Below are 72089 nucleotides of genomic sequence, written 5' to 3' on the forward strand. Positions count from 1 at the left end.
TGACACCCTTGATTGTCAAAATATAAGAAATCAACCAGGTAAGTCTGTAGAGTCTTAACACAGTACTCGGGGTGGAGGGAGCAGACACTTCCCCTACAAACTTATCTGCTTGTTTTTTTGTTTTTTGTTTTTTCTGGCGAAAAGACAGAAAAGGGCAACAACGCAGAGACAACAGTGAGACATGCAGTGAGTGACGGGCTGTGCCCCAGGCTCACCCCTTCTGTTGTGTGTGCCCCACAGAGCGGCGGGAGCACCGGGGACCTGTCATACAGACAGCCATCTCACAAACAGGGGCCCGGGCCCTCTGTGGAGACCGAAGCATCAACAACCAAAGAGCACAGACGAGGAGACGACACCAACTGTCATTTCTGCTCCAGGAGGCCAGCACAGGGTTCAGTGCTGTGACAACATATTTATAAATAAGCCTGACGTATGGCATATTTCCTGCTAAATATGTCTTCATGAGTGAACTACACCCAAAACCACTGTGGCCACAAAACAGCTGTTCATCATTATAACTATTGTTAACGAGGGTGGGGAGTCTGTCACAGTGAGAAAACAACAGAAAATTAAAATTCCTCCTCTGTGTTGAAATCAATGATGTACGGTGCAGTGGAGCAGCCCGTCTGCTGCGGTAACCCACACAGGCTGTCTGAGGTCTCCTCTTTATGTACTCTGCATGAGGATGGATGCCAGGACAAGAGACATGTATCCTTCACCTTGCACATGGACACTGGCCAGAATGATATTCATAAGATCCGGTACTGCACTCCTCTCTGCCCCCTCACGCTCACTGACAGCTCCCCCTCCACATAAATAATCAGTTAATTTGTGAGGAGACAGAGGTGCACAGCAACATACTGATGTCACCGCTCCTTATTTCCTGCAGGCTGCGATAAGCACAAACACACACATACACACCATCAGCAGTGGCGTCACCCTCCCAGGTCCCTCTCTCCTAATTGCAATGAGAAACGATCTCTGATTGGCGACGTGTCTCCTCCACAGGGTGGCAGAGAGTTGAAGGGCAGGTCATCTGTCAGCGCTGACAGGAAACACACATGGCGCAGATTAATGGTGAGGCTCAGGCTTTTCTCTAGACCTGGAGTTGATAATCCCAAACTGGAATAAATCAAACCATCTCTGGTAAACAAGAACACAAAGTAATTCATCTAACAGGCCACCGAGGAAACATGCAAGCGTCTCATCTTGCTCATATAACTGACTTTGAGGAAAGATATACAGTTTGCAGACGATATCTGTCAGTAATTTATAGCTTCAAGATGCGATGATGCATTTGTGTTCGTGGAAGGCAAATAATTCTTGTAATTGTCAGAGACAGGATGAGACTAAATACATTCCATTAAGTACTTATACTTAACTTAAATATTTACATTTATTTAATATTTATCTATATTTACATTATAGGCCTACTTCCACTCAACTACATTTGGGATGCAAATATTGTACTTTTACTACATTTATTTGATAGCTTTAGTTACTTGTTATTTGGCAGATTACATTCTGCATCAGAGGCAAAGTAACACTTTTTTAAGACAATTTTTTTCATCAGCAATTGGATAAAAACTGATTGCAACATTTAGAAAAATGCATACATATACTCATGTACGTATACAGTATGTATTACTGTACTTTTACTTGTACTTTTGATACTTAAGGACATTTACTGACATAAATGTACTTTTGATACTTAGGCTTACTTTACCTTACTTTACTTTACCCTAAACCTACTTTACTCATGTAGGCCTAGGCTACTATTTGTATGGGTGACTTTTACCCGATGTAAAATGTATCATATGTTTACTTATCTTTATAACTAAAGAGTCCAAAATCACATTTGCACTACTACTTGTTGTTTTTACAACACTGCTAACTGTATCTAATTAACTGAAATATTAAAATCAACCACTATAATAAATTCTGAATATGAATTTAGCCTATGCTAAGTGGAGATGGTAGGCTAGTAACATGGAAAACCTGAACAAGCTTCACAGTCTGATAAAATATAGTAATATATAGTAAAATGAATCATATTTAACATTGCTGCTTCCGCTGTTTAGTATCACATTTAAGATCTACAACGGGGGTGCATGCAAAACAGATTTAAACAAGCCTACAGTCAGGCTATAGATCCAGTGTTAGGTTCAGAAGTAAAATCATTTATAGGTTTGAGTAAATTTGCTAGGAATGTATTTGCAGTGTGTGTAAAGCTAAGTATTTACATGTTTGTGTTGTTTACATATTATTTACAATATTTGCATATTTACATGTTAAAATATCTGCATTGGGATACTTGCAGGCAGTTACAGTGACCTGTTGAACCTGCCTCTCTGATTCCCTTGCTTTTGCCTGGGTCTGTCCTGCTGGCTCCTGATTGGTTGGCTCCAACTCCATCCTGCTGTCTCTTTCACAAAAGAGTAGTCATGTCACCACCAACGGACCCTCATGTTACACTAGCATAGCTGTAGCTAGCTGCTCTTTGAGGCTGCACAGTGATGCTTTCAGTTGAGCCAAATGCTAGCCTCAGCATGCTAACTGTTAGCATGTCATTTTTAGTCCTCTATATCTTCAAGATGAGCTTTATGCTCAGGGCGGGCAAACAGTTCCTGTAACTGTAATTAACTGAAACCGACAACTTTAATACATTCATAACATTCACTTACCTTAAGCTGCAACAGTAATTTCAAAACCTGAAAAAACATGACAGTCTGTCAAAAAAAAAAAATAGCATTGTATGTTGTAAAATGAATCAGATTTAATGTTCCAAAGGGATGATCTAGCCATTTAGTAAAGCAACCTCTAAAGCAGGGGGACTCACAAAACAGATTTGAACAACTCCACAGCCATGCTAACACCTAGCATAGCTGTAACTAGTAGCTAGCTGCAGGTGAGGCTGCAGGTCAGGCGACATTTGGCGCAGCTAAATTCCATCATCAGCATGCTTTGGCATGTTATTTTTATCTTCAATAACCTACCAATGGTAAAATAAGTTCTGTTTTCCATCAAACGCTCTATGGAGGCAATAAAGGCCAAAATCTGCAGCTTCAATATATTATAAAATATGAATATTTGACAAATGTACAGGGTTTAATGCAGTTGGGTGATTAAACTCATCCAGCTTGTCAGACAACATTAAATCACTCAGGTGTATTATATTAAATTATGGGCCAGTAGAAAGACTTATACCAACATGACAGAGCTTGACTTTTTTTTTTTTTTTGTCTATGACGACAAATCATGTTTCATCTTCCAGTCCCTCATTGATTTAATAGTTCAGTGAAACCTCGCCAACATTTACCTTATTCAGCGGTGGAGGAAATAGTCAGACCTGTACAAGTCTTGCATTGAAAATGTTACTTGAGCACAAGTATGTTAGTAAAATCAGGATAATGTATTTGAAGTAGAGAAGCAGTAAAAGCTGTAAAATGTCCCTTGTTTCTGTAAGACAATTATATATATCATTAGATTATTGATACATGAATGTAAAAGCAGGATTTTGTTAGTTGAGGTGGAGCCAATCTTTAACTATTTTTATAGGACTGTATCTAATAATTAGTTTCAATCTGGATCAATCTGCTGAAACTATTCTGAAAATAGTGACACGTGGTAACCAAAGTGATGCCTACAGTGTTTGTTTAGTCCAACTGTGCAACCTTAAAATTATTACGACATTCAAATTATTCAAATAAGGGAAAATCAGGTCATTATCTGAAGCTGGACACATCAAATGTTTTACATGACAAATAATCATTATTTGAATACCAAAAGATTTGGCCATTGATTTTCTGTCAATATACTAATTGATTAATAGACAAATCATTTCAACTGATGGGCAGTTTAATTGATAACATTATATAATCTATTCATATGCTTTGTGAGTAAAAATCTTAATTTTTAAAGTAATTAGTAACTAAAGCTGTCAGATAAATGTAGTGGAGTAAAAACTACAATATTTCCTCAATAAGTACCTCATATTTGTACAATAGTACAGACTCAGTTACTTTCCACAAATTTGCATCAGAAATATATCATCATCAGCAGCACCTATAACAATCGCAAAAACAACAATATGAAATACAGTTTTAAATTCACATTATCATGAGATATTGATATAATCTAGAGGACTCCATGTTTCTGATTGATCCTCTCCCATGCTGTTTATAATAATCCTTTTTGTTTCCATTCAGATTGAATGAATATAGGTTGTAGAAAAAATACATGCATATCTTAAAAAACATGTTTAATTTTATTATTTTGCTGTAAGATATGTTTTGAAATCCCCGTTCTTTGACTTGTTGCATTCCCAGAGAAGATGCAATAATGATTACCACATTTTGGACAACTGCATTTGTTACATGAATATAAATGATTGAGTATTTTCGACGCTGTTATAATGGGACACATTATACTTGGGTGACCAGAAATGAGCATGGGCGTGACTGGAGCTCAACATACCAGTTAGTGGTTGACGCTCAGATGTCTGAAATTCCATTATTCCCAAATCAATTAACATTCTCCTTACAAGTCATCAGATAGTAATTTCTCTGAGGAGACAAAAACAGGACGTGGCAGTGTCTTCTTTCTTCTGTGATGAGAAAACATTTAATTACTGTCAGATAATAATGAACACCTTCCCCTGTGTGTCTCCATCAGAGCAAAATAAAGACACTGATAGCTTAACTGTTGCTATACTGCACGATAGTGAATGAGCTACTCTACCAAACTCCTCTTGTGCCATCTGTCAGAAGTGATAATAGCCTCCACCTAATGGCAGTTCTGCTGCTTGTTCTGCACCATTAGCAGGTTATAAAGTGAGGCCTCTCCTGTCCTCTCTATCCTTAAACACAGCTCTTCATCATCACCTCAACATCAGCACAGATGATACTTTTTATTACTCCCGTTTCCAGGATCTGGCGATATTTTCTCCCAAAAACAATGTTCGAGTCCTGAAGTGCTCTCTTGTATCCTTGTAGGCCATGACATGTCGGTGTTCATTTTCATTTACTTTAATTCATGTAATTGTTGGAATAAAAGTATCAAGCTCTAAATCAACTGTTCTCCTCTCTGCTGTAAAACAGTATGCACAGAAGGCTTACTGCACTCTAAGAGCCAGCTTTTAAAAAGGTTGAGTCTTCCTGTGCGGCTGATTTTAGCCTGTTGCGTGGTGACTGCAATCCAGGTGATGCATCAGCCAATGGACAGGAAGCCAGAGCCAGACACGGGCATCATGGTTGGTGTGGCTGACGGATGAAAGTGTAGCACCAGCACTTGCCAAGCCATTCCCACGGCCATAAATCACATGCGCTTGCCAACATTCTGCCAACTTCTGATGTCAGCAGCACATTATCATATCTTATCAGCCCCCAGCAACCAGTGTTAAATGGGTGGGAGATTGAAGTAGCCCTCGTTCCATCTCTGTAAACATGATTTACATCACAAACATGAAAATCTTGATATTTATAGACCTCCTTTATGGAGTCGAGTTCAGATGCTGAAAGCTTCAGCAGTTTGTTTTCAATAGCATTTTATTTAATGTAATCCTTTAACGATGACATACATGTTCTGCAACCCTTAAATCAGAAGTTATGTGGCAGCAAATGTAACTCCTGTTAAAGCATTTACAGTAGAAGATAAGTTCATCACATGGAAGGCATGCACAGTGGAAGTGCATGATGTTGACTGAAGCAGATCATTTTCATAAGCATGGCATACAACCAGGAATATTTAGAGTTGTGACCATCCTTGAAGGAAATTTATCTTAAATGAGACAAGAGAAAAATTACACACACACACACACACACACACACACACACACACACACACACACACACACACACACACACACACACACACACACACACACACACACACACACACACACACACACACACCTAATATTGAGTCTATTTTTTCCCCAAACACTGTTACTGTATTGCAGGTTGTGTGATGAGAAACATTTACGGATAAAAAATAGAAAACCCAATATATATATTTTCCATTGGTGATTATGCAGTAAATTTAGGGGAATCAAAGCTGTGATACAGCAAAACAACTGGCCATGTAATTCTCAGCAATTTTAAGATATTCTCATGTAACAACTGCCGCTACAGACTATATTAAAAAACAGATCAAACACAACTTGTACAAAAGAAAATAAACCAATTATGGTAATAAAAATAAGAGTACAATGTAAATATATATTCATATTTATAATTTTCTAACTGTATTTACAAGAAGAGAGTGAATGATGCTGAATGTCCCGTGGTGGTTTATATTCTCTGGATTTGGTCTGAAAGGTAGAAAGTCATCCTTCTCTACCGACAGGAAGGAAAAACAACATAACAAACAAAAACCTGACAGTCAGTCCGTTTGGTTCTCCTGACCCGTGGAATGCCCAAAGTGGAGAGAAGAGTGGGAGTCTGCTGTATTTTCAACTGCTACTCCCGTTAAGACAAAGTGCCCCATAAACATCGTCACCACCAGAATTGGAACACGGCTGCACCCTTCAGTCCACGTGATCCGACAAGTTCTCTGAGGTGTCCTCCGAGCTCCTTTCTCACAGAGCACCAGTGTTTATTAGCTTCATCTCTGGGAATGAGGGGAAGAGTCCAACCCCATGAGGCAAGGAGAGGGGGGAAAATTAATGTTTGTCTGAATGGAGACTGAGGTATCAGCGTTTCTTAATGGCTGCTCCGTTGGAGTGGGGGGGGAACTTTGGCAGGCAGGGCTCCTCAGCTCCAGCATCGTGGGAGAAGACCGAGTCCTCGCCGGAGGAGCAGGTTGAGCTGCGGGTGTCCGGGTAGCTCGGGGAGTACTGGTCCAGAGGCACTGACAGCTCCAAATACTCCTGTGGGCACAAAGAGAGGACAAAACATCAACATTTCACTTCCACATAATACATTTCTGCTTCTTCCTCGTATGGTGAGGTCAGGAGGACTCACCTGGTTGGATGTCATGACGAGGCAGCGATCCAAATCCTCCACCAGCTGTTTGAATGTGGGTCTATGAGAGGGCACAGCATGCCAGCAGTCCCTCATCATCATATACCTGCAGAGATTGAGAGAATTAAAAGTGACTTTTTTTACAAACATATGTAATAGGATGATAAAGGGACAGTACACCTAAAAGTTTAAACTGCATCTTGTCCTCCCGTGTGTGGTGCCATTTTGTCTAGATTGTTACCTTTGTCAAGGTTATTTTTCAGCTGTGTCTGTCTTTTTGATGGTTAGTTTGTCAGCAGGATTACATGGAGGATGGGTCTCAGCACAGAATAGACCTCATTAACTTTTAGTGTGGATCCAAATAAAGGGACAGGTCGAGGATTTTTTCATAAAGAGTGCAAACTGCAGCTACCACCGATATGCAGCTGAGATGATGGGGATTCAGAGACGTACCAATGGTGATCAGGCTTGACTGATTTAAGGGGACTGTTTGGCATTAGTGGAGGTATGTGCTCTACTGAGTGCCATTCTGGTTTTGGTGTGAGTTGCCTGCTCCTTGAAAAACTCAACAGCAATGTCTTTTTCCAGAAATCATGACCTGGTTATCCCTTCTGTATCACAGCGCAGAGGGATACATGCATCTACTCATGGTCAAAAGGCTCGTGCTCCTGACTGCGCTGCATGTAAACATTAATGGCTTTTGGATTTTGAGGTGATCTGTCCCTTTGATACTTGTGAGAGCGGTCAGAGTCAGCCTGTAGCAGGAAGGTCTAAAAATGAAGCTGAACAAAATATTCCATTTGGAGCTCACTCAACCTTTAAGTGTTTAATTTTATTGGTCGTCACACAAACAACAGTAGGGACCCTTTATTACGTTGCTAAGCACCTGGATTTTTCTGATATACAACATTGCGGGTTATGTAAATATTAATGCAAACTGTTTGGGCCGAACATGAGACCCAGCAGTGACTCACCTTTCTGATTTTAAAAAGTTGCACAGACTGTACCAGGTGCCAAATACTTTCAGGTTAGTGGGTGCAGGCAACACTCACCTTTACTTTGATAACTATTAATATTTTTTCTTGGCAACGACAGGTCAAATTGGAAAAAGAGGGTTTCAATCACAACACACTCTCCCTCAATAGTTGTCATTGACGTCAACAACATCTGCTTCAGAGTAAGTGTGGTTGTGACCATGTGAGCACAAAAACAGAAAAACCACAAGACTTTTATGCCATTTTTCCATTACATCTGCCGGCCTGCCTCTACTCAGTTTGACTCGGTGCAGCAAGGATTTGAATTTCCACCACAGCTGGGCTACCTGCTTGAAGGTGTGTCTTCAACCAATGATGCAGTTGTCCTGATCCTCACAGTACTATGGAAGAATCACTGCTAACAAAGTGGCTCCACTAATTCAGCTACAAACACTTTTCATTTCCTATAACTTCTTCACAATAAAAGCCCCCTGTTATTAAGTCATTTAAAAGCTTGTATTATGAAGCAGCATTACAGGAAAAAATGCGTTTCACCAGGAGTAACTAAACGGTAAACATGACCCCCGAAACAGCTGAAAGTGAACACGATGAAACAGTAAAACACAGCGGATGTTACAGGTTTGCCGCAGTTGCGAGACGCCAGTGCAGACTGGAGCCACTTAGAGGCAGATAATCGATCATTTCAGTCATTCTCTAAGGAAAAATGTCCAACATTGGCTTCTTAAATGTGAAATCTGCTGCTTTTGAATAAAGAGTCTTTAGGTTTTGGACTGTGGGATGGACACAACAGGATTTGAACATGTCACTTTGGGCTCTGGGAAATTGTGATAAGCATTTTTCACATTTTTTTTCTTCTCATTTTATACACTACAAGAATAGATAAAATAATGGGCAGATAAATAGATCAGGCTTTTATTTTGGAAAGAAAATGCAGCGGAGGAAAAGCTTATCAATATTTGGGAGGTTACTACAGGTTGGAGGACTTTGTTTTTAAAGAACACCAGCTCACCAATTTGGCAATATTTTGGGTTTAACAGGAAAGAAAATGGCGAGCCAAGGGATTTGAATGAGACTGCATGTCGTCTTTGCCGTAAGCAGGTGTTAACTAAACAGGACAACACAACAAATTTGCAATCTCACCCCCAGTGTCCATCACCCAGCACAGTTCAAAGAACAATGATATCTTCTATCATGGATCATTTGGATGGGAAAATATCATGGTATCAAATTTTTGACATTGCCCAAGCCTAAAACAGTCTCTACTGCACATATAACCTACATATAATAACAATAACACTTATTGTTCAAGTAACTTGGTCATACTGTTGCCTCGTCTGATTTTGCATTGAACAAAGATGAAGTCAGTGGTTAAAACTGAAAAAAATGCCAAATTGCTTAAAATTTGCATCTGTATTTGATACTATTAGTATCTCAGAATCTCTGGCTTCAGTAGGTGGGCTGACAGTGTTCTTGCGATTATTAGTGTTCTGTAACTCCTCAACCAAAATTTTAATTAGACTCCAGATCAAGTTAATATTACCCTGTTACTTTTACCAAATAAGGAAATTCTGGCCAACAGTTCAGGCACCAACAGAAGAGGAGGTTTGATTTGTTGTGTGCAGCGTGTCCTTACAGCTCATGAGTGCATGTTGAGGGCTTGTCCATGCGGTGACCTTCCTTCAGCAGCTTGAACAGCTCTTCAACAGGGACCCCTGGATATGGAGAGCCACCCAGTGTGAAGATCTCCCACAGCAACACCCCAAATGACCAGCTGCAGACAGAATCACACGGGAATGTCTAGATTTTCTGCATGACTAAATGTTTTCCTCACATTCCATGAGGAGGCTGAATTAGAAAAGTAACAAGACGTGATACTCACACATCACTTTGGTGTGTGTATATCCGGTCAAACAGAGCCTCAGGAGCCATCCACTTGACTGGTAAACGACCCTGGGGAGAAGGAATGCAGGTTACGGCTATTTACAGTGCTAGGCTTTTTCCACTTCAGAGGATGCTGAGCAGCGTCATTCTGCACTGTTTAATCAGATCAGTTTGAAATGATGCAGGGAGGATAGTTCAAACAGAAACAGCCACAATGAGCTGAAAATGGCTGCAGGTGACAGGCTCCTCCATCAGGTCGTCAACATGTCATCGTGCCAGTGCTTGCATTATCGCCTTTGCTATTCAAAAACCGAACATGTTCTCAGATAGGTAAACAACATTAAAAAGGGGATTTCTGATATTTCTAAGCCCGGACCCTATATTAACATGTTTTGGTATGCAAATAAGTCATACTTACCACAAGTTTTGGTTTCGGTCCAGTAGATTGCCTCAGCTGGCTACTGCGAAACAGCTGCAATGTAATCCTTTGGGGCAACTGTGGACGTCAAAGTTCCATCCACTAAATGTGCTTATTTTTGCACCTGACTGGCTGAAATTGTTATTGTAAGTGTCTGACAACAGAGGTCTCTCAAAAGGTGAGTTGTTACAGCCTAGATTGGCAAAATCATAAAATATTTAGTCGTGACTTCATGAATAAATTGTTGCAGCAGTTCCTCGAGGTTAACTCCAAACTGCTCTCTCCAACTCTGACTCACCTTACCACCATTGTCTTCCTACAACAACTGAGCTCTCGCACGATTTAATAGTGAGACTTCTTGTCAGACACACAAAAAAAGCACTTTTAGTGGACGTAACTTCGTCAGTCTGAGTTGCCCCAAGGATTACATTGCAGTCATTGCAGCTGTGTCTACTGGACCAATTCCAAAAACTTTTGGTAAGTATGAATCCTTTACACACTAAAATGTGTAAATATAAGACTCAGGAAAATATCAGAATTCTCATTTTAACAAAGAATAAAAATACTCACATTTGTGGTCTTCTTATAGTAATCGATGTGGTGGATATCTCTTGCCAGGCCAAAGTCAGCTATTTTCATCACGCTGTCCTCTGTTACCAAAACATTGCGGGCAGCAAGATCTCTGTGGATGCACTGCATGAATAGAAGCAGACATTACTAGAGCTGAAAGTTGAAAGTCAGACACAGTTTTCATAGAGAGGTGTTGTTCTACCTGATCCTGTAAATGTAATATGGAAGGCTGTGAATGGCTGGTTGTGCTTTGTTGTTACCTTTTTGGAGGCCAAATACTCCATCCCTCGGGCCACTTGGTAAGCACAGGACACCAGGTCTTTGATGGACATGTTCTCCACAGGCACCTGGTCTGGGTTGTAGCAGTACTCCATGCCTGGTGGCCGTCGAGCTCGCAAGTACTCCCGCAAGTTGCCTTTGGATGCATACTCTACTATCACGTACAGAGGACCTGGATGGAGGATTGGATGAAAGAAATGAGTAAGTCATCATAAAATCAACACCATAAAAGCGTAACGTTATTATTTTCAGTTCTGCGAACCCAGGACACTCGGTTAAATTTGTGGCAGCAGCGGGCTGCTGTTTCTCTAAGTCATGCCGTTTTTATACAGTTTTTTTAGCTGCTATTTTCACAATGTAAAATGATGGGAAAAGTGTTTTTGGGCCCCAGTGCATCTTGTGACATTGTAATTACACAGTTTGGCCACTATGAAAGTTGGCTTCAAAGCCTGGTGCTCCTCCTGGGGGCTTGACTCAACCCCATGCTGAATAATAAAAAATCAAAACAAACATTGCTTTGTATTGCTGAGCCGGTGTAATCCAAGTCTCCAGAGTCCTACAGTGAAGACTTAAATAAGGGTGGGAATATCTTTTCAAATCAATTTGGGATCTCGGGACGTGCGGAGACTTGCATTATGCTGGAAGAGCATAATGGTTTATGGAGTATGGTTTTATTTTGTTTGTTTTTCACATTTCAAAACAATTCCTTGCTACTTTAGTTCTTTGGGAGAATGCGGGTCAAATATTTTGCTGCGAAGCTCCAGAAATGTTTTGTGAACGTCACCTGACTTTCCATCAGCGTGGGGGTGAGGAGATAACAACGTGAGATAATGGGTTATAGCAAGTTAACAAACATAACCTGCAAATATTGGCTGAGACTATGAATGCTTTGAGATTAACAGCTGAATGCAAATGAGTTGGTAACAGTTAGTAAATAAAATGGAGTTAACAAAAAGCTTTGTGTTGGAATATTGAAGCCCTGCACGGTCATTAGAGGTTGGTTTCCTTTAGTTTTCTGTCAGGGATGATTGAAGAGAAATGGCAGCAGCTGTGCTCGATTCAAATTGCAAGCTCGGAAGTTGCTGTCAGAATCATTTACTCTGCCGTTATACACATCCCTAAAAATAAGGTTCATGTCTGAGGGACAACAGTGTGTGTGTGTATGTATGTGTTGGTCAGGGCAGGTCAACAGCAGACCCCTGACTGTCTGATCCTACCATCTTGTGTGCAGGCTCCCAGCAGATTTATGATATTCTTGTGCTTCCCAATGATCTTCATCATCTCCATCTCAGAGATCAGGTCTGACAGGTCTTTCTCTGTGGCGTCAGCTGGAGGGGAAGAGAAATAAATCATATTAGGGTAATTAGACGATGCTCTGTTGTGGAAGGGCCCAAAAATGCCTCACAATAATCACCTTGCACACTAACATTACAGCTGTTGTGGGTATAGGCTGGCGTTTGTCTTGGAGAATGCTCCCAGAGGAAAGGCACTTAAAGTGCTAGAAAATAAATGCTACTTTCCCTCTATCCTCACTGCTTTGTACAGTTTAATGAACACTGCTTTATATGGGATGTCAAGGGTTCTCATACATTTTTACTCTGCTGTCCCATTTACACAGTGGCTGTGATCCAATGGCAGATGTTTCTTAGTATTTGCTCATCACAGTTTTGTGTCAGAAGTTTTCTTGTCCCTAAAGTCTGGACAGGAGGCTTCTGTACAATCTATTACTAAACACTATGGAGCTGCAAATCCATCACATTCTTATTGACTTACTTACTATACTGTATACTAACATGACAGCATACTTACATTTCAACATTTTGACTGCAACCTTGGTGACACGGTTTGGCTTCTCTTTGTCCAGACCCAGCGCCTCACCCATCACTACCTGGCCGAAGCAGCCTTCACCCAGCGGCTTCCCAAGAACAAGTCTGTAAGTGGGAGAAGACACGTGAGATTAACAATTTAAATACAATTTAAATACAAATTGTCTCTCTGTCTGAAAATGTTTGGCCTTTTATTCCTATTCTTGAAGAAGATTTGAAATTTAAGGGAGACACTGAAGGTGACATTTTGTCTAAAAATGTGTTGGAAAGAAAATGTGTGGAAAGAAAATGGCCAAAATACGATGAAAAAGGTTTTCATCATGGATAATCATGCAAATTTGGGTATATTTAATAAAACAGCTTTGTTTGCATAGTCAAACATAAAATATCAGAAAACTTCTGATACAAAAAAATAATAGTTTTAATGTAAGTAATCAACTTGGGATGTTTCAAGGTAATATCTATCAATTTTTTTTTCCCATTCATTTTCTTGTCGAAAATTTAAACATCTCTAAAAGCAGTTTTCACAAAAAAAAAAAATCCCTCTTAATCAGAGTCAGAATCACCACTTCAGGATCACTTACATACACAAAAATACCATATCATTCACAGCCTGATTTATAGAACATTTTATTCCTAATAACATTGAGAATTTTTTTTTTTTTAGATGAGAACTCATTTGCAAGTAATGTTACTAATCAGCTGTGAAAGTTTCACAGTATTATCTATCAGTTTAAATTTGTACCCTATTCACCTGCAGTGTCTCTCCATCAAGTTCAATTTTAGATACTATGCTTCTGAGGTCTACTTAAATTGCATACAGACTGTTAACTCGGTACAACCACCCTGTTCTGGGGCAGTTTAAGTGCCGTGCATAATGGAAAGAGAAACTTTCAAAAATAACAAACTTGACTTTCTCAAACCAGTAACTTTCCTTTCAGGAGGTCACTTTTCTGTCTTAAGGTTTATTCCAGAATGTTTAAGTACCTGTCCCGGGGAAGCTCCCAGCGGGGATCCTGGGGCAGTTCATACTCAGACACCCCTGAAAGCATTGGAGATCCACTGGAGGAGAGCCGAGCAGGACGAACCAGCATCACTCCAGAGTGGATGGAGGAGCTAGAGTCCACAGACACCTGAGGTAAAAGAAGACTGACATTACTCCCCCCATAGTGGAACAGACACCAGTAAACATTGACCCTAAAGAAAAAGAAAACCACAGAGTAGTTGCTAATCTAACAGTTATTTTCATTGTCAATTAATGTGTTGTTTATTTTCTTGATAAATCGATCGATCGGTTGTTTGGTCTATAAAATGTTGATCATGGCGTCCTCAAATGTCTTGTTCTGTCCACAACCCAAGGATAGTCAGTTTACTGTCAAAGAGGAGGAAAGAAACCAGAAATATTCACATTTAAGAAGCTAGAATCGGAGAAAATTACTCAAACTGATTATCAAAATAGTTTGCAAATGATTTAACAGTTTATAACTAATCATTTAATCGCTGCAGCTCTTCATAAGATCATATTAAAAACACCCAAACTGCTCTGCTTTGGATAGAAAGGATTCCTCGAACACTCATCATACTGACCTGATGAACAAGACTTCAAGGAGCTACAATGAACCTTCAATTTTTATGTTAGCATAAATATAAACTCAGTGGAGGCAGACAACTTCAACAGGCACTATGTGGTTTTGGAGAAAAAACTTAAAATCAGAATTTTAATATTGACAATATCAATTCAATAATAATACAAACTAAGAAATATGAAATGTTTCCATGACTGAATAAACATGCTGTTCTCAGAGAAAAATAAGGTCCCCAGAACACCGTTTGAAGCTAGAAAGGTCGCAGGGTCCAACAGATATAAAAAACGGTTTGAAATTCTGTTGTCCTTTAAAATCAGTTTTTTTAATTCAGTTTGTTCAGTCACGAAAAACAAAGACAGTTTGGTTATTTGGCTGTTTATGAATACATTTTTTTTTTTTTTTTTTTTTTTTTTTTTTTAAAATCAGTCAATTGAGCTCTTTCTGATTCAAACTCCCAAAAATGTGCACCTAGTGCACCTTTAAATAAACAAAAAAAATGGCATGTGGAGAGAGAAAGAAGAGATGAAAAGGTATAAATATTCCAAACCCCCTATCTACTTTCTGTTACCTGTCTGCGCAGGGGGATGCTTTTGGCCAGCTTGTGGACGGCCAGCTGACTGTTGAAGTCGCTCTTCTTCGAGGAGCTGCGAATCTTGACGATAATTGCGATAGCAATCATGACAGCGATGAAGAAGAAGCCCACGCAGTAGATGACAACCTCAAGGTAAGTGTGGTTGGCTGGAGGATAGTGTGGGACAGCTAGATGGGGGTACGCAGGGTGACAGGGGTCAGGGTCAGCGGTCATCAGCGATATCAAATTAGCACAGAACTTCTGATTTTATTTACCCAGTCACACCAAATATTCCCGTGCTTTCAATTACACAGCAACACAAACAAAAAAAACTGACTACACAAACACACAGCTGCTCTGTCTAAAAACCAGAACCTTTGGCACATATGGGACAAAAACTTATTTCATAGCAAAAACATCACTTCTCTGAAGGTTTCACTTTACATTTCTTGCTAATGTGAGAGTGATTACAGTCTCTTAAATCACCAAGAAACAGTTGGGGAAAACCCAAACGACTCAAATTCTGTGTTACACAAACTAACACTACGAATCAGATAATTAATTTTTTAAATCGAAACACAAATCTAAATGTTTTGTTAATGGATGCAAAACGTATTACAGTGTGCAAAGGGTCTGACTTTTATACATCATATGAACACTTCACACACACAATGTTTCAACACTGCACGTCGTTTCTACTTCATCAAATGTCTAACTTTGCACATCTACATGTAGGTCTAATAACGGCACAAAGCATGAACTCAAAAAAAGTCTTATGTGTTGAGAGTTGTGTGTTGGTGCTGGTAATAGCACAATAGCATATGTATGTGCTAACATTTCAAAATAAAATGTCCAATTCAGACCTTGTTTTTTTCCTCCCATTCAGTGAAAACACCAACATTTATTCATACCAAATCTTGGGGGTGTAATGGCTTCCATATTCTAATGAAAAAGAGTGAAGTGCATACCTTGGTTTGGGATGTGGCTTTGTGCTCAGGAGCTCACAGTAGTTATGCAATGCCTTTAAAATCCACACAACTACCGTCATTCCTGTCTGTTTAATTTATTTACCAAGACAGTTTTATTTGTTCAGGAGTAGGTGTAAATTCTAGGTACCTATTTACTTTTTCAGAACTTGCCAAAAACGCTAGGTTTAGTATCTAAATTAGAGGACCATTTGCAATCATTATTATGGAAGTCCATTTCTGCCAGTGTGATGGGAAAAAAAATCATGTATGCCATTATAACGAGTAACTCTCTCAAGATGATGACTTAGTAGCTCAAAAAATATGTTAGTATCTCAAAATAATGAGTCAGAATCTCAAAATAATGACTTAGTGCCTCATAATAAGGAGAAACCTTCTCAAAAAAGTCAGAATCTCAGAATGAGTTAGTATCTCCAAAAATTTGTATCTAAAAACAATCAGAAACTTTCTCAAAGAATTAAGTATCTCAAAATAATTAGTTACCATTTTAAAACATGAATTAGTTTAAAAAAAAAAGAATTAGTATCTCAAAAAAGCTTTCAAAGAAAATGAGTATGTTAAAATAATTAATCGGTACCTAATATAATAAATATATATATATATATATATTATATATATAATTTAAGTTAGTACCTCAAAATTATAATTTAGTATCTTAAAAAAGAGAAACTTTCTCGAAAAATGAGTTTGTATCTCAAAATAAGTCAGGATCTCATAATAATAAGTTCTCAAAAAAAGAGGAACTGAGGAGGGTGTAGAAGGAGCTCAAAAGTCATATAAGGAAAGGCAAAGACAGCTACAGGAGGAAGTTGGAACAGTGCCTTTGATGAAATAATACCAGAGAGATCTGGAGAGGACCGAAATCAATCTCAGGTCATGGTAATGGCAGTGGGAGGGGCCCAGAATCTGGAAACTGGGATTGGGAAAATGAGCTCAATTTGTTCTTCAACCATTTTGATTCTGGCCCCACCTCCATCCCCACTCACCAGAGTCAGGCATCAGTCCGTGCACCAATCAGTCCCTCCCTGGCTACTGCGCACCCCTTCCCCCATCGCACCCTCTTCACACCACTCCACTCCACCCCTCAGTCTCTCATCAACTGCACCCCCCTCACACCACTCCATTCAACCCCCCACTCCCACCCACTACAGCCTCTCCATGACTGTCAACCAGGTGAGCAAGGAGCTGAGGAAGAATAGGCTGAGAGAAGCCACAGGACCAGGTGGCATCAGCTCAAAGCTGCTAAAGCACTGTGCAGACCAGCTGTGTGAGGTGGTTCTGCACATCTTCAATTTGAGCCTCAAACTTAGTCCCAGTCTTAAGGAAAACTTCCTTCCTTCAAGCTACATATCTGAGGGATGCATTCTATTAGTTCATTTCATAAAAGTACATATATGCATACAGTTCCTCCCTCACATTTTTGCACTGTGAAACTACAAGCAATTCTTGTTTTTTCTCTGTGAATCTGTATAAGTTATTCTTACATACTTTTTCTTTAGTATATTACTACAAACTATGTGTGTATTACAATTCAAAGTGCAATTATCCTGTGCAAATTGTCCACGTTGGTCATATTTGTATGTGAAAAGTGAATAGTGTACATAGTCTTTATTTTGATCAACGTAGTATTTTATTCTATATTTCTGATTCTTTTGTGTACTCGATCTTTGCTTTGCTTTTATGTTGTTTCAATTTTCTTATCTTTCACTCAATCTGTAAGCTGAGTATCTCCAAAAAATTAGTTAGTATCTGAAAAAATTAGTATTTGAATATAATGAGATACTGTATCAATAAATAAATTGAGTTAGTATCTCAAAATAATGAGAATGTCAAAATATTGATTTAGCATCTTTTAAAAAATGAGAAAGTTTCTCCAACTAATCAAACAAATTAAAAAAATAAAATAAAATAAATAAACACTGAGTATCTGAAAATGAGTCAGGATCTCAAAAATGTGTTAGTATCTCAAAAAATAGAATCTGAATAATACAGATATGAGAAACATTCGACAAAATGATTAGGTATCTCAAAAAATTGTGTATAAAAAAATGAGAAACGAAGTTGGCATCTCAAATTAGCAACTTTCTCAGAAAATAAATTGAGTTGGTATCTCAAATAATGAGTTAGTATCTCAAAATGAGAAATATTCTTGAAATTTACATTGGCCAATGTGTTGGTTCCTTATATGCGCAATACAACAGAAGCAATTGGGTGCGGCAAACATTAGCAGACCCAGATGGCTTCCTTCACAACGTTTGGAGGCATAACATGATACAATTTCACCTTTTTCTTTCTTTTTGAATAAAATTGCTCAATATTTTGAGATACCATCTCTTTAAAGAGAAAGATTTTTTTCAAAAAGTATCTCAAACTAATGAGTTAGTATCTCAAGAAGTAGTATCTCAAATTAAAGAGCAACTTTCTCAAAAATGATGACTTAGTATCTAATGATAATTAGTCATTTAAAAAATGACTAAGTATCTCAAAATAATGAGTTAGTATCTCAGTAAAAAGCTTCTAAAAAAAATTGTAGTATCTTCAAATTAGCAAGAAACTTTCTTCTACTAAATCATTTTGAGAAAGCTTCTTTTCATAATGACTTAAAGGATTTTTCATCACACTGGCTGAAATAGGCTTCCATACATGATAATGTATTAAGTATTATTAGATATGGCATTTGGTTGCTTTATGTTAGTGAGATTATCTAACCAATTTGTGCTGGAGGCACCATGTAGTACAAACCATCCCAAATCAAGGCTGCCATACGGACTGAAGTGTACCGTTACACCCCTAACCAACACCAGCAACACAAGTGAGCTGCGCTTGTGTGAAGTGGCTGACTGACAAGCAGCTTGATAATTGGACAAATGCCCATTCCAACCCTCAGGAATGAGACACATCCACTACAGCGAGCCAATTATCAAAGCCAGCTGCTGTGCTCACGGCAGGAAATGACATCAGGAATATATGTCATTTGTAGTGCTTGTCAAAGAAAATCAGCTTTCCACCGAATCAAATGTGAACACCAGTTAAACAGCATAGTGGCAGAGACAGTTCAGTGAAGTTCAAGTAAAACCTGATCAGAGCTGCCAAACAAACCATCTGTAAATGTGAAGTTCTACCTGGCTGAGGCCATTAATTATACTTCTATGTGTTCTTGTTTTTTCAAAAGACTACTGGCCTGTTTTTACTTGTCATGTAGCCTAATGCTTTTGGATTGTTTGGCATTTACTGATTTAATTGAAGAGACAACAGAGCATGGCCCTTACTGTCCCATCTAGAGAGTTTAGATGGAACAGGAGCCATGCTGAGGACAGAGGGGTAGTTTTAGTACTTGTAACTTGCTCTGGCTTCCTGTCACATTTTTCAACAAAACAAGTCCAACAAGACTTTTTTTTTTGGCAAATGTGAAGATGGACAGCCAGGCTTCAGTTGGAAAAGCGAAAAAAGGAAATACAGGAGAGAGACAGAACCACTGATACCTTCAAAAACGGTCAACCATGCAGAGTGATGAGAGAACCCGATAGAATTGCCCGCCAAGCAGGTGTACTCCCCAGCGTCATCAAAAGACACATTTCTCAGTTGGAGGACTTCCATTTCCTTGTCCGTGGTGTTAAGGCCAGCAGTCTAGAAAATAACAAAGGAAGCAGACCCAACAAGAGGCCCAAGAGGGGAAAGGGAACGATGAGTAAAGGATTCTGAAAGAGAAAGGGGATGGAGGAGCGTTCTCCTCCGCCATCCAACACCATCTGCCAGAAAAGTACCACCGAGAGCCCCTCCAGAGGACTCTGTCAGGAAGAGCCCTCCAGTATCTGTTAGTGGAGGAGCTGGTTAGGTTGAGTCTCCCACACTGGGCCACCCCATCACCACATCAAGTACCTCAGTCTCATCTCTACATGCAAGAGATGGGCAACATGGAAAACTCCACAGCAGAACAGAACACTCTCACACTCTAACACTTACACACTTACACAAAAAACAGGAGGTCTGTGAAACATAGGTAAGCAGAGGACAGCTGTGAAAAAAAAACAAACAAAGGGGAGACAGAGCCCGTGAGCCATGCACGGAGGACTTTGAAGGGCAAGGGAGCGAAAGTAATAGAAGAAGATGGCAGGAGAGGCCCTTATTAGGAGGGCACAGCACAGGCATGGGGCAGGAATGAGAATGGGCCCAACATAAACCTGAGACTAAACACTTTCAACTGTTCTGCTGGGAATTTTCCATAGCGTCATTTACAGTCAGGGGCACTGAGGCAGGAGAGAGGGAGGGAGAAACGGAGGAAGGGAGGAGAGAAACAGCTGAGGTTGTCTCCAGTTATACGGCCCTAGTTTTCCCCGGTGGTCCTAGAAGCGCCTCCACTGTGTCGTCTCTGTGCTGTTGCGTGGTGGTTACCTGTGGACCCATATCTGTTGACAGTCAGCCAGGCCGACTGATTTGCCTCTCCTATATAATTGGACACTTTACATATATACTCTCCGCTCTCCTCCTCAGTCACATTGTAGAGGGTCAGCACCTGAGCATCCGAGCTATTGACCCCAGAATGCTGGAAATAAAAACATGTCATGTGCAGCACAGAAAAAAATGGCAAATACAGAATCAAACTAAAGAATTTATAAAAAGCAGTTTTTGATTATTTATAGTATAACAGTTATAACAGCAAAAAGAAGTCCATATTTTTGAATCAGGATGCACTTTTAAAGACAGTACTGGGTATCTGAGAAAAGAACTGACATAGCAACAGAGGACAATTTTTACAAAACAGATTTTAATTGGCTTGTTGCAGCAGGATTGGTCATAGAAGCTCCTACCTTGAGGACACGGACATACGGTAACCCATCAGGACCAACTCGGCTCCCGTTGACCTCAATGTGCTTCAACCACTGGATATGAGGCTGAGGGTCACTGAACACTTTGCACTCAAACTCCACATCACTGCCCACCACTGCAGTGCGATTAGCTGGAAGGCCAGCCTGCAGGATTGGCCTGTGGGGAGAGCGCTCTGCAACACAATCAAAACATATACAGAAGTTAGTTTAAGTTTCAATTTGTACACGTCACAATTTTGTTTTTACATTTTATTGTCCAAACAATTAATCATGAAAATAACTGGCAGATTAATCAATAATGAAAATGATTGTTAGTTGCAGCCCTACTGAACAGTCCCCTTTTATCTGCATGAAATTGCATTCACTCATAAATGGATACCAGCCACCTCAATATGCCTGTTTTTTTTGGTTTTTTTAAATCAAGATCCGTGCATTATTCCATGAGATATTAATGAAAGGTCAAAATATCTTACAATGTTAAAGAAAATGAGAAAAAAATCCTACTGACAAACAAACAACCCAACCAACAAACGGACGAGGGTGAACACATAACCTCCTTGGCAGAGGTTATAATTTAAAAGAATACACTTTGACAAATAAAAGCAACGAGTCAAAGTTTTGGTACTGGAAATGGTCGGGCAGATGGCAAACAAGGTCGCTTGTATAATTTGTTCTGATGCTGTGTAATTTCACAAGTTACAGACAATAATTTCTCCCAGCGAAATAAAGCGGGTGTTTCCCGGACATATTCTGCTTGTAAGAGTAGGCCACAGTAGATGGTTAAGCACATAAAGTATTTAATCTGGAGCTGTTACTGTGAAACTAAATGTTCTTGCTGCTCCATTTTGATGAATGATAACTCTCTCAAGTAAACTTACAGGCCAAGCATCTGGCCAAATGTTGACTGTCCAGGCTTTTCTGACAAAGACATCCATGGGGACATGAGGAAAGCATTTGTGACAAAATTCTCGCCTCATTGAAGAGATCTCACTGCTGAGAGTCTAGACCTCTGCTGAGGTCAGGAGAAGCTCAGGGGGCAACAGTGACGGAGGACTGTGATTTATAGAATGGATGGTATAGGACTGAGTCAGAGGGCAGGTCCTGAAGGAGTAATCACTTCTCTCCTCTACATGGATCTATCACTCAAGCAGTAAACAGGTTTCATCTATCAAATGGCTGAGAAAAGATCCAGTTCACCATCCAAGACTGTACTTTCGGGAAAAGTGTCAAATGCACAATTTTTATTTGTTTAGTGTAAATATCAATCTTTAATTTGTATCTTACTGTATGCTCATGACGTGAATGATTCTCCTTGCACTGTTTTTACCTTACTTTTACATCACCTTGTGTTGCTGGACTGTCAGTCATCGGCTACGTTAGCCTCATGCACAATCTGATTTAGTATTTTTTATACATTTATCTTCAATTTGCATTTCAATCAATCAGCCTTCATTCATACTCGAGATCCTAACCCCTTATTTACAATGACATCAAGTCAAACAAAACAAAGAAACACGGACAAAGTAACACACGAGGCTAGTAAAAAAGCCAAAGCCATAAAAAATGATAAAATTTAAATCATGTAAAATAACATTCAGTTACATAAAACCCCTAAAATTGTGCAGTTATGGCAGACTTAATAGATGAAATAAAGATTTCATCTATTAAATTATCTAGAAAAATGAAAATACAATCATGTAAAATGGTTATGATAAATATAATGTGAATGGTAAAATGGTTGTTATTCAAAACAATTACAACTGGTGGTTAGGAGGTTTAAGATCAAATTTCTGAAATGGCTAAAAGTACTGATAACTACTAACTAACTACTGATTTTAATTAGGTGATCGCTTACCAACAACATCTAGCTGGTAGGTGTGATTGATGCTGCCGTACTGGTTTTCCACCACACAGGTATAGTTTCCCTTGTCAGAGGGTACTACAGATTCCATGATGATGGTCCACACATGGTCTCGGACCTAAAGGGTTTGGGGAAAAGACAAAGTTAAAGTGGCTGGCGCACAGAACAGGATGTGACAGCAAAGAACAAAAATCATCCAGTCCAGATAGGACTCACAGTTGAATAAAATATGTTGTTTTTGTTAAGTTAATGAACTTAATCAGACATATAGTGGGTCATTTTACTTCCTGTCCACAAAAGAAACGGTAAGAGTAAACAATGTAGCACCTAATATCTTTTAATAATTGGACTGTCAAAGCTAAAATGTTTTCAATTAAATGTCATTAACATAAATAAGACCAGCAGGGAGCCAATCATGGCAGCAGAGTTGGAGCTCGGCTGCATTTCTGTGTATAAGAGCGAAAACCTAAAAGATTTTTTCTCCGTCTGCTTTCTCCAAAATTATTAGTCTTCTATCAAATTTTGTTCATTTTAAGGAAAAAACTAACAAGGTAAATGACGTGCCATGTGATGATAACAAGATAACCCTCTTCCTGTGACACCACCCAACGTTTTGATCAGAGGATCTTTGTGCTACCTAACATAGACCACAGGAAAAAGGGTGCATGTTTTATATTAATCTGCTCCAGCCTGTCTTATTAGCACCAACTGATGTCTGGCTCTTTTTTTCCAAGACATGTTTTCTTCCATAAATCTGCCAAGACCGGCAGTGTGTGATTAACCAACCAACCTCTAAGGCAATGGCAACATCAAACATGCATGTACACAGACTGAGCCATACGGTTTCCCACATTTAGCTAAAAACGTGATGAGGGAGTCCAGCTGCCTGCTGCCAGATGTGCTGTGCTTAGGTTCATATACATGTGGTGTGCATTATTCCCTCCCTCCTGCACGTCTACATGCAGACGATAGAAACAATAGAAGCCCTGCCATAAAAGCAATAGTGTAGGAGGGATGACAGACGTCCGTGGCCGCTGATGCAGACCTATGCACCTTGACTGAAAAAACAGCATCCAGATGGTGAAGTATGCTGCCTGGCTGGGTGGAGGTCTTGGTTGAGCGGTGGGGGGGTTGGAAGGGAGCAAGCAGCTGAGAGAAAACTCCTAAATGTGTCCCAGCTGGGGAGGGAGATGGGCTGGGGAAGTACGAGACAAGGCTTGACTAGAATACACCTTGATGAGAAAAGCAGATGCAGGAGGGAGGAGGGTGAATGTACACATACACCCTACACCTGTGAGGAAACCGAAGCTAGTGTAATGGTACATAAAGCACAATTATCAGGGTTTGAACAGCTTTTGAAGAGCAAAATTCAAGCACTTTAAAAAAGGAAGGCTCTCGATTTTTGTAGGCCTTTTCATCTAAATGGTTACTATAAATGCAATTGTGGGAAAAAAGAAGTTTACAGAATTCCTTTTAGGGCTGAGCAATTAATCCATTTTATATCTTTATCGTGATAGGAGTCTATACATTGTCCTAAGTGTGGTCTTTTCCTGGTTTTAAAGGCTGCATTACAGTGTAATGGATTTTTTTAACTTACCAAACTGTTCTACTTCTTTTAATGCTTGTTTTTAAACACTTAGCCATTATAACCATACTTAATAAAATAGTTCGTAAAATGGCCTTGAAATAACATTGTGATATTTGTAGGCTAGATTGTGATACAAGCACAAAGCACTTCATAAATGCACAAACTGAGCGACTAAATCTAATATCACAATATTTTTGATCCAATACCTCGATATTGTTATTGCACCAATATTGTTTAGGATGACTATTGGTACTTTGACAAATTACTAACACAATGAGATTTTTGAAAAATAATCATCAGTAATGTGGCTACAATGACTAAGTGGGTAAAAGCAGGTGTTAGAAAAAATAGAACTGTCTGGTAAGTTTTTGAAATTAAATTAAATGCAACTTAACTGCATCACTTTAGTAGAGCTGCAATAGTAAATCAATTAGCTGTCAACTATTAAATGAATCACCTGCTATTTTGATAATCAGTGAGTCATTTTTCAAGAAAAAAAAAATAGTCAAATATTCTCTGATTCCAGCTTCTTGAATGTGAATACTTCCCAGTTTCTTTACTCCTCTATGGCAGTAAACTGAATGTATTTGAATTGTGGACAAAATAAGACATTTAAGAACGTCATCTTGGGCTTTTGGCAACACTGAGCCTTAGTACCAAAAGTCATGAAGTGCGTTTGAGGAGATTTCAAAATATTGAGATAAATATTGGCTCTTGAACATAGCAATATTATTTTAAAGGTCATGTCGCCGAGCCCTAATTCCTTTAAACACACAGCAATCAACTCCAGAAGGCAAATGTGACAACAGAATCACTTAATTTCAAAAATTAAAATAATTTGGGTTTACATGGATGATAGTGTAGATCAGATCCGAAACTTTTTCCTTTGCAAGGCCAAAACTGAAACTTATTAGCAGACCAGGGACCAAAAGGAAACACCTTTTGTTTAGTTTTGTTTTGTTATTTTAATATGCTAAATGGTACTGTAAGAATGCCCTGACAGGTAAGTGAGAAAAAAATTAATCTGTTGATTCATTTTCCAAGTCTGATCTAAAGTGTTTTCTCATGTGCTTATGATTTAAGTACAAGTGGAAAAAAATGTCAGGATAATCTTTCCTTAATCCAATCCCTTTAAAATGTTCCTACTTGCCTCCCAGGGCTTCTGTAGAGGTGGAATCCCAAGTTCCTTTAATTGACTCACTTCCTGCTCAAAGTGTCACCCACTGTGTTCAGATTATGAAATATAACTGATAACCACAGATCCTACATATTTGAAGAGCATTTTTAACCACAAAAAAATGTAACCGCATCAAGACATTCATATGACAATTCCTTCGATTATTTTTTTTCTACAGTGGAAACATCTAGCGGGCTAACTTTGGCCCTCGGCCCCCACTTTGGGAGGCCCTGGTGTAGATGAAACATCAGATTATGTGGAAAATCAAGTATTTTTAAAGGAGCATATTTGAATTAATGCAAATTCCTTAAAAACAGCTAACATTAAGAATTTCCCAAAATTCAAAGGCTTTGTACAAATCCTGAATATTTACAGTCTACTAACACATAAGGATCATATTGTATGTTGGTTAATACAATGACTGGCTTTTAATAACTTCATTGTGCCCTATGGGAACTGACTGATGGCTCAGACAGAATCTTAAAAAACAGATTAATCATCTCTCAAGAGTCATGATGCCATTTACAGTAAATGAAGGTGATTTAAAACAGATCCGGTCCACACCTCTGCTAAGTAAATCCACAGGCTGCAGTAGACCGTCTTATCTGCTATTATAACCTCAGTTTATCAGCAGTTAGCGTCACATTTGAATACAGCTTGCCTGGAAATGGGAAGGTGTTGACAAAAGGAGTAATCACACCACACGTCATGTCTCACTGTTACAGTAGGTAACATGGTAAAGGTACTGCTGCATGGATGTAATTACAGAAAAGAGCATACCCAGAATGAGTACAGCCAATGTTATCCTTCATCCAGACTCATGGCTAGGATTGCCAACATGGAGGTATTATTACTACGACACTATCTGGTCAAATGTGAAACTTGCCTCTGCTTTTCACTTGCAGGAAATGTTACTGCAGGGGAGAGGGTGGTGATCTAATGCGGAGATGAGATCACTGACACATCTCCACTCGTAATGTGGAGTGATTCAATAAGAAATGCTAAAGAGGGTAAAGAAGATTTTAATTATTTACCTTGAAGCCTCCAATGCGATGGTCTCTCTTGAACTCCTTGCCATTCTTGTACCATTTCAGAGTGGGAGTTGGGTTTCCATTGGCCTGGCATCTAAACTTCACAGTTTTACTGGCTGGGACAGCGTGAAGTTTCTTCTCCATTTTTTCTGGATGGGCCCACTCTGGAGGCATTGCTAAAGCAAAAGACAGAAAAGGACGATTGCAGTTGAGTAGCCAATACAATTAAGTGTTTGATTAAGATGCAAAACATAAAATTAACATAAAAATGACAGGGTTTTATCATACACATGTATTTGACTCAGCATGTCATCACAGTGAAGCGGGGATTTGCATTTCCATTACAACAGGGCTAACGGCTTGAAGGTGTGTCTTTAACTAATGAAGTGCTTACTTTGTGTCGTAGTAGGAGGGGCTGTAAAAACATTCTCCCCGCAATACTACACAGCTCCACCAATGTGATAAACATGTATCATTTCCTATAAATTCTTAACAATAAAAGTCCTCTGTTATTTAGTTATTTTAAAGCTTGTATCATGAATCAGGAAATGTTGGGTTTTCAACAGCAGTAACTTTGCAGCAGACGACTTTTGAAAGAGCTGAAATCAAACATAATCAAACAGTAAAATACATCATATGTTAGAGTACGAGCAGGGACAGAAAAACTAAAACTAAACTTCAAACCACAAAGATTCAGTAAGAAGCTACAAAGCTACTTGGAGTTGGACAGAGGGATATTTAAAAATGCCTTTCTCTCTGGTCTGGTGGCGCTACGTCACCACAGCCTGCATGGAGGCGGGACAGGCATGCTTTGGCCCTATCCCGGAGAGGGTCTATCCAGGGTACTGCTTAGTTAGACCTGGCATGGCCAAAAGATCCAATGGAAAAGCCCCATAAAAGTCCCCTGACATGCACGCTTTGGCCCCTCTCTGGAGATGGTCCATCAAGGAGTGGGCACGGCTCAACTTGGCACGGTAAAACTGATAATGGAAATTACCCTAAAGCTCCTTTTATAGAAGACATTACAGATTTGCTCACTCCAAGAATTGCCACCTTATCCTGGTGGAGGTGTTTGTGGCCCTGGAAGTAGTGTTGTCAGGGGCAATAGCTCACAGTGGGTAAGTTGTCTGTCTTAAGGAGGAGCTGGAAAACGTTGCTGGACTACCTTGCTTAGTCTGCTGCCACCATGACTAGGCCTCGGATAATTAGCAGAAAATGGTAGGATTACATAACGCTTGTTCAACTCACCCAAAAAGATTTCTAAATTACAGTCACAAGGCTTGGCAATACTGCATGGGTAAGAACCTTAAGTTTCTTTAAATAAAAACTTGTTTTGGATGCGGTGCTTTAAAATTGCCTCAGTTACATAAAGTAATGTTGTGAAAGTTTCAAAGCGAGATAAAGCACAAAGAGTCGGAGCTGGCATGCTTGTCATGCTTGGTGGGACACTAGATTCTCTGAGGGCAGAGTGGGCAGTAGTAGCAAGATAATAAAATGAAGCCTGAGTGTCTTAATTGCTCCTGGGGTAAATTGGAAGATATCTAAGGTTAACCATCGTTAGTCACTGCAGTCTCCTCATGTAAAAGCTGTCACTAAGGGAGTAAAAACCCTGATTCAGGGTGAAATCATTCACCCAAATGTGACCCCCACACACACGGCAGGCCCATAATTGAATCATAAAGCTCTCAAATCACTGACCATGACCATTAGTCAGAACCCCGTGACTCTGGGCAAGGGAGTAATGACCGTATGGTGCAGTAGCGTTAGTAACGTGAAGAGATAAACACACTTACGCAGCTGTTTTTGACTACCCAACTGTTCCTCTGACGACGACTCTTCATCTTCATCATCATCCTCAGATGAGGCCAGGGCATCAACTACTAAAACAGAAAGTAGAAACAGTTTCATTTAAACTGATTCACACAGTATTTTAGTCAGTTATTTTGATTCTTCAAATGCTCAATATGCACACAACTACAAAATACACTATAATAAACACTACAAAATACACAATGCTCAAAACTACTTTTCCTCTCAATCTCTCCCTGACAACCATCAACCTGCACCTCTTCTCCCCTTCTACCACTCACTGGTGCAAACATCTATTGTCATGTCACGTAACAAGATTATGTCATCACATGCATACAATTTGATTAAGCAGAAGAGGAAAGCCTTACATTCCTGCTGTAAAAAGAATGGATGCTATACTTTTATGTTTTTTATTTTAGATGGATTTAAACAGGATCATGTCAGCAACAATCTCCTGCTGCCAATTGGAGCCGCCCACAGGAGGTCTGTTTTCAAATGACCATTATCTGAAAAAAATAATTTTACACAAAGAGTAAAAGAATCTGGCAAAACTTTAAAGCCAAACTACAAAGGCTGCTGTAATTTCTCTGTACTGTCTCTGTAGCCCCATTCACACTGCCCTTTCAAGGCGGGAATCATGCGCCGATACTCCACCTCGCCGCCTGTGTGAAAGTTACAAAGGCAGAGAGGGGGGAGAGTTTCACTCCGTCTCTGATCCACCACAGGAGGTAGTAACAGTGGCGCAACAGAGATGGCATCTGTGTGAATGGAGAAGCCGGCAGGGCGGTACAGGAGTGTGATGGTCTGATGGTGTTCATGGTCTGACAACTAAATAGATCCTTCACTCATCAAATAAAAGAGAAATGTCTCACACTTAACCCAACAACAGTAATGTGGTAGCGGGCAGTGTCTTCAGCATCTTATGAGGAAAAAATACCACAGTCAGCGTCATTCTGTGTACCTTCACGCCTCTTTTTGGTTCCGAACACTGGCGTGCTGTATGAAATGACACACTGGAGCAGCTTTAAGACGGCGCTGCTTGGTTTAGTGTGATAATGCGGAATCTCTGTGTGAAAAGGGCTTATGACTTTACCTGTGACGTTGAAGAAGTCACTGTGGTTACCGAAGGTGGTGCAGGCGTACAGACCAGAGTCTGTCAGCTCCACAGCCTCGATCTCCAGCTGCCTGTTGCGAATGTGTGTGTGTTCTCCATCCACTACTGCCACTTGGTCTTTGGTCCAGTTAATAGCATCGTGGGAGTCCCGGGCAGGGCAGCTCAGATCCAGATGATCCCCAAGATAGAGTGTGAACAGCTCAGCTTGTGTTTCCACCGAGACTACCAAAAAGAAATAGTGGGACATGGTTATTAGACACACAAGAATGGCTCCATGAAAACAGAAAAAAGTTCATTTTTGTCACAAACTAACTGCCTGATACATACTCCAAGTTATTAACAAGCTTGTTCCTACTAAATAAACTGCAAAATATCTCCGACTAAATAATAAAGATCGAGAACATAATGTCTAAAATGTTCAGCTCACACAAAAAACAAAGCTGTATCCGTACTGTGGACACATCAAAAAGTGCCTCAATCATAAAACAGGAACAGAAAAGTCCTTCCTCGATTTCCTCCCAGCAAACCGCTTGCCTAACCTCCCCCAAATTAAATCATATCCCAAATTAGTTAAGGCCCCATCGTCAGGCAGGCAGGGAGCTACTTGGGAAAGGAAGGTGAAATTCAATTAGAAGATTGAAGAAAGGGGAGGCGTCACTGAGAGAGACACCTGAGCCCCCCTGTTCTAAATGACTACAGAGTCCACAGGGGGAGGGGGTAACCCAATTATTCTGACACATTGTCCATCACAATGGTGTTGTTTGTCTAGTTACAAAAGGTAAAGATCGTCACTGGACAATTTGCTTGACATTCTTGCTGTAGGATCACACATTTATGCCAACAACACACGCAAGGTCCACTGTTCCAATTAACATTTGGATGAATGTAATCTAGAATAGGTCAGAAAATTGTGAGACATGTCACTTGGGCTTAACGATTAAAAAAAAAAGGGGGGGGGAATATTTGACAGATAATGACACGAGTTAAGATTTTAGTGGGCATGGTAATTTTTTATTTCCGTTTAACTGAAAAAAATTGTAAAAATGATGATGATGTGATTTTTGCTGGGGGTCTGTACCAAAGAAGCATGTTTCCTTAAACCTGGAGAATATGATTTGTGGGGAGGAGCATCTTTGGAGCACCACACTGCTTCTTTTATAATAGTATGTTGTGACACATTTTACCTTTATCAAAAAAATGGATAATTTGGATAATTCAAAAAGCATATTGCACGAAAAGAAAAATGGATTATTATCACATTATAACATGAAAAGTTTATTGTTATAACAAGATATTTTCACATTATAAGATGTTTTTGTTATTGAGATACACATTTTTTTCTTGTTATAACAATATACTATTTATCTTGCAACATAGAATGTTTCATGTTTTCACATCGTAATTTGCCGATAATTTACGATATTGGCGTACCACAGATATATCCGTATCAGAGTCAGCGGTGTCTGATATGCGCCAATATATAACTTTTGTTTAGACATGATGCAGAAAAAGAAGCTTTGGGTAATTTATAATTTTCAAATTCCCAGTGACCTTCACTGTTTCAGCGCAGTAATGTCATTTTGGACAACAAACTATTATTATTGTTGTTAGACTGTATCCTGTCTTTGTTACATAACAAAGTGTTTGATCAAAATTTGGGAGGTAATTGCAAAAAAATGTGTGCACATCCATATCAGACCTGTTTTACTCCCCAAAATCAGTATCAGCCTCAAAAATCAAGTAACTGTTGGACCCAAAGAATTTTGTTATGAAAAACATTTATCATTGTAACAAGATATTTTCATGCAATATTATCACACTATAACGTTTTATGTTTTGACAATAAGCTATCATGTAATTACATGAAACTGATATGTTAAAATAAGATAAATAGTATAGTTAAAAGTGTTAACACGCAGTTTATTGCCCCCTCCCCTTTTTTCCAGCCTGAATTAGGTCCTAAATTTGGGAGGTTATTTAAGTGGATGTGAGTCTCTCTATTCTTAGACTCTAATTGAAGATACATATGGCGTCGAAAACATTAGTTCATAAAGTTTGTTGCCTAAAGCAGTGTGCTCTGTTCTCCAGTATAGTTAATTCTGAAGTCTCTCCTAATACAAGAAAAGTATCTTGATATACTGTGACATGTTTTTATGATGTAGTGACAATAAAATATCTTGTATAACATATTCTAATGACATCTTAGAATAATACCCTGCTGTAGGATACATCACTTTGGTTAATTGTTCAGCCCAAAATGCCAAACAATTTCCCAGATGCTCAAGATGGCATCTTATTTTGTCCAAACAACACTATAAAACTCAAAAATATCATGTTTATAATCGGCAATTCTCCTATTTGAGAAGCTGGAACCAAAGAGATCAAAACTCCAGCAACAGTTGTGGTATACGGATCAACTTTATGATTAGATCAACACATTTCAGCTTCTTGCCTTCATCATGAAATATATTACAAACAACATTTAAATAGTGTACGGTTGATTTTAATGTTGTCTGTAATTTGTTTTATGATGACCCTGATGAAGGCCACAAGCAGTATTGATTGGTCTAATAATAAAGTTGTTCTGTATACTCCAAGTGTTGCTGGAGTTCTGACCTTTGTAGACTTTTTCCCCTCCCTTCTCTATGCACCTTGTAAGTAGGTGAAATTTCGCAAGAAACCCCAACTCTGCTTCTACAGGAGCTGGAACCAAAGAATGCTTTCAAGGTTTGAGTTTAAAAAATTACTACTAATTGCTTAGCAATTATCTAAATATTTGTTGGTCAATGTTTTCTCGGCAGACTAATTGATTAATTGACAAACTGTTTCAGCTTTAGATGGCATTGTTTTGTTGCTTTATCCAAAGTAATCCACTGTGGCAGCACTTCAATGCAATATCTGGGGTCATTTCACTCATCCTCCTTTCCCATTTCCTACACAGTCACTTTGGCATTATGACAAAAAAAATGAAGAAGATAATCAAATGCCATAAGCGATCCCTCAAGATAAAATAATTCTCAAAGCACACTGTGTGTTTGTAAATGCACTTCCTCACGACAGGAAGCACATCTATACAGCACAACCTCAGGACAACATCAGCAAATCTAACTAATCCCTCCCACCATCAGAACAAAACCCAGCGAACAATGAAGGGGAAGAGGGAACCAGTGAGCATGTGCACAGGAGCAAGCAAGCAAGGGCCTGCAGCGGCAGGTTCTAGTGCCAGTTGCTATGGTGACCCGCCTTGGGCATAGTAAAGGTATTTCCTGGATCACATGTGTCTGACAGGCCCTTAATCCCAGCAGGAAAAGGGGCCGGGGTAGGATCAACTTTCTCCTCAAAAACAAAACCAAAGGGGGGAGAGCAGAGGCGGCATTTAGTGATGGGATGCAGCTATCCAACCTGGACAGAGCCACTAGCTCTCTGTGCTGTGTGTGTGTGTGTGTGTGTGTGTGTGTGTGTGTGTGTGTGTGTGTGTGTGTGTGTGTGTGACTGTTGTTGTTACTGTCTGGGGCAGTGGGTCTCTGTCCCTGCCCTTTAAATGGAGATGTCACTGATAAGACTGTGTCAACATCCCAGCTGTTAATCTAGCAGCAGGCATCATAAAACGCCCATAAAAGCTGTAAAATGTGCTGGTTGCTTTATTGTGGGCCACAGTCAGGACCATTTGTGCTTCTGTGACAACCTACTTCAAACCGGAGTGAGATTTAACAAAACTAAGTCAGGCCAACACTACTAAAGATGAAGTTGATGCTGTTTTTCTAGCAACATTGGTATCACTCACAGAAAATGTATTTTCATCTCAGATGTAGGTGCCAAGTTTCCAGCATTTTCTTTGAATTTGAGGATGTTTCATCTCAATTAATCCTCCTGCTGCTATGATTGGATTAAAATGGATTAAGGACCATATTTTCAAAAACCAGCCCACCTGGAATGGCCTCACGTGTGTTCTTCCGACAATTTGGAAAAATTGATTGACGTGGCTTTTAATCAGTCTAATTACACAAACTGTGAAAGGAATTTTGTGAAGAAGAAAGCAGTGAGAGGTTTTAAACCGGGGGGAGGGGGGGGGCACTAGTCTGTTAATTCAAGACCAACAAAAAGGAAGACTTGGCGCCAGTCTATGCAACTTTCTCTGGCTACAAGATAGGAAGCAATATGCCGTGTGAATGACTTCTGGGATTTCCTGCTCTCACTGGAGTGATCTCTGAATGCAGTGAAGTCAGGCTAGTTAAAGCTTGGTGGTGGCACACAGAGAAAAACTGCTGTGGCGAGTTTCCTCTACCGATTTGAACAGAGCAGAGTAAAGGGGTGGCTGACGTGTGGAGGGGATTGATGAGAGACAAAAGGCAGGACTGGCAGGAAGCAAAAAAACAAAAAACTTCACTGAGCCAGTGTCCCTCCTGAAAGCACTCCAGTGGAGGAGCTTTTCATTCCTAAATGAGCCACTGACAATCAGCACGGATTAACACTTGGGAGCTACATGGATTACTGTGCAGTGCAAAATTGTTCCAATGTCATTCAAATGAGTTCAGCTACATTTAGCCTTACATCGTGGCTTTAATAGACCAACAGGAAGACCAGCAGCTCTGAACAGAATGACACTTTATATGTTTATCTATTACTTCTGTCTGCTCTACTGCAGGTTTGTTTTAGGATATCAGAAAGTCACACAGTTTGAAAAACATCATTAAAAATGTTTTGCAGAGACATGTTGCTAAAAAGTAATCCAATTACAATAGAAAATTGATCAAATTTATCTTTTAAATTCACTCAGCAAATTCAAAGGCAGTACTGGCCAGAACTAAAGACACTGCCAAAGATCCTATAATGATTTGTCTGGAAATGGTTTAATCTGAACAGATTTGATAAACTGAATTTAAATCTTTTGTTGTTTATTGCTGAATGGTGTTTATTGAGTTTGGCATTTTTTGTTGAACTCTGGAATCTTTATTTTTGGTTAATATTATTTGAATTTGAAGATGTAAATGATAGTTCTCAGGACATAAAACCAATTATCTGTTGACTTTGCAAATCAAGATGCAAGCTGAAGCAATAGCAAAGCCATCAGTGGTGAAAGAATTATTTAGAGAGTCATTACACCCTTAAATCCAATGCACCAATTCCCTTTTTCCACCAACATGGAACCATTCTGAGCATTTCAACCAACAATAAGTTGGTTCGAAAGCCAAAACAATAGCCCCCAGTCGACAACAAAAAATAGTAGGTTTTCCTTTACCTGAAGTGAGCATGTAATATTCTACAGGTCGTTGTGCATTGTGGATCGCCCTCCGTTGACGACACTTTTTGCACCAAGGTTCCAAGGTGCTTTCTAGCCAGATTTTTCCCACAGGTAATAAACAGGAAAACTGATAAACCATTTAATTGTTTCTTAGCTGTAATTGTTGCTTAAGGATGATGCAAACTGTCAATGTGATATCATGTAGAGCCCCAAACTGCATCAGAAAGCTTCCTTTAAGACTGGAGTCAGGTTCTTCTGAACAATTCAACTGCTTAACAAATTCTTTGTCTTTCTTTACAAATGTAGTTTGACATAATTTTTACTGCTCAGACTCCATCTATAAAAAGCTTTGCGGAAACGTTCTCCATTTGCTTAACAACTTTTAGACTTTTTTATTTTTTTAAACCTGACACAAATATTGACTAACACAAAAGGGAAGAACAAAATGGACAAAATGTAAAAACATCTGAATGTTAACATTTTTACGAGCACATTCACAGGAGCATAATCTTATCTTATCCATCAAGAAAAGGGTCAACAAACTTTTTCTATGTTGGTATTTTGTGTCTTAGCTCCAATGTGTGCAGGAGAAGAACCTTTGTAATAAAGCACAACTGGTGAATTGTACTGAATCTTTTCTCAAGTATGTGGAAGCTTTGATGCTTGAGGTTCAGCTATTAGACTACAAGTTAATGTTTCTTCCATCTTCAGGTGTTATATGATAGTTTTATTGTCATATAAAACTTTTTATTTATTAAGTTACATTTTAAATTCTAATTAAAGTTGTTTTGTGCATTGATGGAGGATTTTTTTAACAGTAGCATTGACATAAAAACTTAAAATAAAAGATAATTTTTTGGTTATATACCCCTAATTATTATATTTCCCACTAACACAGGGTTTAAAGTAAACAATAAAACATAGAAGATGATCTCTGTCACAATCACCATAATAGTGCATCATCACAGACAGACAGATAATGAACAACTGAACTGACTTCAAAATAACATCTGAGCGTCAGCAGAGCCGTGCTCCTCTGGGCCCCTGTCACTGTCTGAAAAGAGTCTTTCTCAGGACTGTGGCAACTCTAGATTTGAAGAGCCCTTCACTGAAGGGTCAGTGGCTCATCCACCGTGACTGACGGCAGAGCATCAAGTCACACAAACCCCCTGGGAAACAACATGAAATAACTTTCTGACAATTCACCGTCACCACCAGAAAAATAAACCAACACTGTGAAGATGAGAGGAAAAACACATCAGAATGATCCCAGTGAGTCTGTAATAGTTTCAAAAAGGCTGCTTATGTGGCCCCTAAAGAAATTCAATGTAATACATTTGTTGATGTGAATATTCTTTTCTTATGTGAACGACACACAACCAAAAGCCACAAAGACAAACAAAGAAGCACGCATAAGACATGACAATTTCCATATAACTATTTTGTTTCCCAATCGAGACAAAAGGAATGCAACCAAATGCTTCTGCTGTGATTGTTTGTCGACAGCTGAAGCCATCCGTCACCCAGCAGGAAAGCGGGGGGGAAAGTGAAGCATTCCCAAGCAAAAGTCAGTGGGGGAGCGGGAAGAAAAAGCACAGAGGCGCATAGATAGTACCTGGCCATTTGGTGATTAAGAACAGGGTGGAGTGTAAATGCATCAGACTCTCCCCCCCTCGGTGGAAATTTATGGCTCACCTTAGAAGACAAACATTCTCCTGAGACACCCGATCCTCGAGGATAAGGGAGGGCTCAAAGTAGCATCTTCTCTCTTTTTCAAAAAAGGGGTAATTTATAGTTTCCCTGGCAGTCAACTCCTCTCTCAGTGACAACAAATACCTTTTCATTACAAAGGAGGAGAGGAGCAAGGACTGCAAGGTAGTGGGGCTGCCCTTGGGCTACAGATGGGAGTCATTTATTCCTCCCTGTCCCACTGCTGGCTTAAACACAGCCGCAGCCAGTTTATTTTAGGGCTTACAGCCCAATAGAGACCATCTTGCTTAATTACTCTAATTATAATGCTGGGCTTTATCATATTCTTTTGCTGCTCTCCACTTCCGACTGCAGAGTGTAAACATCCAAACCCATCTACCCACAAGTCCAGGCAGCTATTACACTGCTGGACTGCGTCCAAGAGACACATTTTTAGGGATTCGATTTCAGTGCCTCTTTCCCCTTTTCAGGACTTGTATAACAACCAGAGAAAATCTGAAAGTTGTACTACTGAGTTTAGGAACAAAATCATTCGACCAAAAGTTCAGCCAGTAAGCTCAGAGTAAAGAATGAGAAAATGTTTGTGTTACATCTGATGGAGCAACAACATCAAACTCAGTTGAAAGGGGTTGGTGGAGGAAAAACTGATGCTACAAAGACTTCACCGAAGCCTGGAGTGTGTTAGTGTTACATTCCTGTTCTTAGAACAAAGCTTTGATTATCAAGACAAGAGTAAAGATAAGACAGACTTAAGAAGTTCAAACAGTTACAATATATTTATGATACTGCACCAAGAATGTGGACAAAAAGTAGCATACAAATAAAGAGTAGCTTTAAGTTATCAGCCGTCTTACCTCCATCAGGGCTGACAGGCAGGCACTGGGTCCTTAAAACTTGGGCGAATAAAGCCAGAAACAGAAGTAATCTTGGCCTCATCAGCATCCTGCTGAGAGAGCTACAACTGTTGGTGCTTCTGCGACTGGAACTCCATTCAGATCTTTGGGGCATCAGCAACAGGTCATTCACAGTGCAAAACTAGAGACAGATAAAGAGAATAAAAGACAAATGAATGCATGACCACATGAGTAAACCTCATGGCTTTAATGGTCTGTTAAGAGTGAGAAAGAATAAATTCAGGGTACAAGTTTATTAAGAAAGAAAGAAAGATTTAGTTGGGCGATGTCAGTCAAAAATGGACGTTGATATGCAAGATTTAAACAAGACCGTTTTTTTTGAAAACCTTTAACAAAGCAGGAGAATAAACTTTATGTAATAATGTTATTTCTTTTACAAATAACCATCTATATTTCTTGTTGACAAATAACTTCACTGGTCAAAAAGAAGAGAATATTCTGTACGTTTTCAAGGTTCAAGGAGGGACTTCAGCCTTCAGGCCTGCTTGTACAAAAACACTGATTAGAAACTGCAGTACACCAGGCAGCTCGGATAGCTCCAACAAACAATCAGTGAAACATCCTGCTCACTTCTGAGGAATTGAATGTTTCAAAACTTCAAAGTAAAAAGTCTTAAGTCAGACCACTCAGAAAACACTGCATCAGGTTTTGGTTTTTGCTGCTAGGCCACCGTCAACATTTAAGGATGTACAGTACCCTCTGAAACGGGGCACAGTGCATTGGGTGACCCTCACATGAACATCTGCTCACGTCATCACCTCTGCAGCATCTGGAGAGATTAACACCGGCCGCTAACCCACCACAACCCCCCTTGAGGAATTTGTTTAAGACCAAAAAACTTTGGCCTTTTATGTGGCACCCTTGTAGAGAGAGACCGCCAGGGCATCATTTCCACGCAGAGAGATCTATCACCTCACAGTTGGTTTTAGTCCACAGGCCCTGCAACCATTTGCTCCCATGAGCTGTCAGGAGGGGTCCAACAAATGCTCATTTTAGTCAAAACAGGCCTCAACAATAGAGGTGCAACGATCGTATGAAATTCATCACCAACTATTTTGATAATGAATCTAATGTTTCAGTCATTAGCTGGTTCAAGCTTTTCAAGTGTGAGGATTGGCTGAATGTCTTTGTCACTTATGACAGTAAATGAAGTCTTTGGGTTTTGGACATTTAGTTTGACGAAGAAAAATGTGTGTGCTGTGACACCTCTGCTGCTACAAGTGCATCCTAGGAGAAACGCTTAAGTCCATTCTGTATTACGACAACAACAGTAACAGCGTCACATCTAGTCAAAGAAACCCGACTTGGTTTGTGTTTTCACACAAAGTCATGTTCAGATGCAGCTGTGGGTTCCTTTGAGAGGTAATCGCTTGTGCGAATGTTCAGCACTGAAACAGTCACTGTGTTCTCCTCAAAACCAATTCAATTTGACTTTCCAAGAATGGTCCAGTGTTCCAGCAGCTGAGCGGGGTCAGGAGGGTCTGGGGGGGATAAAGAAGCTTGGTCATCGTGGCTCTGTAAGCAGTGAGTCAGTGTTTGGGAAGGCTCCAGGAAAAGAGTTTCTGCTGCCAGACAGAAGGAACCGCAGAGAGCAGCCGACCACGTTCCCTCGGCCATCGTCACGACAACCGTCACTAATTGAAAGAGGAGGAAGTAGCTTCTTCAAAGTATGACACAACATTCTGTCATCTTGTGTTCTCATGGGAGCAAGAGTTAAACACACAGTATGTCTTACTGCCAATTCACAGGACACACTCATGTTCAACTTGTGAGTCAGAACAGAGACTGACCAATACATCCGTAGCCTGACAACCCTCGCCGATTTTTTTGGCTTATTATTTGTATCTGCAAAAGAAATTGCAGTAAAATATGTCCACTAATTTGTCTGATTTTTTTTTCAGTGTAGTTTTTAACCTATACTGACAAAAAATTAGCCAGGCCAAGATTAGCTTACAGCAGGTATATTGACGAATTGCCAATAAGTATCAAGAAATTTGATTAGGATTTGGAAAGGTGGAAGATTAACTCAAAAAAAATGTGAACATCTATCAGCCACTGACAGATAAATGTGCAAATTCACCTGCCACTCAACAGTAAATCATTATTTTCTGTCAGAAATCCACCAGCCACTTTAATATTTTACCAGCATTTGATTTATGATATGTGCAACCATTTAGGGCCACAGCTAATGACTATTCTCATTGTTGTTTTACTTGATTAGTTGTTTGGTCTACAAAATGTCAGAGAATGGTGAAAAATCAATCAGTGCGTCCCAAAGCCCAAGATGTTGTCCTCAATTGTCTTGTTTTGTCCACAACTCAAAGCTATTAACCATTAAACATCATATGTAAGAAGATGGAATCAGAGAATTTTGAAATCTCTTTTTCATTAAAAAAATAAATAAAACGTTTTCAAAAGCAGCTTGAAGTGAATTTAATAGTTGACAACTAACTGATTTAATCTTTAAGTTTTGCAACAATTACATGTTGTTGTTTTTTCCTCAAGTTTAAAACACATCTTGGCCACAATTCTTTTAAAAAACAACTCTCAGGGATCTGTTACAGGACTGTTTGAATAATGCGTTTATGTGGAAATAAATTAATATCACCATTATCAGAGCTTTTGAAAATCACAAGTAACATTATCAGTATTGGTCTCAAAAAGCCAGCACCTGTCAGGCTTCAGTTACCATGTGCAGTAACTTAATTTTCAGTGAGGATTTCTAAACATACTGTCTCAGGATATATCATTTTCAGAAATCCACAACCAAATTCCTGCATGACACATCTCACGCCTGTGGGCAATCCAAATCTACAGTCCTCTTCTTTAAGCAACTAAACCTTATCTACTGGTTGTGGTTGATTACTTGGTTTATATCCACTTCAAGCTTCAAACCAGACTGGTGTGAAGATAAACCAAAATACCAACACACATATCCATAGATTTGATGTTTCATTGCTCTTTTCAGTGCACAACCATCTTGTTTCCAAACCTCTTAAATCTGATGTGTTTCATTATTACTAAGGACACACTATTGGCACCAATACCGGCCAAAACCTGGTAAATTGTGCAAGAGGCTGAGAAATTTGCTTCTTTCACCAGCCAAAACAAAATACAACAACATTTTGACAAAATAACAATTACAAACTATAAAATTATATTTGAAATGTAACAAACATATCCCAGGAGAGAGAAAGACCTCTCTTCTGGATTGAGAATAGTAAAAATGCATCATAGACGAATGTCTACATTTCTCCAACACTGCTGGAGCTTATCAATACTACAGTCTTTAATAATTAAGCACCAGGGCCTGTTTAAAACTGGGCTTCGGTAACCATCCTGTTAACATCTGAAGGGAAAAAAATTGGTTTTGCACCATGTTATTAATGATAAATGTTGGGACGGCATAAAAAGGACATTCTGAGTGTAGCTCACATTTTTTCCAGGAAGCAATTTTGCTTCTAAATAGACACCATTTGATTATTTAAAAATACAGACACTGCACAAAAATAAAAGAAAACTTGCATTTGAAAGCATTTTGACATTCTGCTTCATTACAAACTTTTACTGGCGAATAAAAGGGTCTAAACTGAACCAATTAGAACTCGCTAGGCACATTTAGCTTCTATCATTATAGAAAGACAAAAGGTTACAGGCCTAACCCATAACATCGTCTGCACCATAATTACTGTTCACTGCCATCCATGCATAAAATTCCTCAGCTCCCAAAAATCTGGAGCCCCCTTTCCAGTTTAACTGTGCAACAGGCCAGTCTGCACACAGAGCATCAGACCATTTCCCCCGGGCTACTGTTTTCACCAAGACACACACTTCTGGCTTTTTTTCTTTGCAGCTTCACAGTTTGAATCAGTGGTTCAACACCAGCATGTCATGGGGGGAGATCAGGTGTCATGGGACTACACTCAAATGTAATATGTGACAATTTATGTAAAGCCATCTGAAAGACACATGAATCCAAAGTACTTTTTCAGTTAGCTCAATCCTTTTTCGATGGCCAAACTTTATCTGTTGGGTGGCCAAAGTAGGTAAGTAAGCCAAGCAGACACCTATTGTTTTGTAAAATTGCAAAATAGTTCTTGGAGCCCAAGTTTCCAGGTTTCCCAAGTTGCCTGCCACACTATACTTTTTTGGGGGATAAAAAATAATTAATAAGGCCTTTTTTTTAATTTACAGAGTGTTTTTACCTCACAAAAAAATCACAAGCATAAATATTCTTATAATTTTGGGGGGGAAATGGCCAAGTTCAATCATATGGTGATCCAACTTTGTATACATGTACATGTGTGTTTTCCCAAGGGAGGTTAAATCCAGAGACTCTCACCCTAGAGTTGTTACCAACATGCACATGGGCATATTTGACTAAAACACGCATAGACACACACAAATTAAATCTCAAACTTCTTGAAAACAACTAAAAATATCAATCTGAAGAATGAGCGACTACAATTTAATTACTAGTAACTTGCCTAGTAAATTTGAGGGCAGGACTGTTGCTCACTTCCCATTATATGGTTCAGGAGAAAACTTTTTCATCTCGTGGTGAACTCCCTGTGGACGTGCTGCTTTCCTAAACCATCCATCTCCCTCTTCCTTTATATCATAACATTTAGAGCTTTTATATAACTTCAGACTGGCCCCTGCAGACCCAGACTTCATGACAGACGTAGTAACGATGGCTGCCCTTGTCCTGAGGATTTAAACATGTTACTGTGCTGAAAATGTGAGAAGTGTTTGGATAGAAAGACATTTAATTTTAGTGTGCTTATGTTTGATAGTTTTGTCTGTGACCTGAAAGCTACAGACACAACTATAATGCATAGGGTTACAAGAATCAGGATCATTTTTGCAGAGACGCATCACAGTTGATAAGGACATCACAAGACAATAAAGGACAGAAAGTGTTAAGAGTGCAAACAGTCAAACTCCATCGTTGAAAAGGGAATAATACCATGATGTGGAGTCTAAAACATTCACGTTCTGTGCCTCATCTTTGATGTGGGCTGCATTTATTCAAGCTAATCATCTAATCTGATTAAAGGCGCCTGCTGAGGCTTCAGATAGAAAGCCAGAGCAGTTTTTAGCAGGACTGCAGGCAACATTTGGGCCTTTCATTTTAAAAGCATGGAGGAGGTCTGGGAAACAAATGCGTAAATACACAGATAGTTTTCCTTGTTATGAATAACAAATATTTTCTAAAGTTAAAAAGGAAGTGGGGGAATGAACTATCTAAGAGACACAATTCTTTGAAACATCTCAATTACCTACATGATGAGATGTTCATCAGTAAGATCTTATCATTAAAAAGTGGAATATAAGCTAACCACTTTTAACATGTAAACGTACAGTAAAGTAAAGAGAGAAGGAATAATAAGACACCAACCCACCTTACTTGCGGGGGGCTGTGAAACAGCCAGTGTTGGTCTGATAAACTCCTGAACTCAGACTGGAGGCAGAAAAACTTCCAGGGAAAAAACAAAACAGAAAATCCAGATTTCAACGTGTGGCCCGTTAACAAAGCTCAGGCACTCTGAGCTAACACCGCTGGCTAACAAGTTTGCGCATTTCTGCCAAACTTATGCGGCAGAAGAAAAGAATGTGCGTCCCCCACTCCGAAACCCCCAAAGAACCACCGGAGCGGGAAGAAATTCTTAAGAAGCGTTTAAGTTCGCTTTTTTTGTTCGTATTTCCTTCGCCACAAGAGTCTTTTCTTTCACTTAGCTAGCCTCAACAGAGGCAGGAGACACCAGTCTAGTCCCTTTATCCCAAAACGTTCCGCTCACGGTGAAATGAAGTCCCCTAACCTCCGAAAACTCCGTGCTAAAGTTCTTCGACTCACTCTAACAAAATATCCGAAAGCAAAATGTCGGTCAGCGTTGTATTCGTACAACACATCAGCAGTGAAATGAAGCCTTCGGTAGTTGGACTGTTCCTGGCGGAGAAATGCTGTTGAACAACGACGGTCCGTGCTGCTCCAAACCTCCTCCCTTCAAACTGATAATATGCGCATCCTCCGGACCGATGTGAAGGCGGACACCGTGAATTACACCACTTCCGCTCGCTCGTTACAAAATAAAAGCCGATGCGATCAATACTTCAAGTGTAGTTGCTTGATAGCGCCTCGCTGGACTGAAGGAAACACACGAAGATGGGGCGGATTTATTTTGAAATGGGAACAGTTACTGAGCACAAATTACATGGCAATGTCTGTAAAAGGTAACATAATCCATTGGATTCCAAAAAATGTAATTTAATCTGATTACTTTTGGATTACTTCAAAATCAAACATTAATAATATTTTACCCTGTACTCAGTGATGGAATGTAACTAAGTAAATGTACTCAAGTACTGTAGTTGAGCACAACTTTTAGGTACTGCTACGGCATACTTTTACCACACACACTGATTTGGAGGCAAATACAGTACTTTTTATGCATTACATTTATATGATTACTTTAGTCACTAGTTACTTTTCAAATTACAAACTGCACTTAAATTCATTTTTATTTCATCTGCAATTAGATTCAAACAAACAAAAAACAGATTCTGATAATCAGAAAAATGCTAAATATCGGATTTGATAGTCATCCAGGCAGGTAATCAGTATATCAGTAATCGGTATACAGTATATTCTTTCATTTATTACTTTCATTTGTACTTATGATTCTTAAAAAATATTTTTGATACTTAAGAACATTTTAATATCAGATACTTTAAGACTTTTACTCAAATACTATTTGTATAGTATATTACTTAGTACTAGTATGACTTTCACTTTTACTAAAGTAATATTAAAGATATATATAATAGATATGCTTAATTATATAAAGATATCTTTACTTTTATTTGACTATGACTTTTGGGTTTCACAAATATTCTTTTTGTCCACAAAACATTGTCAATGCAAATAAAATGCATTATGTATATTCAGCATTAAAATCAGTCAAATCAAATTACCTTTACCAAAACAGTAACATGTTTTTCATAAGTTAATAGAGCATTGGCTATCATGAGAAAAAAGCTTCAGATACACATACATATAATGCATGTGTGTGTGTGTGTGTGTGTGTGTGTGTGTGTGTGTATAAAATTGTACTTAAGTGAAGTACATGAGTATATAGTACAATATACCTTCCATCACTGCAAAAAATATTTTGTTCATGTTTATATTCAACTTGGTTTAATTAGTTTTTACCTGACTGTACATTGGGAAATCATTAGCAGCGCTTCTCAGAGGGTAATTGTTTTGCTTTTATTCTGAATGTCACACCGCCGGAAGTCCGACATTATTCATGCTGTCACGTTGCAACTTGACGCAGGTCTATCCGGCCTGGTGGAAACCTGGCTCCCCCTGCCATCCACAGCACCTCTCCTGCACAGCTCCACCACCTCTCCACACCGCGCTCTCTGCTTTGTGGGATTGGAGACGTACACAACACACAGGCTAATACTGTGATTATAGATGATTATAGTACTCCTGCCTCTAATTTCGACTGTGTATAATCCAGATAAACTCACTGCAAACTCAGTCCAGATCAAAACAAAAACACTGTGAGAAATACATACAATAAAACATTAGAAAATATTAAACACTTTATTGAACACCACTTTTATTTTGAAATGATTCCTACGGATCACTGAAATAAGTCCCATATAGACATAAAAGAACAATAATATGAATGTTTGCTGCATTTCACTTAAGATTTAGAGCCCTTATTGAAAACTTGGTCAACTCCACTTTCCAAAATAAAAGCCTAATGCACTTTAAAAGGTTGTTGTGGGAGCCAAGTAAAGTTCGTACATGTTTGGTTCAATAACTAAGCTCGTCTGTATTTGTGTTTGGTAGTTCATGTAAATTGAAATAAACAAGTGATTTAATTGCATAAGTTAAGTCATAGGTATAAGTCAGCTAATATTCACTTGATTCAATTAATGTTGATGTAAGAATGACAGTATGTACAAGAGAACACGCAGGAAGCTTTCCGCTTCCACTGGTGAAATGGTGCGTATCTTTGCTAGTCGGAAGTCAGAAATAATGAGTCGGTATTTCCGACTTCCAATATAAAAGCGTTCTAGTTCATCTGCTCGGAAAAAACTTGGAAGCTTGCTGCAAACGGGTGTTTGAATGGCAAGTCTGCGAACTTCACAAGTAACTACAGCAGCTGATTTAATAGCTGAGGGTACTAAAACAAGACAGGACGAGTAGGCTGCTAAGTACGGTGGCCGACGGGTGCAAATCACAAGAGCAAGTCAGAAAACACGACTGCAAATTCCAAAAACACAATGACATTAACCATAAAACACATCAGAATGTTTTTCAAAGGGAAAGGGCGGGACTTGTACTTATTGAATCTGATTGGGCAGATCAGTGTCAATAACTGTAGGAATGTGCTGAGCAGAAATCATACAGAAGAAGAAAACGGGCTTGGTCATTACGCTCTACATCGACAAAGGGAAATTGGTGAGAAAATAAGTTTTTCTTTATATAGTTTGCGAATAGTTCACATGGTAACGTGTCAGTAACTTTTAAAATTACTGACTATGAACTGTTGAGAAAGTTGATAAATGAATTCATCAGCTTTCTCAACATGTGAACTATTCGCAAATGATATGAAGAAAAAACTATTTTCTCACCAATATTCCTTTGTCGATGTAGAGCGTGACGACCAAGCGCGTCTTCTTCTTCTGTATGATTATGGTCAGCATGGACCTCCCCACATTTCCACTGTTATTGACACTGATCTGCCCAATCAGATTCAACAAGTACAAGTCCCGCCCTTTCCGTTTCACAAAATCCTGATGTGTTTTCTGGCTAATATCGTTGTGTTTTTGGAATTTGCAATCATGTTTTCCGACTTGCTGATATGTTTTCCTACTTGCTGTTGTGTTTTCTGACTTGCCGTTGTGTTTCTACGGAAGCCCTAAATTAAATGTATATATTTCCTCCGTTTTCCCGTGATAACGAGTTAATTTCATTTGTTTTCTCGAGATCTCGAGTTATTATCTCGAAATAACAACTGCCGTTTTCCCGAGATAACGGGATAATTTTCTCGAGATCTCGGGATAACGAAACGTTGTTTTCCCGAAATAATGATATAATTAATTTAAGATCTTAAGAAAACAAAACGATAGTGTAGTATATTAAAGCATTGCAGGAAACATCATTCAGTGTAGCAATGTCAGAGAAGCAGGAGCATATCGATCACCGCGTCACTTATCTTTTCAATCAAGGCCTGACACAGGCTGAAATAGCATTATGTCTTGCTATTACAGATAATATACACATTAGTGTGCGTAATCTAAAAAGACGGTTAGCAAGGCTTTATCGGCGGCGCAATCTAAGTGAGCCTCATGTCGTAGTTAACTACATAGCTGACCAGCTACGAGGTCCCGGGCGTCTCCATAATCTCAGGCCTATCATATCACAGTCATTATCCCGAGATCTCGAATTAATTATATCGTTATCTCGGAAAACACATTTTTGCTATCTCGAGATCTCAAGAAAATTATCCCGTTATCTCGGGAAAACGGCAGTTGTTATTTCGAGATAATAACTCGAGATCTCGAGAAAACAAATGAAATTAACTCGTTATCACGGGAAAACGGAGGAAATATATACATTTAATACATTTATATTGACGATTTTAGGCTACGCAGATATTGCCTAAGTTTCCGACTTGGATTTCTGCCTTGAATTGCTGTTCCATTGCACTTTTCCTTGATAGATGTCGCTTTTACAATGGAATGCACCATAAGTCACTGTTGCTTGAAGAGAATTCTTTTGTGCTTTGAACTGATTTCAGGCAGTTGAGGCTCAATCATGGACCCAGCCACATGTTTTTCTTACCGTAGTATAGTTTTCTGATCAGGGGAACTTGACTTTGAATACCCTTGTAAGAAGATACAACAAAACTGTGGAATGAATTGCAAAAGGCAATATTTGAGCTTCAACCCACCACATTCATAAGAAAACCTAGTTCCACTTGGATGAATGGACATTTTGACAACCACAAGGAAGCAAGTCCAATTCTCTACTCTCCCCATGAGAGATGCTGTGTCATTCCAAGCATTAGCAAGCTGGGTAGCCCTGATGGTTCTTGCAGTTTAGCCTTGTTACTCTGTGAACGGTATTATCAGGCTCTGAAACATTTACCCATAGCTTGTTTGGTCTCACAGTGTGTGCCATGTCAGCCTTGTTGTGTCTTGTTGTTGTTGTCTTGTTGTTGTGTTTTCCCTACCTTTTTCCCCTCCGTTTTCCCTCACCTGCCCCTTCCCAGTGCGTGTGTCCGTGGGCGTGGCTTGTTGGTTCCTGCTGCAGCAGAGAGACGCACCTGACAGTCATCAGCTCATCACCTCCCGCTACATTACCCTGACCTCTCCAACACTCCAGTGCCAGATCGTTCCACCACGAGCGGGTCGCTATTCCAGCGCGAGAGTTGCAAGTGACTTCCTGCTATGTTTTCTCTAGCCTTGGCATTGATAATGCTTTGTGTTTTTCCCTCTTCATGTGCAAATTCACCAGCGTCTCTCTGCTCAGCCTGCAGTCTCACCTGAGCCAAGCCTGCCTGCCCTCCTCGCTCCCTGCTTGAAAGTATTGTTGTGAGTAAAACATTTTTGGACAACACATCTGTCTCCAACCTCTGCATTTGGGTTCGACAAAAACTCAGCCCTAACAAAAGGAGGATGAACTGAAAAGCGAAAAGAGGGAGCTAGAGATTCAAACCATAGCTGTATCTGATGCGAAAATTAAGATTTTGACCTAGTTTGAAGGGCTTCATATCTCATCCAGAGCATCAAGTAGTGATGGAATGAACTCCTATGTTCAAATGAATCTAGAGATGTGCTAGCTCTGAGGCAACGAAAGAGTCCCTCACTCACAGACAGGCAAGTTGCACAGAGCAATGACATTCAACACAACGTCCAAAGAACAATTGTTGCAACTACTCCACCACAGCCAGAGATACCAGAAACTTTACAAGGCATTGCTGTAATGTTAACTAAGCAGCAGAGATGAGCTATTCTGCCTCCTCAGAACATTCCTGTGTTCAAGGGAGACCGCCTAGAATATCGGCTGTTCATCAGGGCATTCGAACATGGAGTAGAGGACGAGACAGAGGGCAACATAGACCGGTTGTACTTTATCGAGCAGTACACCAGTGGACAGCTGAGGGAGTTGATAAGGAGCTGTCTCCATATAAAACCTGAGTATGGCTATTGTGAAGCCAAGAGACTTCCGGAAGAACATTTTGGAAATGCCTATAAGATTTTGGTGGCATACTGTATATCAACCCCAAAGGCCCCAAACTGGCCCAGCATCAAGTCCGGCGACGCAGAGGCTCTCCACTCATTTGGCCTCTATCTCAAAGGATGTCGTAATGCTATGACTGACGTGGATTACATGGAAGATCTGGCCAATACAGCTAACATGCGTGCTATTATTGCCAAGCTCCCGTACATGCGGAGGGAAAAGTGAAGGAGTATGGTCCGTGCAATTCAGGGCATAATTTTGCAGAGCGAAGTTCAATGATCTTGTCGATTTTGTCAGCAAGCAGGCTCCAAAACCTAGGCCAGGGTGGAGAGCAAACTATGGAACAGAAGATGAATAAGTCTCTTCATAAGGAGAAGTTTGACTTCTTACAAGCAAAAGGTCTTAAAAACAGGGGCAACAATTTATGTGACCATTGTCTCCCTGCTTTTGTACCGAGAAGCTAATGAAAGAACTCAGTGAAACAGGAAGAAGGACGTACATCTTACTAAAGACCATGGGGGTGGCTAGTCGTCACATTGTGTCTGGTTTGGAAGTGAGCAGCTTGGACTGCAACGATTTTCTGGGGCTCCCAGTTACATACAGCCAGAAGACCATCCCGGCAACTGCGGGCAATATTCCTTTACAAGAGGATGTCAACAAGTGGCCCCACCTTCAGCGATAGATGCAGAGATTAAACTGCTAATTCAGACTAATGCGCCAAAGGCTATTGAACCATGGCAGGCCATTGCCAGTGTTAACAACGGCCCATATACTGTAAGAACACGGCTTGGCTGGACCATCAATGGACCTCTCCGGGAAGACATCTGCCACAGTACAACAAATGAGCTGTTGGATGGACATTATAGCATGTGCTCTGCCACTAAGGAACAAGGACATGAAGATACCCAGGAACCGTGAGGTAGGTGAGCAATGCACTCTGAACTTAAGGCAGAAGTTTATGAAAAATCCAGCCTTCCATGCAGAGTACTTAGCATTCGTAGATAACATAATTGAAAAGGGCTATACCGTGAAGGTACCCAGCAAAGACCTCAGCCATGATGACGGTAAGTTGGTACCTGCCACATCTGGGGTTTAGCACCCCAAGAAGCACATAACTCAGAGTGGTTTTTGACTGCGACGCATCCTACCAGGGAACTACTCTGAATGATCAGCTGCTACATGGACCAAATCTCACTAACACACTCCTTGGTGTCATCACCAGGTTCAGGCAAGAGGAAGTGGCAGTCTTGGCTGATGTTGAAGCGACTTTCCACCAGGTTAAGGTGCCAGATGAAGACTCCAACCTTCTCCGGTTCCTCTAACAACAGAGATCAGTCTAACGTCCAAGCAGTCAACACAGTGCTGCACAATTTCTACAAGGATGACTGTCTTAAATCAGTCCACTCAGAGGAAGAGTCCTTGCTGTTGTATCAGATGTTGTGAGCCAACAGCTTCAGGTTCAAGATCATCATGTCAGACAAGGCTCCCACCAGGAGGAACATCCTTTGTACCAGTAGTGGTCCCAGCGAAGAGAGTCCTGCAAGGCTGGGATGTCCTGATACCTGATGAGCTCACTTGTGAGTAGTCTGGGCAGAACATCAGTGTCCAAAGGTGTTTGAAGCCAGCAGGCTTTGGTGAGGCCATTCAAAACAAACTATACCGCCTTGTTGACACTAGTGTAGAAGGTTACGGGACAGTTAGCTATTTGTTACAGAGAAACAGCAGCAACAAATTCCACTGTACATATGTCACGGGGAAGGCCAGAGTAACTGCAGCTGCAACTCCAAGAATCAATGTTTTGGTCAGACAGCACAATTGTGCTGACATACATCAGAAAGAGAACAAGCAGATTCCACACTTTCGCTAACTGAGTGGAGAACATCTTATAGATCTCTGAGCCACATCAATAACGATATGTTAATACCTCATTGAACCCTGCTGTCTATGTTTCAAGGAGACTTGGGGCAGCATGGAGCTGCAGGACAACAACAGATGGTTGACTTACCTTGCAACAGAGTCCTGAAGTAGAGTGAACTACAGCGACCCGTTCGAAGTAAAACATGGAAGAGGTACAGTGAAAGATACGTCGTTATAACGCCTGGCAGTCCGTGCAGTGCAGCATTTTCACTGGATACAGACTCCTTTATAAATGCTCTTCATCGTTTCATGGCTAGAAGAGGCCAGGTGAAAGTCGTACGCTCAGACAATGGAACAGACTTTGTTGGAGCCGAGCGTGAGCTCAAGAGAGCTATTGAAGAGTGGAATAAAAGGGCATTTCCCAAAGAGTTCATCTCTCTACCTGATTTCTTGCATCAAGAAACCTCAGCTCCCTACGATATACTTTGTTTATCCTTTTTGACCTTGGAGTCGTGTGGATGTTTTTCCCTCTTCAAGTGAACATGTACGAGGGAGGCCTATGCAATATTTGAGCTTCAACCCACCACAAGACAATCAGTGTAAACAGATGTGTAAAGAGATGGGTTTTTTTGACAGAATGTGTAGGCATGATATGGGTGTCTCCTAGAAGGGAGATTTGTTTTCTTTGCAAGATTCCAACCAACATAAATGCAAATTAACTGACAGAAAGTGAGCACTTTCATCAACTTCCCGTTGAAGGCAACTGTAAAATAGCTTTATTGTGCTGGCGTAAAGATCATATGCTTTGGCAGCAGTTCAAAGCACATCAGAAATTCTAATGTGTCTGCCAGCTCAGCACAAACACAAGTTTGCACTGGCTGATCAAACACATAGTTCATATGTGAAGAGCTCATATGGTCTTTGATTTTGACATAATTGACAAATGATTGACGACTGAAGCTGTGAAGACACATGAAGGCCAGCTTGGTAGTTAGATTAAAGATTGGGATGACAAAGAAACAGATTTGTGCCTCAGCATGTGTTAGCCTTTCATCTTCCATGCAGTGTTAACCTTGTTTGATGTTGGGGACAAATGTACAAAATGAGGTGACTATTATTTGCTTTACTTTATTGGAGATCCAAATTCTGTATTTTTGAAGATCAGCACTAGAGAGTGAGATAAATACTGAGCCTCAAACAAAGATGATTTTGCCAAAACAGAACAATTTACTGTTTAATTAACAACTTAACAAAAGAAATACTGAGTCACGCCAGGATATGATTATGGCCCTAAGGTGGCAGAAAATATAACCTTTCACCACCCACAACAACATCATACTGGACAAGTACTGCATTCAACCCCACTTCAAAAAGCCCGAACTGTCCCTTTAAAATGCTCCATGGAATGGTTGTCTGTCCAATTATAAACAAGAAGTGTTATCCCACCTTTTCTGAAATCTTTCTACTTCTTCTTCTTCTTCTTCAATACAGCATGATGTTCATTTTGTAAATATGGTCCCATTTAGATTAAAATAGATGATAAGGTGGGTTATTTTTTAGGGTGTGGCTACCACGGCGTGTCCTTGGCTCCCAATTTAGATTTTTCTTTTTTAAAAATGTAATCTGACCATCCTCGCCAGCTCCATCCTCCATCCACTTATGGCTACGAATAACCTAGACGGCAAAAGTCGTAATTCAAGTCAGTCTTTGTGATAAGCTAAGCTAGTTGACAGCTGGCGGTAGCATCATAGTTAGCACACAGCTGATATAACCACGCAACATGTTCTTATTTACACTTTGGTTCTTGTATAGATTGAAAAAACAAAGATAAGACTTTATTTGGTATCTTTGGATTTTGTGGTGGATTTTGTTGCCTTTGGAGATCTTGTTTCATGAGAGTGGTCTACATCTTCTCATTGATTTGTTGGCAATAGAGAGTGGCACAGATGACATTGTTTGGAGGCTAATCTGAAGTTAACATAGCCCTGGCTCCCTTGACAAAAAGAGCATGAGATTTTTCAACCGGATTTTGGATTATTGCATTAAATAATCTCTGCGGAAAATAATAAAGTTTATGATACTTACAAGTTTTATTCAGTAAGATTATCTCCACAATTCAACACTTTTATGATTTTTGAAGCGTACATGCAATCAACAGAAGTAAAAAGCTAATGTTAGGCTATAAACGAACAACACATGACTACAACATCATCACCAATAGCAATCTTAAGTTAGAAGAATTAGAGATCATCATGGCTCGTTCAATGTCCCTGTCAACTTCTGTAGCCTCATTTGGCCACCTGTTAGCAACCGCTTTTTAAAGTTACAAAACTCGCAAGTGATGTACTGTATTTATTAGTGTGAGAGTTTCATGTGTGTTAACAAAATGTTATGCTAATGCTAACCCATGTTCAGGTTTTAGGACTCATCCGTGCAGCACTCTATAAAACAAAACCGTGTACTTCCAAAAATGCCAGCTGTTTTTTGCTAAAGGTAATACTATCTTAACCTCACACTATCAGGGTATATTTTGATCAGACACTTTTGACATTTCTAAACTTTTGGGTCAAATGAACTTGCACCTTCACAGAGAGCTGTGCACTTTGCAGCAGATGGAGTGTGAATCTGACAACCACATACATACCAGAGAAAAGAAAGCATTTTTATTGGGTTAACTAACAGTGAGAGTTAAATGTGCCACCAGCCACATCTTACAATTTCAGAGCATCAAAACACGGCCGAAGATCTTTGATGCAACAGCGGTTTGGAACCAGACATTTTATAGACCTTTCTTTTTCTGTCTGTGTCACTGATAAAGAGTTCCCTTGAGATGTGCATCAAGCTGTTATTAATGTTCTACACTGGACACAAGCAGAGCTTTGGTAGAATTAAAAACACATGCAGATTGTTTATTCATTTGGCTGCTGATTGTTTCCGTCTGATGATTGGAGGTGAGTAATATATCTGAAACTCTGTAAATCTCCACCCTAGTCTGAACAGTCATAGCTCTGGCTGGTAAAAATTGTGCAAAACAGATGAGGCAACAACAAAAAAAACATCTCAGGCCAATAAAAGATGATCTTTGATTGTTTATAGCAGCACTGGGGAGGCAAATCATCTATTTGTCTGAACTGGTTCACTGGCACACATAAGATAATGAAAGCAGAACTTGTATAATGTGGGGCTGATTTGAAAAAAGCTTCAAGCAGTAATTATTAACTTGTCCCTGTGATACGTACATGCCATGGTAGTGAAAGAGACATTTAGATGAGCCTGCCAACCAAAGGTTATAAAATGACGGAATAAAGTTTATGATGTTTATTAATAATTAACCAGTGCAGATACTTTACACCTGTAAGGAAATGCTAAAAATGTACAAAGGATGAGATCAAACACCATAATCTGAGGTAGGATCGGGACTATGCAGGCCGCAAAGGACAAGTTCATCCAAAAATGGAAATACAGTCATTAACAAAAGAAACAACCCAAAAAACATAAATGTCTTCATACAGCTCATCCAGAGAAATCCAAGTCTCCAGAAGCCCCAAGAGCCCAAAATGATTTGAAAACACATTATTCACAGCCTTGAGGGGGTGCACAGTAATGCTTTTAGCTTAGCGGCTAAAGTGAAGATTTTAGCACAAATAGAATGCAAATAATGTCTTTTCAAATCAATTTTAGATCTTAGGGCTTCCAGAAACTTGGATCACACTGTATGGAGCCATTTTATTTTTTCTTGTTTTTTACATTTTAAAACAAGTCCCCAGCTACTTTAGTTGTTTAGGAGAATACTGCAAATCTGTTTTGCCGACCCACTCACCAGAATAAATATTAGCTAAGCATGTTTCTGCTAAACCACAGATAAGTTAAAACGGGATGTTTCTTTATGTATACAACACTGTGCTCATGCTCTGGTTAGGTTAAGGCACTAAAAACACTTGGTTAGTGTTAGAAAAAACATCATGGTCTGACTTAAAATACCTGTTTTGATTGCCACGATCATGGATGGAGTTGGTCTGACTTCCCCTGAAAAATAGCTGGTTTTGGTCACCATAAAAATGGCTAAAAATATCTCAAAAACACCCGCTTTTGTTGCAGCATTCTTGGCTTGTAATAATGCCACCTCCATCCCCTCCATCTCCTGATATAACAGCAAATAAGCATAGAATATATATGTGATATGCCATATTTGCTACTAATGTCAACCTTGGACATATCCTATTTTTGCAGAACCTAAAAACATTATATCCTGGCAACTGGCCTGGTTTTGCTGTGAAGCTCCAGAAAAATTTTGTAGACTGCGAAACTTCGCCTGACCTTCCATCAACATGGGGCTGAGTAGATAATGATTGAATTTTAATTTTTGAGTGATCTGTTCCTTTAAAGTCAGATGAACGTTGGCTCAGATGTGGCTGACAAAAGCGCAGCCTGAACACAGTGTGTTTTAAGTTGAGGTGGGGCATTTCTGATCACTCCTCACTTCCTTTCAATGTAAGGAAATATTCCGGACACTGTTAAAGCCAAAAATGCCTTATGCAAAGGCAGGCTAAGCCACACATGAGCATGAGAACAAAGGGGGGTCATGTAGTCCTCAGAGTGAACAATATCTCCCACAGGGATGCTTTGCATGATGATTTCCCTAGCAGCTTCTTCATCACCCCAAAGTCGTGTTTTATTGTCCTTGCTTTTCGTGTTTGCATTCCATTGTTACTGAGCAAGTACAAATATCCTCTTTTATGCACAAAAAACCTCAGACAGGCCTTCCGCTAAAGCCCAGCCCTCATCCATCCATCAGCAGTGCCCCTGTTCTACGCAGGGCCCCCCAACCTCGCCTCACCACCCCCAGCCCGCTGTTTGACATAACACTGTTGTGGCTTTCTGGGCCTTTATGCTGGCTGTTGTCTGAGGCAGATTGAAGACTCTTTGTGTGCGTCAGCCCCTGTCCTGAGTGGCTGCGAGGAAACCTGCTGGGCTGCGAGTGGAGAGACTGGAATGCGCATATCAATGGGCCAGTGTGTGCTGGGCACCTGCTGACAGAGGGACGGCGTGCCTTTATGAGTCTTAGTTCATCAATATAAACATCTTGTTGAATTACGTGTGCAGCACAGTATTGCATTTCCTGGTGAAGTGTCACTGCAGTTGTGAATATTTTGCTGTGTGGTATTGAAGAATTCATGGTGCCAGCTGTATTGTTTTAAGGGTGAATAATCACCAAATGCAGCGATTTAGTTCCGCCCATCTTATGTGCTCCCACTACATTTCCAATTATATCTGAATGCTCGGGAGAATCTGATTTATCTGATCTGATTTATATGAAATGAGGACAGGCAGGATCTAGTCTTTACATGAAGTCTGCCTTTTATTCTACATCTCTGAAAACAAATGAATAAAAGCAGACATGATGTCATCAAATATGTCAGTTTTAGATATGGACTTGCATTCACATGAATGCAAATGTGTTACTGATTATTATTTTATGGTGTTTTTTCCTTGATGTCTCTTTTTACTTCACCAGTGGTGGAAGAGTTATTCAGATCCTTTCCTCAAAGAGTATTGCAATACTCTGTAACACTCTGGAAAAATGTTCAACTAAGAGTTCTGCATTTAAAGAGGTAATAGTTATACCTTAGTATAGTATTACCAGAAAAATGCAGGCCTACTTTAAGTATTTAAAAACAGTTAAACAAACATATTTGACTGATATTACTCATACTCACACATTTTTATTCACACACTGCCGTAAGTGATTGTTCCCCCCTTTATCCAATCAGGACAGAGAACTCCATAAAGATGCAGTCCTGTTGTGAAGCTGTTATTGTGGATCATCCTGTTTCCTGCCTTGTCTGGGGGTTACCGCTCCGTGTCTATGTGGTGAGGATGAGAGGAGGCAGGGGATTGCTGGCTGTGAAACAGACAAGAAGTTAGATAAAACGATGACGACGCTCACAGCAGCTTTGATAGGTAACATTTTGATAATAGACAGAGTTAGCTGAGGTTGTAGGCCTTGGTAAACAGGTGCTGCTGCAGGAATGTTTTGAAGGTGTATGTGATTTTTTATGTATTAACTGGATGAGGTAGAGCTCATTTTTAATTTCTTTACTCCTGAATAGTATAATCGACAACAATGTATTAGTTTTATGAATTTGTTATATGTGTTATGAGTAAAAACTGTAAACTAGTTGCTATAGCTGTCAGATAAATTAAGTGCTGTAAAAAAAATATTGCCCCCTGAAATGTAGTTGAGTGGAAATATGAAATGGAATTGTATTTGCATATGTGTACTAGTGTTTAACACCCTGTACTTTACATAATAATCCTGAGCACTCACCTCTACATGCTCAAGGTATGTAGTGATGATAATTTTGGATGTCCCAGCAGTGACTATTCAATGCCATCATTCTGATTTGAAACTGTGGTGACAGAAGAAACAAAAGCAAAAGAATGATTAAATGATTAAAATATATACATATTTTAAAGTTGAATGTCATTAAAGGTCCTGTGCGTTGGATTTAGGAAGATCTATTGGCAGAAATGGAATAAAATATTCTTAATTATATTTTCATTAACTAAAAATCACGTAAAACTAAGAATCCTTGTGCTCTCGTTACCTTAGAATGAGCCTTTATATGTAGAGAGGGAGTGGGTCGTTGTCCATAGTATCCACCATGTTGCACTGCCTCGTTTCCATGGTAGCCCAGAATGGCAAAACAATCAATTACTGCAGAAAGGGGCTTGCACTTGTTTTTGTATTTTTAGTGGCCACTGTCAGGTAGGGTGAGATGAGGGGTGTTCAGTTGGTTGAAATATGCCTTGTCTCTAACTGTGTCTGTCTCCTGCTGGGTGCTGAGCAGTTAGCTTGGAGTGGGTTTTTAGAGCTTTATCATTGAAAATGGTGCTATGAGAGTGGTGAGAGTAGTTCAAACCAGTAGAGCTGGAAAAATATAAATAGAAATATTAAGGTTGTACTTTTAGGATGAGTCTGGTGACTTCTTTCGGTTTATGTGATCTCAGAGACTACTCGCACGCTCATGTTAAACCAACCTTACTGACAATTTCATTTATTGTTTCCACAACTTGAATTATTATCTTCTCTTTGCTATTAACTACAGAGCTGAAAACAGACCACATCAAAATTCTGGAGCTCAATTACACTGAACAGTCAGTATATGCCGTAGATTTACAGAGTTCCTCTGCAGATTTGGCAGATGATACATAATAGTGTGATTTCTAACAACAGTGATGGAACCTGGATATATTATCCCATAAACTTAATTAATTTTCCCCTGACTCTTATGGGTTGTTTGTCTGGCTCTGCTTTTGAGAAGATTACATCTCCATAATCAATAAAAAGAAGCTCAAGCATCAACCTCAGAGTGTGGAGAAAAATACATCTGGGAAAATAAACTTTCCCTCTCAAGTATAGCCACAGTATCACAAAACCCCAGCAAGTTTACTGAACACATTCAGGGCTGTAGCCAGGATTTTAGAGATACTGAGGTCAATGAAATGGTTCATAAAACTTTTATTAAGCAAAGGGTTAAAGGTTGAAAACATCGGTTGCACTACACAGTATTACTGCAAAGTATTCTGAACATCAATTGCAACTTTCCAATAAACAATTGCTAATAAATAGTTTATAAAGCATTTCATTGCTTGTCTACAGTGAAATAAATATTAATTAAGTTTTTTAATTATAAATTTGCCATTTGTCATTATATATAATTGTTTATTTTAATGATATGACAAATATTAAGATCAAGATATAAAACACCCAGAAAAAATATTACAGGTGCATTATGTAGGATTTTAAGTTATCAATATATACAAAAATAAAATGTCTTGTGAAAATGACTGTGATTAATATTTCCTAGAGATTAAAGATCTCATTTCTCATTCCTTAGATCAAAACATAGAGCTAACACATATGTTGATTACAGCTACAAAAAGCATGCATGCCTTGTCCTTGATCACCTGATCAGCCCGACATTTCCCAAAAAGCTGGCTGGAGGCTGCTGAGCTGTGGCCTCTGGACTTATGGCTCTCATCACCTGCTGACCTAGAGAGCGTGAGCATACCAACATCACTTCAACCGGCAGAGAACATGCTGCTTTGTAGTAGGAGTGGACCTAAATTGGATTATGAAACATCTCTGAGGAGCAGCTCTGGTAGATTTGATTACACACGCCCCCTCATCCAGCACCCACACTCCCACTCCCCCATGCAGATGAGACAACATGAGGCGGTCTGTCGTGCAGGAGTCTGGCACTCCACTTTCCATGTGTGCCCAACTGCCAGCCATTTACTTGATTACTTTGCAATAACTCAGACCGGTCAGGCTGTGGAAGGGCAGCCAGGAGGCCAGAGAGTGACATTAATTTTGTATGGGTGGACACAGAAAAGATAAGGAGCAGATGACCCTTTTATCTGTGAAAACCAAGAGCCCACCTCCAGGGCTGAAAAATAAAGCCAACCAGTGTTGGAAATTCAATTTTTGTAGGCCACTGTGGCTGGTGGATTGTAACATCTACCAGCCACTCAATTGTTTTTTTACCAGCCACCATTTTGCAATGGTACTTTTGTGTACACAAACACAAACACATGAAAAATGTTGATTTCAAATTCTTACTTACAGTTATCCAAACCAACATTTTGACGCTTTATGGTCCTCGATGGCCTCCAATTTAAAAATGTTTGTGCCCACAATAAAGCTTTTATACTGCATTTAGACCAAACGCAAGGAAAACATTTGCGTTGCATTACTTGCGGTGAGTTTGATCGCAGGGTTATTAACGGGCGGCACCCAGCTCTGTGAATTTCAGCGTTTGGAGCCGCGTCTGGATGACTACAGCTTCCAGCGCTACCTGAGGCTGACCGCTGCCCAGTTCTCAGCTGTGGAGCACCTGTCCATCTGTCTCCGCTGAGTGGCAGTTTCTTAATTGGTGTTTTAAAATCAATAAATAGTAACTGAAGTAACAGCAAGTAGACATAGACTGAATTAATGTGTCTTACCACATTGGTATGCACCCAAAACAAAGAGATTTTTCTGTGATCTGACTGCAATAAATGGATCAAAAGAAAAAAGTAAAAAGGCTGAATTCATGCTTTGTCAGGTCTGTCAGCCAGACGACAAACAACTTTTAAAATCCTTGTTCCCTGAATGGAGTTCGGATCGATGAGGGCTATGCTGTGCTGAGACATATTTTTTAAAACTTACCAGGTAGTCTGACTTTCTCATTCACTTTTGGCTGCTCTAAAAAACTAACTAGTCACGTAACTTGCCACCGTCAGCTCTTTTCCACTTCTCATTATAAAATTGCCCTTTAACTTTAGGGTCGACTGTGTGCTCCTCTTGAGAAGGCTTGCTGACATCTGCCACCTGCTTTACACCAGCAATGTAACGCCACATTGCAGTTCATGCTGACTGCCATTGTAAACACGCTCTCCAGCTTTCTTCTTCTACTTCTTCTTTTACTGATAAAGGTATTTGCGGCAGAATAGCGGCAGCACAGGCGTATTGCTGCCCCTGACAGGTCAGTTGTATCACTCAGTGGAATGCTCTCTGTCTAAGAGTCATCTGTCCAAATTGCCACTGTGGCTTATGGGGTGATCAAATTCCCTGTGCTATTTTCCTACCCTGAAGCCAAGGTGGAAGTAGACAGCTGTGGGCAGAGCCCGGAGCTTCTGGAGGAATAAACACCCTGACTTGAGGAGAGCACAGAATTTTTTTCTTTTTTTTTTTCTTTTTGGGATTAAAATGTGGATTTATCTTCATACATATTCTAAATCATTTGATTGCTGAATGGAGGGAAATGTGCTTTACTTTATAAACATACAGAGAGGAGATGAAAAAGAAAACACACTTTGGGATAACAGAAAGAAACTGAATCTGGTGAGTGCTGACTTTAGTTAGAGACTGAACACAAACAAAAGATGCACACACCTTCAGTGCCAGTTGTTGCTTGCTATCTTGCGGCTAATATAAGTAAAATATTCTCTGTTTGGGTTGAATAAACATCGGTCAAATTCTAATGACTAATGTGTGAACACAGATAGCTTGTTAGCCTTAGCTAGCTCGGTAGTTTCCAGCTCGGTGGGCTTGTTTAACTAACTCACTTCAGCTCCATCCACACTCCAACTCTTTGTCCATTTCTGTTTAGCCAGGAGTTAGGCGGAGTCAGTTCCTGCCTAGATGGTGACAGCCTTACAGTGAAACCTACGGGTGACGTCACTGTGGCTCTGTCCGCTATTTGTACAGTCAACAGTGAAAACAAGCATCCAAATAACACCATAATGGAAATAAATGACAACTGTTACAATGGAATAAAAGTGTGAATTACATATTTTTTAACTGAACCATTTTTATAGCCACGGATCAACTAATTTTGCATCTTAAACATAATTGTCAAACTAGAGAAGCATACACAGAGGACACGCTGTTCTCATCATCCACTCTCAGCCCAAGTGCTGTGCACATAAGCATGGCACACAGACCACCTTCTATTTCTGAGGAAAATAACATCCAGTTCTGGTTTAACTTGGGCTCATTATAGTGGAAGTGGGTTCCAGGGCCAGGGAGTTTCATTGCTTTCCAAATAAATCTCACTAAACAGAGCTGTAATCCAAATTCCTCATCTTGTGGAGTCCTCTCAGAGTCCTCACATTACGAGAAGTAAAATCACACCTTGTCCTTCAAGAAATCACTTGTTGTAACATTTGTACTGATAGAACTGAGTAGAGTAGCACAGTTAATTGAAAAAGTGTATTTTTTCCGACAAAGCTGCTCATTTTCACCCAGCAAAGGCCAGTTTCAGATTGTTTCCACATAAAGGGACAAAGCAGCTCTCAAATTCAAACCAGAACATGAAAAATTATCAAAAAGACTGAGGGCCTTTAATATTCCTCCTGTTTTACCACGTGACACAGAGGGTTTTCATTACCTCGCTCACTGCTAGCAAATTTAAGGCATCGACTTGGATTCTGTTACATAGAACCTGGCATGGGAACAATCAGAAGGTGCCGTGGGTGGTTGTGACTGAATGTGCCAGTCAAAAAGACTCAAACAGGACTATCTTCTAAACTCAGTGAGCAGTTAAAAAAAGCTAAGAAAACCTCTGCTATTACTGACATGTGGCACTCAAAATGGGAGATCCCAGTTTCAGCTCCTCAGCTGTGGGGAAGAAGGAACTTGTCACTGAGCGTAAACAGCTCTTGGCTTAGTTCTCTGAGCTAAAATAACCCCATCCCACCCCATCTACCCCCCGACACCCCATCTCCTTGTGCTGTGTGGCGTCAGCTGCAATGAGCTCCAGATGTGGCCTGGCACCCCTCCAGTCACGGCACTGGATGTGGTTTCAAGGTAGTTTGGAAACACCACCCACCAGCGGACCCAATGAAAGTTCCTCAGACTGCAGCAAGAGGTTTCTGTCGCCGGCTCAGACTTGACTGCAGAAGAAGAGCAGTACTGTTCTGCATGTTTTTGGAAGACTTAGAGGAAGCGGTATCTGCCTCTTGTATGTGTTACTTATTGAACATGCTTTGAATAAGTAAGTATATGAGACGACAATAGCTGAACGCATTTCCATCTGGTTCAGTAGATATGGAAATACCAACATCCTTTATTCACCCCCAGGCTTCCATGCTTTGTTCCCTTTGCATATAACTACTGGTTCAAAAAGCTCTCAGTATTGTGTTAGGCCTTTGATAACTTCAGAAAAGACAAGTCATGTCAGTGAGAGTGGCACGATGGAAGCTGCTAATAATTTGAAAAAGTAAAAAACAAAATACTCTAGTACAACATTATGAACAATGTGTGAAATGAAGCTAATTTAATTTGTCCCAAAGGAAAAGTCCACCCATCTACTCACACCCACACTGATGGAAAGTCGGCTGAAGTTTCATAGTACCCAAAAGCATTTCTGGAGCTTGAAAGCAAAACAGTGTTTGAGCATTCTCCTAAACAACTGAAGTAACTGGAGACTTGATTTAAAACCCATTCATCCGGCAGCATAAATGTTGGCAAAGTACGTTTCTGCAAAACCACAGGTTAAAACTTCACATTTCTCTGTACACTGTGCTTATGCTCTGATTAGGTTTAGGCCCAAAAAATACTTGGTTAGGGTCAGGAAAACATCATGGTTTGGCTTAAAATACCTGTCTTGACAGTACTGTAAAAAGTACCCAAAAGTCACAATTAAGTCAAAGTAAAAATGTCATGTTAAAGTATGACTTTGGGAAAAGTGAAAGTCACCCACATGAATAGTACTGAAATCAGAAGTACTTCAAAGTAACTTCAAAAGAAATGTTCTGGCAATAAATGTACTTAAATATCAATAGTACAAGTACAAATCAAATTATACATACAGTATATTGACATGTATATACTGTATGACAACCAATTATGGCCCAGGCCGATTACTGGATCCTATATTTGGAACTTTTCTGATGATCAGAATATTTTCTTTTCTTTGGCAATAAAATTAAATAATTTAAAAAAGTGCTACTTTCTGATGCTACATGCAGTCTGCAAAGTAATTAGTAACTAAAGTTAGCGGCAAAAAATTAAAAATACTCAAGTAGTGCTTCAAAATTGTACTTGTATTTGAGTAAATGTACTTCATTACATTCCATCACTGTAGAAAATGTCCTGTCCAGTGGTGTCATGTTTACAAATGTTGGAACGCCATCGTCCATTGTCAAATATATCCAGTGGTTTCACACTTTCAGTGTTTCAGTTTTGAAACACAACTTGAACTGTGGTCACCAGCTTGGCAGCCTTGTCGCCTGCAACTTCACCATCCCCTCAGCTTCCTGATATAAAAAGTCAGCTAATAAACATGTAATATGAGCTTGATATGACATGATGGATTGACATGTTAAAATCATTTTGAACATATCAAAGATTTGCAGAATTTATGCTGGCAACTAGGCTGTTTAAAAGGTTAAAAAAAAAAAAAAAGAAGCTCCAAACTGATTTGAAAAGACATTATTTACACCCTCAACACATGGTCGAGTTTGTGCAACCACTTCAGACAGGGTGCTCTAACGCTTTTAGCTCAACAGCTACAGTGAAGATTTCATCTTAAAAAGGGTTTAAATAACATCTTCAAATCAATTTGGGATCTCTGAATTTCTGGAAACATGGATTGCACCAGACCATATGGAGCCATATTTTGGTTGTTTTTTACATTATAAAACAAGTCCCCTGATACTGAAGTTGTTCAGCAGAATGCTGCAGTGCTGTTTTGCTGCAAAGCTCCAGAAATGTTTTGTAGACAACGAAAACTTCACCTGACTTTCCACAGGGGTGAGTGGATAATGACAATTTTTGTTGTTGGGTAAACTTTTTCTTTTATTTTCCATTACAGGTCACAATGATACTCAAAGAGGCACCGATAAACTGCTGGCATAACTAATTGGCAGCCAGACTTTTGACATTTGAGGTCATTACTTCAACAAAAATACAAAGGCCATCAGCCATCAACATCTGTAGAAAAGTGTGAAAGCCTTACATCAGCAGCAGTATTTGCTAAAACACTCAGAGACATAAAACTAGAGCAATAAAAGCAGTTGAGACCTGTTGCTACAGTAGCAACTGGTCTCTCGCAAAATATGTAGGCTGAGCATGAGTGTTCTTAGAGACTACTGACGCATTTTAAAGCATGTCTAATAATACAAATGTATCACAGATTACCCTTTAAAAACATTTAATCTGTTGCTGTGATTGATCAATAACTTTGTCAATTCACAGTAGAAACATCACTTGTCTGAACTTTGGTGTCCATCCATGATGTCTTACTATCAGCTGTAACAGCTATTCTGATGCTTTCCTCTCTTTCTAACAGTTAGCCTTGTTTAGTGTTCCAACAGTGTGCTGGGAAGATCGAATGAGGTCAGTGTGTGTGAGCTGCCAGCTAATTCACATGGTGTGCTGGAAAAAACACATTCAACTTTTAAGACAGCAGCTCCCCCTGCTGACACACATTCAGAAAGCAAAGGCAACAGTCCACATCAATGGCTGAAAGTGTTAATAGAAACTGCTTGTTTCAAGTGTTCAAAGTAAACAATCATTCATTTTAAACTTTTAAATTCTGTTTTTAAAGGTGCCAAATAAATAAAGTTTTGTTTATTATAATTATTATTATAATGCTGTAGTGACAGAGCTGGCCTTGACTGATTTGGGGACCTTGGCAAGATTTAGCAGGTGCCCCTTGCATCTTAGACATCATACAACAAACATGTTCATACACTCATAAACCGCATTCCATCACTGCAGAGACTGTCCCCTTGTGCTCCTGAAAAACATCCAGTGGTGTCATGTTTAGAATTGTTGGAAGGCCATCGTCCATTGTCAAATATATCCACTGTGGTCACCAGCTTGGCAGCCTTGTCGCCTGCAACTTCACCCTCCCCTCAGCTTCCTGATATAAAAAGTCAGCCAATAAACATGTAGTATGAGCTTGATATGACATGTTTGATTGTCAATGTCAATGTCATTTTGAACATAAAGGTTTGCCGAAAAACGTCAACTGCTAACATTTTATTCTGGCGACTAGGCTGTTTAAAAGGTAAAAAAAAAAAAAAAAAAAACACCCAAAAAACATGGTCAGTAACAACTGAAGTAACTGGAGACTTGATTTAAAACCCACTCATCCGCTGCATACGTTTTGGCAAAGTACGTTTCTGCCTAACCACAGATAGGTTAAAACTTTACGTTTTTTAGGTTCAATTTAAACAAACAAATACAAAACAGGGTTTTTAGAGAGCATGGGAATTGCTAGGATAATTTAATGGAACAATGTAATAGCCTGTTCTTATCCACACTCCAGTCCAGAGGTTGGCGGTAATGCACCTAAAAGCTTCTGCCAACCGCCATTAAAAGACGAATAATAATAATAATAATAATAATAATAATGAGAAGAAGAAGGTCATTGTGCGCTAAATCGCTGGCTGGTGTTTGGTAAGCGCCCTGATGAAGAATGCACCTGTGGAGAGGCAGACAGTGAATCATGCTTTGACAGCATGCACCAACTATCACACAGAGAGGATCCTCGTGCAAGCAGAGCTGCCAGAAACTGCAGCGGGAGCACTGCGAAACAACTAAAGCTGTTATAAAATGTCTCCATCGCACTGGGCTGTCTGTAAGGATCTGAGGCATCCTGATAACTTCTGTTAATGACCTGTGGAGGGCAGCAACACGCCTCGGCTGCGTCTAGTCAGCCGGAAACCTAAAAGAAGAAGAAGGAGAAGAAGGAGAAGAAGAAGAAGAAGAAGAGGAAGCAGCAGCAGCAGCAGCAGAAGAAGAAGAAGAAGAAGAAGAAGAAGAACTTTCATTTGGCAGGCGAGATGATGCTGTTAACCATGAAAGGCTTTTACAAGGATTAATCCAGTATTCCGAGGGTGAAAATGATTTCACTGAGCTACATTCTGTTGTGTGGACAGTTCCTGCTCCTACTGACGGTGATTCTGTTACAATGTCTGGAAGGAATTCACTCCCAAAATTCATCGACGACAGAGACTCCTGCTTCTTCTCCCAGCCAGGGAGCTACAGCGCTGTCATTCAGCGAGCAGCCGCCCGAAAATGGGAAATACGAAATACCGATTAATTCTACAGAGCAGTATGAGTACAGACCCCCGTCACCAGTCGTCCTCTGCAGCTACCTGTAAGTAACATGCACAGCAACGTTGGTGTGCCCGAATGATACAGTTAGCATGTTAGCTTATGCTAACGGCTAACAGATCCTGCTGACCTGAACATCAACAGTCCAGTACCCCAAACAGCACTTCTGCAGCAAATTCACCATTTCCTGTATTACTTTCAGCACACGTATAATGAAACAAGGCCGACTTAATGAAGTTTCTTTGACTTTCAGCCGTGTAGAACAGTCAGGAGGTGTTGAGGACCTGACGTTTAACGTCAGTTGAAGGTCTGGAATCGGTCATGAGTTGTTTTCTTTAAGATAGTAATAAACAATAGACTTAAATCTTGTTCTACCTGGAATAGTTGGAGGGACTGCAAAGATGGTTTCAGGTTTTTATAAATGACAGTTGACATGTGTCCTGTACAGTTGCCTCTTGTATGTTATCAGTCATGTTCACAGCAGTGGTATACATGGTAACACTCCTCACTCTGTCTTCTGTTACACATTGAATATCTGACGAAGACCGGAGGAGTTCATCTACTGTCAAGACCCAGTAGATCATGCAGGCAACCATAGCGCCTTTCTGGAGATGGGCCATGGTTGTGTCGGGGTAAGGTGTTTTTTTTTTAATGTTGTTTTTAATGTTGTTAATCACTTGGTACTTGTTTTAATTACTGTTTCTATCTTCAGTGGGGTGGCCAGACCCAAAAAGAGGTGAACCACACACAGGTTATCTGCACTGCACTTGATGCTATAGAGTGTGCCGGACCGAGAGAATTCCTCAGAGGAAATGTACCCTGTATCAAGTAAGAGATATCCATCATTGAGCATGCCATACACTGAGCCCCTCACCCTAACCCTAGTATCCAAGAGGGTGAATACTTTTTAGTGGCACTGTATGCATGGGCAAATATAGAAACAATAAGAAACAATAAAGTACTATATACAATATACAAAAAACAATCAAGTACTATATACAAAAAACAAAAAACAATAAAGTACTATATACAATACACAAAAAATAATAAAGTACTATATACAATATACAAAAAACAATAAAGTACTATATACAATACACAAAAAATAATAAAGTACTATATACAATATACAAAAAACAATCAAGTACTATATACAAAAAACAATAAAGTACTACATACAAAAAAATGCTTAAGTACTTATAAGAAAAGATAAAATAAAATGCTGAGGTATCGAGGAGTAAAGATAAGTGGAACAGAAGGTGCAGTTTTATTTACAGTGATAATAATTTAAAGCACAAAAATGATTTGTGTGTTATGGAGTGAGCGTTGTACAGTCTGATGGCACCAGGTAGGAATGATTTCCTGTGCCGTTCCTTTAAGCAGCGGGGTTGAATGAGTCTGTTGCTGAAGCTGCTCTTAAGCTCGTCCAGAGTTTTGTGGAGGGGGTGAGAGGCATTGTCCATGATTGCCAGCAGTTTTGTCAGCATCCTGTCCTCCACCACCTCCTCCAGGGTGACAAGCTTAGAGTCACCAACAGACTCTGCCTTTTTGATGAGTTTATTCAGTCTGTTGATACCTGCACCCCAGGACACCACAGCGAAGAAGATGGTGCTCGCAACAACAGACTGATAGATCATCTCGAGCATCCAGTTGCAGACATTAAAGGACCTCATGTAAAGAACTCATTTTTAAAACTCATCTGAAAATTCAAACATGCAGGGACCAAATCAGCTTTGGAGCGGACAATTACATGACATTTTGTCAAGAGCAATTCCTGAAGGGGACACCAAATGTAGTGCTGAAAGAAAAAAGTGTCACCCAGTCAGCTAAGAAATACTACATTGCTACTGCAAACAGTGCCAGTTGTGTCTACATTGCAAACCATATTTACATATTTATCTTGAATCCATGTTCAACATTGCCTGCTTCAGTGTTGACATTTACCAGATGCTTGTTATAATCATTGAGCTGAAATATTCGGGTAAGCACAAAGGTCCTCCTTTATATGCGTATTGCTTTACTCATGAGTGTGTGAAAGGTCTGGATATGAAGCATCAGTAGCGAAAAAAATACAACTTTAGTTTCTAAAGTTATAAGAACGCGTCCTCTCTCTTTCGCTTATATGCTTTTACTTGCAGGTGTGTTAATTGACCTGTACCTCTATGAAGCGTCCGTAGCGCAAAATAATATCGACTAACTGTAAGATAAAATGCAGCCCTCTCCACTCCTCTCTTCCCCTCTCCCCCTTCTCCTCCTCCTCTCCTCTACTCTCCTCTCCTTCTCTCATGAAAAAAATAAAAATTCAGAGGCGGCGGTCACATTTCAGCAGCGGGGTTTGTGCCGCTGCTAGATGCTTATCGGGGGGAAACGCTGCAGTCTAGCTATTAGTTTTTGAGACACAGACAAACAAAGAAACGGAAACACAGGCAATTGCACAACCTTTGCACCTTGGTGGTAATAATATTGTCATAGTCTTGGAATATCTAAGCATCTATACCCTGGTCTTAGTGATGGTTTAGCCTAGATATATTACTGTCTCAGATGGGATTTCAACAAAGAGAAACCAGTCCTGATTAGGTGTGATCCCTGTCTGTCACACCTGCTGTGAATCATATGAAATGTTCTGGGAGATCAATTCTAGATGAACATGAGGGTCACTTGATATGACAAGAACTTAGGGCTGATTGTTTTATTATATGAAATTAGAGCTGTGAAAAAGAGTTAATTGATCAGTTAGTCAGTCAACACAAAAATTAAAGGAACAGTTCACAGAAAAATGAAAATTCAGCCACCATTTTGTCAGATTGTGTCAGCATTACCAGCCCCAATGCCGATGGAAAGTCGGTGAAGTTTAATCGTCCGCAAAATATTTTTGGAGCTTTGCAGTGAAACAGTTTTGCAGCATTCTACTTAACAACTGAAGTAGATGGGGACTAGTTTCCTTTAATTAGCATCTATTGTGCTAATTAATTAATCAAGAAGTTAGGTTTTAAACAAGAAATGCTCCCAAATTTTTATCATACTGTTTTATGATAATTTTATTATTTGTCCTTTTTTCCCCATTATTTCCTTGGATGTTTTTTGTATGCACCATCTAATAGTAGGAGACATGGGTTTGGGTAAATCATGACACAGACTTTTGAAAATGGGATGATGCATCTCAAGTGGTTCATACTGTAAACAATTTATGTGTGCTATAAGTTTAGTTGAATGGACTGAAATACATGGAAATTTGGTGAAGACTGTGCAGAGATTGAATACAGCATATGTAGATTAGACTGAGACATGAGTACTGAGGCTCATGCAGACACACTTAAAAATTTAACAAAAAAGAGGAATTATTGACCTAGGTCTGTTGTATACATCCTCTGACCTGTCTAATGTAGTTACATTGTCACTTGACATGGTCCAAAAAAGGGTAACTCTATTCCTTCCTCCGTGCTGCTGAAAACAGCGGCGATAGAGAGGGCGGGGGTGCAAAGGGAGATGTGGCCGACACTGACCTGTTTTGGTCTAACATGCTGTTGCTGAACTGTTTGGCGTGTAGGACCTTTTAAGACTGAGCCAGTTAACTCAGATGAAAATCTTTGGCATCAGGACGTCACCACTAGAGGGCAATGTTTCCAAATGTATAGAACCAAAGCTTTTTATTTGCCATGTTCTGCTTGTTTCACTCAACATTCATCGGCACATGAGGTTAATCTCTGTAGTAACTGCACAGCGATCAGAGACATGCAGCCTCACAGCAGCACCTGTACAAAGACACCGCTGTAATCTCGTACTTGAATAAATGCATCCTTTGGGAGACTGATAATATTCAGTTTCTGTTCAGACTGTGTCCACCCCCAGTGTTTTACACAACAGGTGTTGCTCTTAAAGGAACAGATCAGAACTTTAGCCACAACTTATTTTTTAAATCTTTTGGTTTGATCCACCATTATCATATTAGTATTTCCATTATTTGCACAGAAATATTGACATAATTATTTTTTAACCTATAAAAGTTTACACTGGATATCTGCAGGTTCAGAAATTATGCAGATGATTGAGGTTCAAGGCATTAAATGGTGTTCAAGTTAAATATTCATGATTTATTTTATTTGCACAATTGTTAATAGTTAATTCCAGCTGTGTTTCCAACTGTGTCAATGTACCTGTTCTTTGTTGTTTTTGCACAGATACTCCGGACACTACTTCATCACCACGCTGCTGTACTCCTTCTTCCTGGGTTGTTTCGGGGTCGATCGTTTCTGCCTGGGCCACACTGGCACAGCTGTCGGGAAGCTGCTCACCCTGGGCGGCCTGGGAATCTGGTGGTTTGTGGACTTGATCCTGCTCATCACTGGCGGCCTGATGCCCAGTGACTACAGCAACTGGTGCACCTACTACTGAGACTGACAACAGAGTGTTACTAAGAACTCTGGCCTGTTCTCAGCCAGATATTATTAGTTAAATATTGAGAACTCCGGGGGAATGACCTCAGCCTGTCATGGATATGAATCTGTGGCCTGTTCTAAGAGGATTCACAGCTCCAGAGTCCAGGGACCTCCTGAGGACTCTCAGGGCTCCCGAGAAAAATGAGAACTAATTTGTTATTATTCTATTCAAATTCACTTAAGATTTCAATAAGGACTATTGTAGCAACAGTGATGACATGCTACTTAGTACTAGATTATCAACTAAGGTCACTTTTTACATCTGTAGTTCAATTTGTATGGTCGGGACCAAGGAAAAATGTTCTGGTCTGCTTCATGTTGACACTGACCTGGACACCTGACAGAGTTGGACACTAGAACGACACACCTCTGTTTTGTAACAGTTGTATTGGGGGAATCACTGCACTGATATGGTGGCATGTTTATGTGTTACCATGGTTATCAAATGATTAGCAGAAAAACATGATTGCTGGTAAGATTGCATCCTCGACAGCTGACAAACAGTAGATGGGTCAAATAGTAGTCTAACGCTTGTACTCATGTTTGAATCACATACCTACCATCCTAAGATACATCGGTTGTGCTCTTTGGCTTTCACATCACAAACAGACCTAAACAGACAGACCCTCCTAACCCTCTTGCTCTTGGAATTGGACTCTAGAGTGATTAATTTGTTGTATGAAAGCAATCAAACCCTCCACATGATCTTGTGATAGTGTATTTGTTTTTAGCAGGAAAGAAAACATGCTACGAGACACACTTATTTTGCCCCTTTCTACTTGTTTGTCACTGTATATAATATTTACAGTCCGGTGTCATTCTGTACCAGTAATAATCATCAGTTATGTCTTTATGAACCCCTAATGACTCCAGAGAGCGCTCAGTAAAGTTCAGCATGACTGACTTCCCCATGTAAAAATCAACAAACAAACAAAAAGGTCAAACATTTGTTGGTTCCAGCTTTTTTAAATGTGAGGATTTTATGATTTTTTTGTTGTTTTTTTCACTTTGGGCTGTAAAAATTGTTAATAATTGCTCATGGAAATAATATTTTGTTGCAGTGGTGGTGTGAAGCCAGAGTGACATGAACCAGAATTTATTTATTTTTTTCATTCAGACCAAATCGTCTGAACTGCAGGTGTGAAAGTGACCGGAAATCCTTTAGAACATGTTCTTGAAGTGAAGCACATCACTTTGGGAATTAGCCCTCATATGATACAGCCTAGTTGACAGTCACTGCTCACATACATATTTCTAACAAGAATCCTCCGTTCCAGTTACTAATTCTGAGTGATTTTAAAAATATTCTACAATTTCCTGAGTGCAGCATCAGACACAGAGATATCATCATAGTTTTCCTTCTTCAAATTCCCCAAAAACTCAGCTTTGAACCTTCACTGGCTTCTTCTGCTGGAGGTGGTCTGACATCTCTATTTTCTTTGCTGTTTGAATGTCTTCTGACTGTTCTTGGATTTATTAACATTATAGTGTCAAGCAAGTAGGAACACAAAACTCAAGATGGTGATTCTTGTTAACAAGTTGAAAATGAAATGGTTTCCAGTATTGAC

General features: G+C 39.7%; 2 protein-coding genes across 4 annotated transcripts in view; one reads left to right on the forward strand and one right to left on the reverse strand.

The window, feature by feature from the left end:
• Positions 1-5071: 5071 nt before the first annotated feature.
• Positions 5072-43360, reverse strand: fgfr1a (fibroblast growth factor receptor 1a). 3 transcript variants are annotated; one of them, XM_084358994.1, is made up of 18 exons: positions 42752-43360; positions 37287-37467; positions 29460-29702; positions 28351-28434; positions 26561-26733; positions 22756-22879; positions 20883-21073; positions 19557-19701; positions 15086-15276; positions 13919-14064; positions 12915-13036; positions 12323-12433; positions 11087-11277; positions 10827-10949; positions 9837-9907; positions 9591-9728; positions 6963-7068; positions 5072-6868 (listed from the first exon to the last, which is right to left on the reverse strand). In XM_084358994.1, the coding sequence occupies exons 2-18, from the start codon at positions 37438-37440 to the stop codon at positions 6692-6694; spliced, it is 2490 nt and encodes an 829-aa protein (XP_084215120.1). In that variant the 5' UTR covers positions 37441-37467; positions 42752-43360; the 3' UTR covers positions 5072-6691. The 3 variants fall into 3 exon arrangements, with proteins under 3 accessions (XP_084215120.1, XP_084215119.1, XP_084215121.1); XM_084358993.1 differs by having other exon boundaries at positions 28351-28437; XM_084358995.1 differs by lacking the exon at positions 19557-19701 and adding an exon at positions 20467-20617 and having other exon boundaries at positions 28351-28437.
• A 22381-nt stretch (positions 43361-65741) lies between these two features.
• tm2d2 (TM2 domain containing 2) overlaps positions 65742-72089 on the forward strand; it is a 7044-nt gene continuing 696 nt past the window's right edge. Inside the window, exons 1-4 of the mRNA XM_084359439.1 lie at positions 65742-66128; positions 66630-66717; positions 66798-66913; positions 70264-72089. The exon at positions 70264-72089 is cut by the window's right edge and continues 696 nt beyond it. Of these exons, the coding sequence (XP_084215565.1) occupies positions 65872-66128; positions 66630-66717; positions 66798-66913; positions 70264-70477 (675 nt within the window). The 5' untranslated portion in view covers positions 65742-65871 and the 3' untranslated portion in view covers positions 70478-72089. The remainder of the gene's footprint in view (positions 66129-66629; positions 66718-66797; positions 66914-70263) is intronic.

Source organism: Pagrus pagrus (genome assembly GCF_965226575.1).
Source record: "Pagrus pagrus genome assembly, chromosome: 8".
NCBI lineage: Eukaryota > Metazoa > Chordata > Actinopteri > Spariformes > Sparidae > Pagrus > Pagrus pagrus.

What these genes read in the sequence shown, in the direction of transcription:
- fgfr1a (XM_084358995.1), bottom strand. Translation starts at nt 37,440, where the DNA reads ATGCCCCAAAGATCTGAATGGAGTTCCAGTCGCAGAAGCACCAACAGT. An exon ending in GCATCCCCCTGCGCAGACAG is followed by an intron (nt 14,065 to 15,085) that starts GTAACAGAAAGT and finishes CTTTTACCTCAG; the next exon opens with GTGTCTGTGGACTCTAGCTC. An exon ending in ACTATAAGAAGACCACAAAT is followed by an intron (nt 9,908 to 10,826) that starts GTGAGTATTTTT and finishes CCTTCTCCCCAG; the next exon opens with GGTCGTTTACCAGTCAAGTG.